The 55,117-nt window shown below is 35.0% G+C and overlaps 6 protein-coding genes and 2 non-coding genes across 8 annotated transcripts; 4 read left to right on the forward strand and 4 right to left on the reverse strand.

Moving 5' to 3' along the window:
* Positions 1-11,721: 11,721 nt before the first annotated feature.
* BNAC09G14830D lies at positions 11,722-12,886 on the forward strand. Its single transcript, XM_013816693.3, has 3 exons — positions 11,722-12,189; positions 12,276-12,412; positions 12,516-12,886. The coding sequence occupies exons 1-3, from the start codon at positions 11,898-11,900 to the stop codon at positions 12,618-12,620; spliced, it is 534 nt and encodes a 177-aa protein (XP_013672147.1). The 5' UTR covers positions 11,722-11,897; the 3' UTR covers positions 12,621-12,886.
* A 1,541-nt stretch (positions 12,887-14,427) lies between these two features.
* Positions 14,428-15,465, forward strand: LOC106376601 (29 kDa ribonucleoprotein, chloroplastic). The gene is made up of 2 exons (XM_013816692.3): positions 14,428-14,962; positions 15,041-15,465. The coding sequence occupies exons 1-2, from the start codon at positions 14,528-14,530 to the stop codon at positions 15,368-15,370; spliced, it is 765 nt and encodes a 254-aa protein (XP_013672146.2). The 5' UTR covers positions 14,428-14,527; the 3' UTR covers positions 15,371-15,465.
* A 209-nt stretch (positions 15,466-15,674) lies between these two features.
* LOC106376599 (disease resistance protein RML1A) lies at positions 15,675-24,444 on the forward strand. Its single transcript, XM_013816690.3, has 6 exons — positions 15,675-16,749; positions 17,085-17,379; positions 17,470-20,165; positions 20,922-22,017; positions 22,235-22,531; positions 23,166-24,444. Exons 3-6 carry the CDS (start codon positions 19,705-19,707, stop codon positions 24,327-24,329), a joined length of 3,018 nt encoding a protein of 1,005 aa, XP_013672144.1. The 5' UTR covers positions 15,675-16,749; positions 17,085-17,379; positions 17,470-19,704; the 3' UTR covers positions 24,330-24,444.
* On the reverse strand, positions 16,115-16,331 carry LOC125593769. Its single transcript, XR_007329660.1, has one exon. It is a non-coding gene; the product is annotated as a small nucleolar RNA U3 (small nucleolar RNA).
* Positions 17,202-17,418, reverse strand: LOC125593775. The gene has a single exon (XR_007329667.1). It is a non-coding gene; the product is annotated as a small nucleolar RNA U3 (small nucleolar RNA).
* On the reverse strand, positions 24,171-27,397 carry LOC106376600 (chaperone protein dnaJ 39). Its single transcript, XM_013816691.3, has 10 exons — positions 26,280-27,397; positions 26,090-26,213; positions 25,930-26,012; positions 25,732-25,843; positions 25,545-25,649; positions 25,428-25,478; positions 25,181-25,270; positions 24,980-25,088; positions 24,693-24,895; positions 24,171-24,611 (listed from the first exon to the last, which is right to left on the reverse strand). The coding sequence occupies exons 1-10, from the start codon at positions 26,411-26,413 to the stop codon at positions 24,384-24,386; spliced, it is 1,239 nt and encodes a 412-aa protein (XP_013672145.2). The 5' UTR covers positions 26,414-27,397; the 3' UTR covers positions 24,171-24,383.
* Positions 27,398-43,747: 16,350 nt separating this feature from the next.
* LOC106373591 (F-box protein At1g49990-like) lies at positions 43,748-45,073 on the forward strand. The gene has a single exon (XM_013813744.3). The coding sequence runs from the start codon at positions 43,748-43,750 to the stop codon at positions 45,071-45,073; it is 1,326 nt and encodes a 441-aa protein (XP_013669198.2).
* Positions 45,074-46,959: 1,886 nt separating this feature from the next.
* LOC106376598 (metalloendoproteinase 5-MMP) lies at positions 46,960-48,521 on the reverse strand. The gene has a single exon (XM_013816689.3). It carries the CDS (start codon positions 48,226-48,228, stop codon positions 47,167-47,169), a length of 1,062 nt encoding a protein of 353 aa, XP_013672143.1. The 5' UTR covers positions 48,229-48,521; the 3' UTR covers positions 46,960-47,166.
* Positions 48,522-55,117: the final 6,596 nt, after the last annotated feature.

The following is a 55,117-nucleotide window of genomic DNA, read 5'->3' on the forward strand; positions in this document are numbered from 1 at the left end:
GCCAATATTACCGTATCGGAACCAAAGAGCGTTAATGAAACCAGAGTTAAGCCGTTTGTCACCTGAATCTGTCCTGCTATGAAAGTAAGAGAAAACACCGGGCTTTGTAATTGTTGTGAACGGTACTGTCAGTAGGAGGAGATGGATCTTTAGGACTTCCGACAAGAGTAGATTCACAGTGGAAATTGAGGAATAGAGTTCAGAGCCACCAAGGCCCATAGATCTGACGGATGAATCTCGGGAAGCAGAAATAGGGAAGCCTTGTTCACCACATCTCAAAATTTTCCCTGTAGGGAGAGAGATCAATGCCCAAGAGGACGAAGAAAGCCACAGATCTGATAGTTGTACGTTTGTGGGAGAAGATATAGCAGTATCAGCACAGTAAACAAAAGTCAGGTCTGGTAATATTGCAGCTGTGACAAACAGAGATGGACTGCAAGTGAGAAACAAGAGCCAACTAGCTTGGATATGGCACTTACGACGGTTTGCACATCCATGGACAAAAGTGGAGCTAAAGAAACCCAAGTTCAAGACACAAACTTGGAGAAAATCAACAAAAGAAGCATAGAGGAAACTAAAATAGAGAGACGGAGAGGAGACACTACGACGCCGGCGAGCTAGAGAGCTGCCGGCGTCGGAATCCATGGCGGAGATAGTGACCTCGATTTGCGTGAGAAGACGAAGCACTTTTTTTTTACTCCTTTTCATAGTTTGTAATATCATAATTATCCATTGTTAAACAAAATCTCTTAATATTCTTATACAAATTTAAACGCTTATGTAATAAAAAGGAAAAATGATTGCTGACTACACGAAGTATTGGCCATCACATGGCCAACCATGCAAACTAAACTAATGTATACCTAGCTACACAAAGTATATGTTATGCATGACAACATCACTCAACTTAATGATGTTATGTATTTAACATCATGAGTTTAATTTCATTTATCCAAAAAGCGATGTGAATGTCAGAGACCGTTTAAATCTCCCGTTTTATCAATTAAAATATGACGTACTTGACAGTAATTTAACTATAATTAGATTTTGACCCGCGTTTTAAAAACATAAAAATATTTTTAACAAAATCTAATTTACAAATCAATATGTTTTATAAAATTTTGGTAAGTAGTGTTTTAACATTTTTATTTTAGTGTATTTGAAAACTATATAATTATTTTATTTTATTTATATTAAATATGAAAGTTATATAAGATATTATTATTATTATTATTATTATTTTTAATTTGTTTTGTTATAAACTTTTAATCGAATTTATGTAATTCATTTGATTAATTGTGTGATATATACTTATTTGATCAATTTTTTATTATAAAACTTATTTGATGCCAATTTATTGATTCTAACATTTTATTTGTTTAATATAAATTAATTATATTAATTATATTATTTATATTTTTATAAACAAAAATTGCATTCATTTAAACTTAGTAAAACTTTCATATTTGATTCTTATTCTTAGATTATTTTCATTCTTAAATGTATATAATTAATAATTATATATACGTGATTATTTTTAATTTAATTTGAATTCAAATAAGTTTTAAACAAATAAAATGTGAAAGTTAATAAATTGACGTCAAATAAGTTTTATAATTAAAAATTTATCAAATAAGTATATATCACACAATTAATCTAACGAATTAGAAAAAGTTTATCAAAAATTCATAAGAAACATATTAAAATAATTTATAAAAAAATTACATAATATCTTATATTACTTTAATATTTAATATAAATAAAATTTAATATAAATAAAAATAATATAATTATATAGTTTTCAAATACACTAAAATATAAAACACTACTTATCAAAAAATGTTAAAACATATTGATTTGGTATATTAGATATTGTTAAAACGTTGGTTAAAATCTAATTTTAGTTAAATTACGATCGGATCGGTTATGATTTAATCGTGGAAACGAGATATTTAAACGGTCTCTGACGTATATATCAGTTTTGGATGAATGAAACTAAATTCGTGATGTTAACCACATAACATCATTAAGTTGAGGGATGTTATTATGCATAACATATGATTCGTTTAGCTAGGTGTATATTAGTTTAGTTTGCATGGCTAGCCATGTGATGGCTAATACATCATGTAGTCGGCAATCATTTTTTTTAATAAAAATAAAAATACAGCTAATCATTTCATGAAGTCTCACTTTCAAATAGCCTTATGATTTAACCCTAAGTCTAGCGTATATCTTCGGTATGTACCCATCACTAAAGTGGTCTAACACATCGGTTAGAATGACAAACATGCAGAACAATCTAATAGCGCTACTAATAATAACAAAAACATATATATACATAAGTATATGTAGGTATTTAATTATTATTAGTAGCGCTATTAGTTTTTAAAAGAAAAAGTGTTTCAAAAAAAAAAAACTGCGGTGCGGTTGCTTGTAACATTCGGACCCTAGATCTTTCGCCCAAAAAAAAGACAAGGATGGAACAAAACTTAAGAATTTTGAAAATATATGATATAAAATAAATGGAAAATCTCATTAAATATCATTAAAATGGTAATTATTAACACTTTAAACTTTAAATTTATTTAAGAAATATTTTTAAACATCAAAATAATTTTTATCTCACAAAAAACCTTCAATCTGAATATTTATTCTTACATAAAAATGACTGGTATTACAAGTAAAAATAATAACAAGGCAACTTAAAAAAACACTAATTATTTAATTAACAAAATAAATTGATAAGACCTGTCTTTTATTAAATGTTTTTAAAAAAAAATGTCACTATGTTTTCCTATAATAACGTTTTTTTTACGTGTTAAACAAGTAAATCAGATTTGAGGTTTTTGTGACACAAATATTAATTTGATGATTATAAATACTATTTAAATAACTTTAAAGTTTAAAATATCAGTGACTGCCACTTCAATAGATTTTATTTGTTTTTCTCCAAAATAAACTATATATGACTATGCAACAACTAAAAAAAAGTGATGAAAAAAACAATTTTAAAAGGGATGCTTAGTGGAAACATTCCACCTTCCAAAAACTCAAATAATTGCTTAATTTTTAGGTGGAGTGTAATTACAAGTTGTTTATAAATTAAATATAAAAGATATGCATACATTTTCATAAAATGTAGGGATAATTTGCAAAATACCCTATTTAGGATTTGAAATTTGATAATTGTATTTTCTATTTTAACTTTTGAAAAATACACTTTCTTAATTATGAATTGACCTTTTTACCCAAGATATAATTCAAAATTAATATATAAATTCGAAATTAATAAAATAATATCATTAAAATTAGATAAATATGTGTGTTGAGATAAATATGTGATTTTACCATTTAAATTTTACAATAACAAAGATAAACATGTGAATTTTGACTTGTTTTGACTTTATCATGATGTTTATACAGATTTTCCTTTATTTTATTTTCTTCAACTTACATAAACAAGTCACGTTGTTAAAAAAGAAAAGCAAGTCACGTTTGTCTCTACAAAATTTTCATCTTTTCTACTGGAGCCAAGTAAGTTCTAGCTAATATGATATATTCGGATATGTGTTTTTTTTTTGATTTTGAATATGAAAAAGAATTGCACTGATTATTATTCATCGGTTTGTTCTTCTTTTTTCACGTGTCATGAAAATCCAATAAATCTGTTTGAGCCAATGATTTGATTCGTGTATCTTACAAATTTTTTAATTTATGTTGTTTATATAGAGATGGAGTACAAGATTCAAAAATGAAGTAATGGAAAAAGAAAGACAGAGGAAGAACAAACACATAACAACAGTTTAAAGTAACAGAAAACATATGGTGTTGCTTGCATTGAAGTCTTATCGAAAGATTACTTTCATGTGTATATGAAAGAGTTGGAAGAAATTCTGAGCAGTGGATTCACAAATAATTCCCTATCTCTAACGATTTTCTTTTAAAATAAATTTTTTAAAAATTGTTTAATAGGAATTGATAACTATTAAGATTGGGCAATTTGGTAAATTTATATATAAATAAGTGTATTTTTCAAAAAGCTTAAACAAAGGTGTATTTTTCAAATTATATTTTTATTGAAGTGCATTTATCCAAAATTTCCCCCTAAAATGTATTCCCTTAGTTTCACAAATATAGATTTTTTAGTCTTTTCACACATTAAAAAAACACACTAAATCACTATAATAAATGTATCGTTTTCTATAATTTTCAGTTTTCAATAATTTTTAACCAATACAAATTCAATAAATTATTTTTTTTGAAGATCACAATTTTTAATAGAAAATACAAAAAATATATCTTTGTGAAACAAATTTTTTTTTCTAAAACATCTAGCTTAACGAAACTGAGGGAGTATTAATTAATATGTTATATAAATTTAAACTTCTAATACTAAAATTAGCTAACGTTTATTTTAAATAATTTATTCAAATTTTCTAAAAATTTGGATATTCAAATCACTATATTAAACATATAGTTCATGCTTACTTTGTATTTTAAATATGGGATTTGTATCCACCTACATTTTAAATATTTTGATATGTATTCGTTTAATGGGGTTCTGACAATGGAATCAAATTCTCAGGTCTACTATGATGATAGAATGGGGACATTCGTCAGAAAACCTATTCAGCGAGGAAGGGAGATAAGAAGTTGAAGTGTCCCTTGTCCACCCACTCCATATCTCTATTTTGTTCATTTAATTCTTTTAAAATATGTTGACAAACAAATCTCTAATAAATCGATCTTGTCTCGAAGTTCTAAACCCTTGTTCAAAAAGAAAAAAAGGTTATAAACCCTTTAACCAAAAAATTGACTCCAAGTTCTAAAGAGTATTAATAATTTTGTTTTTTACTCGTCATGAATGGTACCAAAATTGATTCTTTGGATGGATCTATGAGTTAGGTTATCTTCACACTTCAGCTATGTATAATTTCTTGTTTTCGTCTAGATCTGTATACCATACCTTTTTGTCTATCGTCCAAGTTCAACGCGCATTAAATGTTATATTCGGCTGAATTTGAGAATGCGTCGAATAAATTTAAGCTTCGGTGGGCTTGACGAAGAACTAGATTCAGTTTGACATATAGCATACTTTGTATCAACTGTTATGAACTTATAACTTCACTGGCAAGTGTGCTAGACTTTGAAAATAATAGTAGGTCAAAAGATCTTTACAAGCGAGTAAATGTTATAAAATTTGACATTTGAAATCCACTATGCATTATTTTGCAAAGTAATTTTGACACATGTTATCTTCAAATCATTTCAATATATGTGACAAGATATAGTAGAATTGATGATATAGTTTATGGTTAAATGTGACATGTACAATTATATTTAATGTTTATTTATATTTTTGGTAAATTTTTCAGAATATGGTAGTAAATTATATATTATCATTAAACTAAATCTATTCAAATATGAACATTAAATAATATAATAATAAAAATATAGTAATATTTTACAAATTTTGAAATATTATATTCTGTTTTTATAACTATACAATTTTATTGCTAAACAGATTTTCAAATTTTTATGATTTTTTAAGAAATTATAAAATTTTAATCATAATATCATTAGTTTCTTTTATATATCTAGAAAATTAAAAAATACTGTTTAATTTTACTTTTTGATAATTATACAAATTTTATACCATTTTTATTAATTTGTACAAGTTTATTAATATATTTTATCTAAAAGAAATAAATAAATAATTTATTTAAAATTATAATTTAAAGTAACCAAAATTAAAATTTATATTAAAAATTATATTATTGCACACAGTGCAAGAAAACACTTAGTATTTTATTATATGTACTAGTTTTACCCTCGTGCTACGGACGAATCAAAATGACAGTATTTAAATTATTTGATGATAAAAATACTGTTTCAGAATTATCAATTAAAATAAAATTATTATATCAATTAAATATTCTATAAATATGGATAACAATTGCATATAAATAGTTGCATTCAAATAAATAGGTTGTAAACGGTAAATTAGTATTTCTCATGTTGTTTTAAAATAGATATATGTTGAAGGTATTTTATGTTTAAATTTGAGATAATACAACACATGAAAAATATAGTTAAAACTACTATATTTTATTCATTATTTTTTCTTTGTATTTTTCTTGTAAATAAATCTTCCATTAAGTTATACATTTTTATTTTAAGTACAAAAATAAAGTTATGATAGATTATGATAAAATATAATTGAAAATATAATAATTTTTTTTTTTGATATTCTGAGATCTAATATGAAGAATGAGGCCGAATAGAAAAATCAATTATGAAAATGAATATCCATTTTTAAATGCTACAATAAACACATTTAAGATTTTTGTTCACATTTTTTTCTCAAACATGTTCATCATCCTCCAAGCTCCAAAAATCCATGCATATTTATAATGGCTACACTTTTATTTTCTTTCATTTTTCTATTTCTGTTTATTAAAGTAGCAAACATTTACCTGAAGCTTTGAAGAGAAAAATGAATTTGGGAATGCAAATTCTATTTGCAGTATTTGAAATGAGTTAGGATAATACTCTAAAAATACTGGTTTTGTCATTTTAAAGTATTTCTACAAATTCATGGGTGAACTCCTAATTTTAACGCGTTCACATTTTCACCATTTGTAGTAAATAGATAAGATAATTTTCTTAAACAGAAGTCACAAAACCGATATTTAAATCAATTTGAATAAAAATAAGTAGATAAGTACTTTACCTTTGTTGTTGATAATTTTGTATTTCCCATTCTTTTAGAAGCTCTGAAACAGAAGTATACTCAAATACCATTTTCAATCTGAATTATCTTTACTGTTTTGGCTCATACTATATATGGCAAATACCGTAGCGTTTGAGAAGAACAATAAAAGTTTGAGAAATAGACAAAAAAGAATAACAATCAAAGTTTGAGAAGTTTTTAACTACTGTGATCGTTTTAAAAAGTTTCAGAGCCACGATATGTGAAACCATGGATATATAGAGAAGAAAACTGTTGGATTACGTAATGAAACGTGGGATAAAAATTTTGAGAAAATTTAGGAGTTGATAGTTAAAATTGCAGAAAAAATAGGGGATGAATTTTTTTTTTTTTCCAATCGATTGGTTTTGATTTAATATTTTTTAAAAAGTTATTCCATGTGTCAATTTTTTATTCACCAAGTGACTTGTGTTTTAATATATAAACTAGATTTCGACCCGCGCAACCGCACGGATTTTTGTTTTCATTTATTTTTATATAAATATTTTGTTTTCAATTCTAAATTGGTATATATTATAATATATATGTGTCTATCAATTTTTAAAACATAATAAGTTCACTGTATATTTTTTTCATTGAATAAATTGTTTCAAAATTTCGCATGTATTTGTATCTTCTTCTAAATATATATTTTCAGATTATTATTTCATTATTAAAATCGTAACTATATATATAAAGATTAGTAAAATATTGTTTTATTGTCATCTTCAAAGATATTGTAACATTTCACAAATTTAGGAAGTTTTTAAAAAATTAAGCTTTTCGCTTCATAGATTTATATTATCGAGTAAATAATTAAACATTTAGTTTTTGTTTAATTTTTAAAATAAACTATATAGTTTAAAATTTGTTTTCGTTGGTTTAAGGTAGTAAAGATTAATTACTGTTAGATAATATGAATTTTTTTTTTAAAGTCTTTATAATTTTAAAAATTTGCAACGACAAATACTTAAATATTTAGCATATAGAGATATAGTATTACAACATTAAATTATATCTATTTAATTTATACTATTTATAAATCCAATGGATCATCTATTGTTTAAATCCAATTACTAATAGCCCAATAAAATTTTTTGATAGGCCCAAAATTTAAATGATAAGATTAGATATTAAATGTAACATGACTTTATAAGAATAGGTCCATTAAGTCCATTTTTTAAAAAAATTACACATGAATCAAGGTTGTGACTTCTGTTTTAATATATAAGATGATAGTAGAATAATTCAAGTCTTCAAACAGGTCAAACACTATAACATTTGCTAATTAACTGCACAATGTTAGTTGGTTTATTGCAGAACTCTTAAATAAATCACAGGATCATTTTCGTCAAATAAATCACATGATTTAAAAATGTTTAGACTAGGAGTCTGCGAATAAATGTGTTCGACGTTGCTTCGTGGTTGCACAAGTCATAAGGTGTTATGACGTGGCGTCATCTTATTGGTTGGTGATATTAATTACGATTTGGCAAGAGATAATGATTGTAAACCTTAAAGATAAGGATGAATCAGAAGATTTAGACTTATCAAGATTTAAACGAAGATTGGCTTGAGAGGTTAAAGAGATCAAACTTTGAGAGTTTGTCTTCAACGTTTTTGGAATGCAGAGAGAAAACAGTAATGTGTCAAAGTTGAACAAGGTTTTGGGTGTTGAACAAGTCAGAAAACTTGGGTAGATTAGAAATTGCTCAGTGTCGATTCACAAGTGTGAAGTCGAGTAAATCTGATTAAACAAAGAGTGTAATTTGTTTAAGAGATTTCTAATAAAAGACAACCGTTATTTGGAGAATCTTGTTCATTAGTATTTTGTGTTTCTGTGTTCTTTGTTCTTACAATTGGTATCAGAGCAGGTCACCTACCTAGATCTAGATATCTATAACAGGTTGAGGTCCAACGGAGAACATAGAAACAACAGAGTGTGTGGCGGCTCATAAATCACTCATGTTAGATGAAAAAAACTTTGGGCACTGGAAGGTACGCATGAGACAACAACTCAAAGGGATTGAGGAAGACGTCTGGACAGCGGTTGAAACAAGATGGAAAGATCCAACTATTTTTACTGAAGAGAATGAGGAGATACCTAAACCCAAAAATAAGTGGACAAAGGCAGAAAAGACGGCATCAAGACTCAACGCAAAGGCGCTATCAGAAATCTTCAATGCAATCAGTTCTGATCAGTTTAAACTCGTGCAGGGATGCTGTTCAACCAAGGATGCATAAGATACATTTGTGGAGTACTATGAGGGAACATCCACTGTTAAAAGAGCAAGACTAGACTACTTGGCATCTCAATTTGAGAACATGAGAATGACTGAAGAAGAATCTGTCACGAGTTTTAGCTCAAAGTTGAGCTCCATTGCAAATGAAGCAATTGTCCTTGGTAAAAACTTTAAGGATAAAAAAACTGGTCAAGAAGCTGATATGATGTCTTCCAGAAAAGTATGCATCTTATAAGGCATTGTTCAAGGTTGGGATGAATACAGATGAGATGAAGTTTTCACAGTTGGTTGGGATTCTTAAAGCTGAAAAGATGGAAGCAACTACATGTCCATCCAAGATAGGAAAAGAAAGTTTTTGTTGCTGAGAAGGAAATTGATAGATTTAAGTCATTTCATGAAAGTCTGAATCAAAAATTGGACGAGTGTGTTGAATTACTGACACAAAACTTCAAGGAGGCTTTAAAGCATTTTGAGAAAGACCACATAAGGAACTCTAACTCACATGAGTGTTGTACTAGTAAAGGTAGTCAAACATGTGATTCTCATTGCCATGATGTGTGCAAGAGACAGTCTGGGGTTGAACATCCATATCATCAGAAGAGAAGTGATAAAAAGCTTAATCTTCTAGCTCTTGTTGGAAAAGAAAGTGATGAAGAACTAGAGATGTATTCTGATTCAGATAGTGATGGATAGATAGATGTGAAGGCTGAATATCATAAGCTCTATGATAGTTGGGTTGAATTGAGCAAAGAGAATCTGAACCTGCTCAAGAACAAGACGTTGTTAAAAGCTCAGATTAATATAATGGAGATGGAAAAGCCTACAACATTGATGTTGGAGACGTCAACATGTTCAACAAAGGATAACGGGTTACACAAGCAGACGAAAGATGAACAGGAAAATACATCTGTATTGGAATCAAAGATAAATAGATTATCAGATCTTTTGTGAGAAGAAAAAGAGAAAAGCATAAGTCTTGAGCATAATCTGAATGAAAATCACAAGTAGATCAGGATGTTGAGCAAAGGAACAAAGGATTTAGATACTCTTCTTGCCATGGGACAGCCTGCAAAACAGAATTGGGGTCTAGGATACAAGAAAAATCGTGTGTTAAGCTCCACAAACAGTGTATCAAATCAAACATGTCTGATTAATTTCGTTCGTGCTGAACTAGTTCCTGATAATAAACCAAAGGAGGTTGAATCACATCAAACATGTTCAAGCCGGAAAGTACTTGTTGAACAGAAAAATCAGAAGGTCAAACATGGATGTTACTCATGTGGGAAACATGGACACATGCGCAAATACTGTGATGCTTTGGAAAGCAAGATTAAGTCAAGGAAGGCTGGAGAACATAGTCTCAACCATTGATGTTATTCTTGTGGGAGACTTGGACATACTCATTGATTTTGTTATGACCGAATCAACAATATCAAGAAGGCTTGGAGTGAAAACAAATGTTATGTTGAGCCAAAAAGTTATTGTAAGGTATGGATTGCAAAATCAGATTTGTATTCCAAATGTAAGGAGACTAACAGTGTTCATGAGCTTATGTGCAACGTAGCATGTTCAGGAAAATTGGGATGCACAAATGTCAACAGGAGATGTGTTAATATTGAAGTTGTTCGAGGCATACTCAGACATGTTAATGAAACCAATGTTTTATGCTTGGCATGAGCATGATGGGGTTCTAAGAGATGTGACAAAGGGATTATATGTTATGGAGATTTTCAAAGAGTTTTGTCACTCAAGCAGGGGGAGAATGAAGAGTTGTTTCAGTTTGATGATACTTAGTTAAGGGGGAGTTTCTTGCAATTGTTAGCTAGTAAGCTTGAGTTGTAAAACTCAGTGAAACAAGGGGAGATTGTTGAGACTAGGAGTCTGTGAATAAATGTATTCAACGTTGCTTCGTGGTTGCACAAGTCATAAGGTGTTATGACGTGACGTCATCTTATTGGTCGGAGATATTAATTACGATTTGGCAAGAGATAATGATTGTAAACCTTAAAGGTAAGGATAAATCAGAAGATTTAGACTTATCAATATTAAAACGAAGATTGGCTTGAGAGGTTAAAGGGATCAAGTTTTGAGAGTTTGTCTTCGACGTTTTTGGAGTGCAGAGAGAAAACAGTGATGTGTCAAAGTTGAACAAGGTTTTGGGTGTTGAAAAAGTCGGAAAACTTGAGTGTTAGATTAAGGTTGGGTAGATTAGAAATTGCTCAGTGTCGATTCACAAGTGTGAAGTCGAGTAAATATGATTAAACAAAGAGTGTAATTTGTCTAAGAGATTTCTAATAAAAAAACCGTTATTTAGAGAATCTTGTTCATTAGTATTTTGTGTCTATGTGTTCATTGTTCTTACAAAAAAAACCTCTGAAAAGAAAAAGAAAATTAAATGCAAACTAATTAATAAAACAAAATTATTCTAAAACAGTAGAAACACAAACAAAAATGTCAAAATCATCGGTCCCTGATCTCCGGTGCCGGCACCCACCCGTTGTAATCAACTATTTAATTTCCGACAATCCTATACATGACTCTATTCCATTACATTTAACACCAAACTAAAGAAATAAACGTCGGAGATGGCCCCGGCAACAACAGTCAAATCTGCAACAATGTTGTTACAAACCATTATTAATATTATTCTCTATTAATGACTGTCCAATAAAATAATCACAACATAAAATTAATAAATAATAACAGCATCACTGATGATTTTAGTGATCTTGATTTTGGGTTTCACATGTTTTTATAAGCGAAGCTGAACTGTTTGTGGTGGACCTAACCCTTCACGCTGTCCCGAAAAAGACTCTTTTCCTTCACGGACTCTCTCTCTCTCATTCTCTATACTCTGTTTTCTTTTGTTCTCTCAATCATAACAATTTTTTTTTGAGGACGAGATGGGAAATTGTCAGGCGGTTGATGCGGCGGCGTTGGTTGTACAGCATCCCAACGGGAAACTCGATAGATATTACGGTCCTGTACCCGTCGCTGAGATCATGCGTATGTATCCTGGTCACTATGTTTCTCTTATTATTCCATTACCGGAGACGAATGTTCCGGCGACGACGACCAAGACGGTGGAAGATGATAAGAGTGAGAGAAGGGTCGTGAAGTTCACGCGTGTGAAACTTCTTCGACCAACGGAGAGTCTTGTACTTGGTCATGCTTACCGTCTCATCACTTCACAAGGTTTGAGTTTATGTTTTATTTTAAGTTTTAAATCTCTTTTTAGCTTTTTTTTGCTTTCAAATGTTTTTTTTTTTAACTATTTCCAGAGGTTATGAAAGTTTTAAGAGCAAAGAAGTACGCGAAGACAAAGAAGCATCAGAGGGAAACGACTGAAGAGAAGAATCCGACATCTCTAGAGAAGAAGGTTGCTGAAGAATCCGAGAATAATCAGAATCAGAATCTGGTATGGAATCTTTACTCGAGTGTAATAATGTGTTTAGCTTAAGGATTAAGCTTTATTGGAAAGTAATTATATATCAATTAATGAGTGTGTTTTTTTTTAATAGGAAACGAATGATGAGAAGCAACGTGCAGTGTTAACGAGCTCAGGATCGTCGAAATCGAAAACATGGAGACCATCATTGCAGAGCATATCTGAAGCTACAAGCTGATGTTTGTTTTAGTTTTTGCTTTAGGGACAAGAAACAGAGTCTCTGTGTGGATCATCCGAAGATACAAAATCTCAAAAGAAAGAGATATAAACTCTCCTGAATAATCTCCTCTTTTAGGTTCCTTTCTGGTTATTACATATATTAATATCAAACCACTCCTTACAGATTAAGAACCGAGTCCGTTTTTGTCTTGTCAATGTATATAAGTTCTCCAGATTAAGAAATCGATCGAAAATAAGGAAGTGTAAAACAAATGTTTTGTTGTACGTTTTTCCTTAATGTTTAGACAAGTTCTTGAAATAAAACAGTAGCAAGAGGATAAAATTCAAAGACATTTGTTAGATGAGTCCAAGAACTTTTGATTTGGATGTTTGTGAGCTATAAATGGTTGTAAGAAATGCATCGAGTCGGAATGATCATTGGTAGGTAAACACATCCTTCCAAGCATTTATGGAAAACCTATTTTAAAAATTAAAAAAAAAAACAAACTTACTTTGGATTATTTTGTAATTATATATATATATGTAAATAAACTATTGTTTTGTTTTCTTATACCTAGAAAGTATAATTTCTAAAAGACTGTAAATATTTCTTTTGGATCTAAATCAAACTGAAATAAATTGATTATATTAATTTTGATTCGTTTTAACAGAAAACAAAAAGAACGATGGCACATCAAACCTAGACTAAATTGGAAATAATATTTACTATCCAAATAAATTTTACATTTCGTTAGACAAATTGAAAGAAGTTATAACCCAAATCCAACTAATGATTTAGGGTTCATTCAGTAATAACTGTAGTTTTAAAAAATTTGGCGTAGAAAATACATATTTTTTGTTGTGATTTTATTGCTGTAGAATTTTATAGAATGCTTCAAAAAATTGCTATTGATATTTGGCTCTAGTGAACACTTGTACAGCTAGCGAGCCTGTAGGTTATTTCACTGTAGGTTATTTCAAGAGTTGTGATTTTTTAAAAAAAATTAAAGCTTGATTGTTATGAATTTAGTGAAGTAGAAATAAATAGGGGGTGTAGACACCTACAGTCACTACCAATCATACACAAGAGGGGTGATTGGTTGGATTGTAACTGTTAAAACTTTACTGCAGGATTTAGGCTGTAGAATTTTTTGATTTAGTTATAAGTGATATAGCTTTAAAATTGATTGATACAACAATATATTTTCTACGGCCAAAAAAATGGGACTTTAGAAAATAAGGTTTTACCGCTGTTTTTTTTATTTTTTGGCTCTAACTTTAAAAAACAAGATAAATCATAATTGGTAATTTAAAGATTGTAGATTAATATTAAAACTAAAGTCAGCTCCTACGGTCTAACCAATCACCTCTAAGACTATTTTATTATATATTTTTTGTTTGGCCAATTTTTTTTTGTTGCTTAAGCTTTGATTGTTTGGCCAATTTTACTAACAAATTAATGGAATAAACCCTAGTAAATCCAAATTGTTAAAAAGTTACGGCTAAAAGACCCAACATATTCGTTTATAGTTTTATACCATATGAAGCACAGAAAACCCAATTATAAAACATATATTTTTGTTTTCTATAATTTTTATCGAAAATTAGAGATAGTTTTTTCAAAATAAAGCTGGCGAAAAACAAATTTCATTGGAAACAAAATCTAATAAAAAGAAAACATAGGACCAAAAATTACACCAAACAAACAGAAAAAACCAAATATGACTACGAACCTAGAAAAATTCTAAACATAACCGGAAAATTCTTCTAAATCGAACAATACCGGAATAACCCCTATAACCAAGTAGTTGATAACCATTTGTTATGATAGGCCAATCACTTTTTTGGCCTTATCCAAAATCTCTCTGTGGGTAGAATCATCTCTGTCTTAAGCCAATCTCTCTGTCTCTGTGTTGAGAGAGAGAAATGGCAGCTTCAACACTAACACTTCCCTGCTTCAAACTCTACGATCAACCAAGCCTCCTCCTTCGCCGCAACAAATCATATAACCAAACACTCCTTAGATTCAACTTGTCGCCTCCAAAACCTCTCTTGATCTCCTCACGTGACAACAGTTCTCGGCGATTCAGAGCCCTGCCGGAGACCATCGCCGTCAAACAGGACGATACAGCTGCTGATGACGACAGTCCTCCTGCGACCATCAACACTAAGCTCTACTTTGGGAACCTTCCTTACAATGTCGACAGTGCAACACTCGCTCAGATCATCCAAGACTTCGCCAACCCTGAGCTCGTCGAGGTTCTTTACAACAGAGACACAGGACAGAGCCGCGGGTTCGCCTTCGTGACGATGAGCAACGTCGAAGACTGCAACGTCATCATCGAGAACCTCGATGGAACTGTAAGTGAAAGTTAAAAAAAAAGGTGTGAAGCGTTACAAACATAAAAGTAAACGTTTCCATTGTTTATTCTTATTCAGGAGTATCTTGGTAGGACGTTGAAGGTGAACTTTGCAGACAAACCGAAGCCTAACAAAGAACCTCTGTACCCAGAAACAGAGTATAAGCTGTTTGTTGGTAACTTGTCGTGGACAGTCACTCCGGAGTCGTTAGCTGGAGCGTTTCGAGAGTGTGGAGAAGTGGTTGGTGCTAGAGTTGTGTATGATGGAGACACTGGGAAGTCAAGAGGTTATGGCTTTGTGTGTTACTCTTCCAAAGCTGAAATGGAGACGGCGCTTGAATCGCTGGATGGGCTCGAGCTAGAGGGTCGGGCGATTCGAGTAAACTTGGCTCAGGGGAAGAAGTACTGATGTCATACAATAACATTTTTGAGATTTCATCATTGGAGATTATGTTTCAATTGAACTAAATAACTCTAAAGATGAATAGATTTTGTATGGTTTAAGGTTTGGTAGTAACTAATCTTAACCAAAGAATATCACCGAGAGACTTTCTGTGATAACAAAACCAGGTGACTCTATTGAGGCTTATGCCTTGAAAGTAAAAACGTGCAACTCTCATCAATGGCAACCATACTAGCTTTCCTAAAGCAAACAACTTCTTGTACTCTCTCAGAATAAAATAAGTTTTTTTATAAGCAAGACACATTTTGGCTTCTTTAGGTCCGAACCAAACAGCTCATAAGTCATTATCTTCTCAACATAAGAGGTACAGCTAAATGTTTTGCAATAACACATTGAGCCCCGAACCACGTAATTCAAGTAAGCAGGATACATAAGCTAACAATCTCATCACTCTAAAGCCAAGATACTTTGAATGAGTTTGAAGTTAGCAGGACACATAAACTAGTTCTTAAATCTCTCCACCACCCTAACAAAACCCAGTAGTCGATTCAAGTAACAACAATAAAGAAATCTGTAAGTGGCATAAATTCTCCGAAGCTATCAATCTACATCACGCTAATTCAAGATCAGAACGATTCATGGTTGGTGAAGAGAAGTTTTAAAATAGTCGGAAGAAAACACGACGGGGTTTGTTTTTGCAAAAGAACAAAAAAGGAACCAAAGTAGAAAGGCAAAGAACAAAAAAGGGAAAGCCTGTCAGACAACCGTGCGACCACACCGGAGAGGTAAAGACCTAACCGGATAGCGATCCTCTACAGCGCGGAGACTCCGAGGAGAATCCTAGCCGTTAATCACACTCAGATCGCACGGCCATGATTCATCAACCAGGTTTGAGGGCCTGTCTCCTTAGAAATCAAGGATACAGAGGTACGAGCCTATAGAACAGATCCTGTTCAAGTAAGGTCGTGACCACTGCTTCCATCTCTCTGGGATATAAACAACAGGACTGCTCTGTACATTACCGATATGGGACAAATAAACAACCTCACATGCTCTATCCTATACGTTGCCGTTTCTAAGCTCAAAGCACTAATGCCACATACGTCATCGTTTTAGTTATCTCGATCTAATAAAACAAATCAAAGCCAATCTCTCTCAATCTATCCGACCTGATGGTATAACACGTGGAAAAGCCAGAAACACCCACCATTGATAAACTAACTTAACTGATTATTTATTTTTATCAAACTCAGTAGATTAAAAATGTCACTCAATTGTAATGTTATTGTGTTTATGACCTGTTTCATTGGCAGATGGATCTCGCTCTTTTACCAAGATTATGAGCCTGTTGTTTGGAGAAGTCTGTATGTATGTTATCTCTTGGGGTAAGTAATGATTCTCATCCCACGAACCACACGCTTGACTTCATTTGGTTGCTCGCCTTCTTGATCTAGGGCCATCAAGGTTAAATCCTTCAGACGTTGATGCTGTAGCCGATGCAATGTATTCTGCCATCACTATGTTTGATTTTGTGAAGCATAAGTCATGGAATTAACACTGTCACTACATTATTACAGATGATGTGGCATCATATTTCTGTGTTTCGCATAAGTTGGAGAGTGTTTAAGTCTGAGTTATAGGGTCTCAATTCTTATAGTTTGATGAAACTTTTGTTGCCAAAGAAGAAAACTTAGAAGACATATTTTGTGACGATATGCAGGTCGAAAAAGTCTTCTGACCTTGAACGGAAGAAAATTGTGGAAATTATTATGAGATTATACACAGAGATACTATGCACCCTCCTTTTGTGTATCAGCTAAACAGAGCAAAAAAGAAAGGCCTGTCAGACAACCGTGCGACCACTCCGGAAAGGTCAAACCTATCCGGATAGCGATCCTCTACAGCGCAGAGACCCCTAGGAGAATCGTAGCCGTTAATCACACTCAGATCGCACGGACATGATTCATCAACCAGGTTTAAGGGCCTGTCTCTCCTTAGAAATCAAGGATACAGAGGTATAGCCTATAGAACAGATCCTGTTCAAGTAAGGTCGTGTCCTATACCTTCTTAGCTTCGTTATATAAACATCAGAATTTCTCTGTTAGTTAACGATGTGGGAGAAATAAAACAGCTTCATACACCTGATACGCCATCGTTTCTCCAGTAAATGAGGTAATTCCAGATACGCCATCGTTTATCTTCCTTCAATAAACTAATACGGTAATACCAAATACTAGGCAGTGAAAAAAGTGCTTTGGTGTGGCATCACCTCGACTTTGGTTCTTGTCAAGCCAAGGAGCTACTAGACCATCTAGAAACCGTTCTTGTGAATGAACCTGTTGTTGTTAACAGAGTTTCAAACAATCCTTCTGGTCACCGTCTAATCTAGAAAACTGAGTCTCAGGATCTTTCAACTTAAGAGCTCAATCATTTGCAAGAACACATAAGCACCAAACCAATCCTTTATTGCCTCGTCTCTCGGACAAGAATTCCATATCACAACAAAAATCAATATTGAAAGGTTATGTAAGTCCTCGAACCACATAACAAATTCACCTAAACTAACAATCCAATAAACAGTCTGAATGAGGGGTTTGAAGTTAAACAGAGGATACACATTTCAAAACTATAATGACAATCATCAAATGCTGGTTTTTAAGTTTCTCCGTCTCCTTGACGGAACCCATAAAAGGATCAATGTGGAAATCGGATGGTCACAATTGAGGTATGAAACAGTTGCAAAACATCAAAAGTTCCAAAACTGTAGAACAAGAACAAAAGTGCAGTCATCTGAATTAGGCAACCAGGCTACGGTGGTACGAGGCTTTACTACAGATCATCTGTTAATATAAGATCGTGACCAAACCTTTCTGTATATAAACAACAGAACTCATCCCTACATTTATCGATGTGGGACTGGGACGTTATAAGCAGCTTTACACGTTCAATACGTTACCGTTTCATAGCTCAATGCCCTTACTTATACTGTATAAGAATGTTCTACACGACATAGTAATTTTATGTGGAGGAGATGAGATCCCGAAGTCCGTCAGCTATTGTTTAAATAGAAACCATTAAAAACAATCGCTCAATTAATCACTCCATGTAGTTAGAGTAACCAGACTTTAGTGTACTTGACCAATTATAAGAATACAAAAGAAACAATTACATGTCCTATCACAACTTCTAAAAACCAGGAAACATATGGTACTACTAAATGTCACAGATCAGTGTGTGCTCTGCTCCTCGGCAGTGGAAATGCACCATCACCTGTTCTTTGAGTGCAGCGTCTCCTCTGCGCTTTGGCTGAGTTTTGCCTCTGGTATTCTACCTAACCCACTGGCTGACCTCCACGCTGCAGCAGCTTGGATAGCAGCATCCAGGCGTACCCTATGCAGCAAACAAGTGACACTTCTCAAGCTCTTCTTTCAATCCATCATTTACATCATTTGGAGAGAAAGAAATTTCCGCATATTTACTTCAGTGTCTTCCTCTACGAGTGACCTTCATCATGCACTCGACAGGTTACTTCGTGACCGGCTTCTCTCCGTTCCAGCGCCACCTCCAGCCGGCCCTTCGCTCCTTCAACTTTATTTTGCTTCTTATCGGTCTTTTTGAGGGGTTAATTTTCGACTTGTGTTATGTTGTTGTTTGTTCTCGTGTAATAAGTTGTTTGCAGCATTGTGAAAATTTCAAAAATGGTATAATATTAACATTTTATCAAAAAAAAAAGTAGTGGCTTGCTTTTTTTTTTTTTACATTAAGTTCAGTAGACGAATGATTGCTTTTTTAATGTGGAGATGTCTTTGGGAAGTAGATTAAAAACACATATGTGCGTCGGCAAGTAGAAAGAAATAGTCAAGACACGGAAAATAATAAATGTTTGGATCACAACTAGTCAAACGGAAGAATTTGGAAGTGTAGTCACCGCTGGAAAAATGATTGTAAAAATCACAATTCATGTGGGTTGTAGTGAAAAATAAAGTTAAAGAGGTTTTGAATTCCCTAACGTGATTTTTACCCATGGCCATTGATATGCGTGTATTAACTTACAAATGTAAAAGTGAAGATAATCTTTTTTTTAAGCAGGACCCCTTTTATTTGAAAAAGGTTCCACACCTAGAGTTGTTATCAAAGTTTTCTTATGTTGTTTGAACTGGACTCAGTCAATACTACCAAGACCATCCATCTCTAACAATGACCGACCTTTTTCAAACAAGAGAAAGTTCTTCTCTCATTACGCGTTTGCGCTGCTAATATACTGACTTGTTCATAACTCATATAGCTTGAACTATTTGATTATGTTGTCATCAAAGTCTTAGTTACCCTTTTGATTTCTTATGGCGTCTTCTTCTCGGAGCTGGAGATACAACGTCTTCCCGAGCTTCCACGGACCAGATGTTCGTGTAACATTTATGAGTCATTTAAAAAAGCAGTTTCAACACAACGGGATCATAGCGTTCAACGATGAAGGGATTGAGAGAAGCAAACTGATCGGTACTGAACTCATACGGTCGATAAGAGAGTCAAGAATCTCAATCGTGGTGCTCTCGGAGAACTATGGTTCTTCAAGTTGGTGTTTGAATGAGCTATTGGAGATTTTGAAGTGTCAAGAATCTGCGGGACAAATAGTGATGACGGTTTTCTACAAAGTGGATCCATGTGATGTGAGGAAACAGATGGGAGAGTTTGGTAAGACTTTCAAGGAAACTTGCGAAGGGAAAACAGAGACCCAGGTGCATAAATGGATTCACGCTTTGACCCATGTCGCCAATATAGCCGGAGAACATTCTGTGAACTGGTTTGTTCTTGTTTTCTACCCTTGATTTATTAAAGTTCTAAATTTCTAATTAGTATTTTACTTAGGGACCTTTTACTTATCAATATATTTCTGGAATGGTAAACTAATTTTTTTACACGTAGGATTTCGCTTCAAACTAAATTAAAAATTTGCAAATATAAAATTATCCAGCCATTTTATGTTGCTAGATTACAAATGGGTGAGTTATTCACTCAATTGATTCACTACAGTGATTTAAAAAGATGATTCACTCATATGAGAGCAATCTCAATGTAGAGTTCTCACCAGGAAGTTTTTAAAATACATATAATACATAAATGTATGTATATATTTTAGTATTTAATTATGAATATCTTAAAATTACGGGAAATCTGATCCAAAATATCTTCCTTTGGGTTGGATTTTCAGTATTTTGGAAATAATTATAATTAAATATTAAACTTATAAGTTTAGAAAAAAAACTTATATATATATATGTATTTCAAGAATTTCATGGTGAGAGTCCCTATTGGAGTTATTCTCATCATTTTGTCAAGAGTCTATGTTTCCTATATACATAAAAATAATAAAATATATGAGAGAATGTAAGAAAAATCTTTCACTCTTAAACATTTGTAAGAGATTAAATTCTAACGTGTCCAATTGTTATCCTTTGATGGCTTTAAAAATAAATGAATAAAATGAAACATTATATTTGAGAAACTTATATGTGTTTTCATACCTTATTTTCTTCAAATTTGTTTTTTTTTTCTTTAGGAACAATGAAGCAAAAATGATTGAGAAGATTGCCTTAAATGTTTCAGACAATCTAAATGCTACACCATCTAGGGATTTTGATGGGATGGTAGGACTTGAGGGTCATTTGGGGAAGATTCAATGTTTGTTAATTTTAGAAAATGATGAACCTATGACCTTAGGAATCTCTGGTCCTGCGGGTATTGGTAAAACTACCATTGCAAGAGCTTTATACAACCAACTCTCTCCTGATTTTCCGCTTAGATATTTCATGGAAAATGTTGGAGGAAGTTATAGGAATATTGGTTGTGGTGACCATGGTTCAAAGCTGCGTTTACAAGAAGAGCTTCTTTTGCACATTTTGAACCAAACCAATATAAATGTATGTCACTTAGATGTGATAAGTGAAAGGTTATGCAACCAAAAGGTTCTTATCGTTCTTGATGATGTAGATAGTCTTGATCAGCTAGATGCTCTGGCTAAAGATATATATCATTTTGGTTCCGGAAGTAGGATTATTGTGACTACGAAAGATCAAGAGCTTTTGGAAAGATATGGCATTACCAATACATACCATGTGGGTTTTCCATCTAATGGAGAAGCTCTTGAGATCTTCTGTAGATATGCTTTTAGAAGAAACTCTCCAAAATATGGTTTTGAAAAGCTGGCAATAAGAGTAGCGGAGCTTTGCGGTAATCTTCCGTTAGGTCTACGTGTTGTGGGCTCATCTTTAGGTGGGAAAAGTGGGGATGAATGGGAAGTTATTATCCATAGGCTAGAAACTAGTCTTGATGAAGATCTTGAGAGAGTATTAAGAGTCGGATATGAGACTTTACATGAGAAAGATCAAGCTCTGTTTCTTCACATTGCTATATTTTTCAACAACAAAGACCAAGATTACGTAAAATCCATGCTCCATGACTGTAATTTGAATGTTGAACATGGGTTGAGAAACCTAGTCAATAGATCTCTCATAGACATATCTACCAATGGAGAAATAGTGATGCACAGCTTACTACAACAAATGGCTAGACAAGTCATTCAAAGACAAGAACCTTGGAAACGCCACATTTTAATTGATCCTCGTGAGATTTGTGATGTTCTTGAATATGAGACAGTAAGTTCTTTTTCACTTTCTTTTCTCGTATATGTTAGTTTAACTTAATTACTTAAATTTGGTGAAGATAAATATCTTAATAATATTTTCTACGTTGGAATATGGTTTATAAAATATGTCTAGCAATGACTGTGGCTTTTAAAGTTTAGATAACTCATTTACTGATAACAGCTTACCTATTGTGCTAACAAATTCTACTATTTTGGGAATGGTTTAGGGGACTAGAACAGTGTGTGGCATATATTTCGATACATCAGAAACAGGCGAAGTGTTTGTAAGCAAGGGAGCTTTAAAAAGAATGCGTAACCTTCAGTTCCTGACTGTCCACAAAAGAAAACACTGTGAAAAAGACATAGTGTGCATACCTCAGGACTTGGAGTTTCCACCTCGTCTTAAGTTACTACATTGGGAGGTGTACCCAAGAAAGAGTCTCCCTATGAGATTTCATCTCGAAAATCTGGTCGAACTCAATATGCGCGATAGCCAGCTCGAGAAGCTCTGGGAAGGATCTCAGGTTTGATTTAGTTTGAACATATACACACACACACACATATATATATATATATATATATGAATGTGTACTTTCTATTCATGTTTTGATGGTCTTCTCTCTGCTATTTGGTATTTGGACTCGGTTTCAACTTCTTACAAATCTCAAGAAAATGGATTTTGACGGAAAACTCGCTTTGGCGGGAAAATAATATTTCACGTTTTTGCAGAAAAATTCTGTTTTGTAATTTTGGCGGGAATACTATTTTTCGGTTTGGCCAAAAAAACTCAATATTGTGGTTTGGCAAAAAAAACTCAATTTTGTAGTTTGGCAACAAAAAAAATGGCGGAAAACTAATTTTTGTGCTGTTTTGACGTGAAAATTCTCCATGTTTTACATAATCATATGAATTTTAATTTTTAATATTTATATATTGTACAAAATGATAATGAGCTAGAAACTTAACCCTACAAAGCTTATGTGTTGATTATGTTCAGCTCTATTTTAACCATGTCTCAAAAGTCAAGGTTATGGTTACAAATTTTGATGCAGGATTAGGATTAACCTTGTTAGGTTGAGGCCCATTTTAACATGTGTAATTTCTATTCATGTTCTGATGGTCTTCTGTTTACTGTTTGGTGTCTGATTTTGGTTTCAGCCCCTCACAAATCTCAAGAAGATGGATTTGGCAATGTCCTGTCATTTAAAAGAACTCCCAGATCTTTCAAATGCAACAAATCTCGAGAGACTAAATCTGAATGACTGCGAGAGTCTGGTAGAGATTCCATCCTCTTTTTCAAATCTTCACAAGCTAAAAGCGTTGAGCATGTTTGCCTGCACAAAGCTAGAAGTCATTCCAGCTTACATGAACTTGGCATCTCTTGAATCGGTTGATATGACTGCATGCCAAAGATTGAGAAACTTTCCAGACATCTCTAGGAACGTCTCAAAGTTCTCTATCTCAGTCGAGGAACTAGACCAAGTGCCTGAGTCTATCAGGCTTTGGTCTCGTCTTCGTGTTCTCACCATAACCAGCAAAGGAAAACTAAAGTCCTTAACACATCTTCCCCAAAGTGTAAAGCATCTACACCTAAGCTGCATTGGTGAGCAGAGGATTCCATATTTCAAGAAAAGTCTCCAGCGGGTAGAACTTTATCTAAACAGCTGCAGAAGTTCACTACTCAGGGAAGATTGTGAACCCAAGGAGGGACTTACTTGTCCTTATGACACTCCATACACGCAACTCGATTACACGAACTGCTTCAAACTGGACCGAGAAGCACGGACAGCAATTTTAACAGAACATTTTGCTCAAGGCTGGGCTTGTTTACCTGGAGGAGAAGTGCCTGTAGAGTTCGATCACCAAGCCAAAGGAAATAGTGTGACCATACATCCCGTGAGTAACATGTCTCTCACCATTTTCAAGGTTTGTGTGTTGATTTCTCCTAACCAGCAAACCAGAGAATCGGAACAACTAGCGTGTTGTCGTATAAGCAAAGGGATTGAGGAGATCAGTGTTTATGCTATTCCTAGGATTCAAAGAAAACATTTATTTCTATTTCCCTCATACTTATTGCAAGAATCTACTAGCAGAGAGGTTGTGTTTACATTCAGCAGCGAACTCGAGATTGTTGAATGCGGTGTCCAAATCTGGAAGGATGAATCAGAAAGAAACCAAAGTGCATATAGTAAACCAGGAAATGGTGAGGAAGAAGATGTCAGCAATAACCAGCAGGACACATATAACATCAGCAGAGCTTGGGACGAAGAAGAAGCTGAGGAGTATGTGAATCTGAATCCAGCAAAGCGTACAAAGAGATGAAACATATTGTAGAAAGAGATGAATTACGCTTATTTGCCTTAAGTTTAAGTCTCTTTAGTTTTTTTTCTTGTCTTGTCTTAGCTGAATATTATACCATTTCTTCTTCTTCACTCCATTTTCTTCCCTGACTGTGACCTCTCCTTCTTCTCTAGCTTCCATTAAAAGACTGCTCTTCTTCTTGCTCTTTCCCTTGCCCCAGCTCTTGCTTGAACTATGCTTTGTTGGTGGGAAAGTTGTGTAAGCTGCGCATATCTCGTTCCTCCTCTTGAGAAGCTCATCAATCTGCAAACGATAACAAATCTCAGTTACTTGTTCTTTTATGGTAAACAAAGAAAATAGAAGAGAGGGAGGTATATATCTCACTTCTTGTACTTCGCCTGCGCATTTACTAGCCATCTCTGTAAACTGTGAAAAGACATCGTGATATTCAGATTCAAACTTCAATAGCTCTGTTCTTTTAGAGACTATCTGCGCTTCTGTTGAACGGAGAGTCGCTTTCTCGTTGGCGAATGGAGCAGATGAGAATATTTCTAGCGTGTAGCTCACGCTTTTGAAAAAATTGTCACCTATAGTAGTAAAATGAAACCAAGTGAGGTTATTCTCTAAAGAGTGGACTAGTGATTTCTATCAAAAACTGTTAACAAACGTACCGTAAACAGCAAACACATGAGTTCCAGCTTTCAGTTCAGTGATCTCAAGCGGCTGGAAAGTGTCGAGCCTTTTGAAAAAACCAGTGTCTGGATCCCTTGAGAGAGCTCTCTGTGAACAGAAGAGTTAAAACTGAGTACATGGCGGTCAAAATAAGTATAAAAATGTGTTTTACTTAAAAGAGGGTAGAGAAGATAGTTAACTGAATTAACCCTGGGATCGAAACGGTAAACAGGGAAGCCGAAAAAATACAATCCTGCAGTTGAGAGCTTTCCTGTTTTCCTGCTGTCTTCCTATTGCAGAAAGAACAAAAGCACATATGTTAATGAGCATGACAAAATTAGAAAGTTTTCTGATGAACCAATCTGTGATGCAACTCAGAGATGTGACAGTAAAATTGAAATAGAAACGATTTGTTAATCAACAAATGAATAGTACAAAACTCCATACCTGTAGTGCCAGTCTCAATCCTCCACTCTCTTCTTGATCAAAGTAAAGCAACTGGAAAGCAAAAGAATATGAAAAACAACCACCAGATTATTGATCAAGAAAGGCAAAGAGAGTTACCTTGAATTTGTTTTTAGCAGATGAGTGGACTTTACATATCAATCCAGCCTGAGATTCTTCTTCTGTTAACGTAACAGAATAAAAGTGAGCCGATTGCTTTTCAACCTGTTTAGAGAAAAGCAAATATGTCAGAGGCGAAACATTATTCAAATAAAATCAAAAACTAAAAAACTATGATTATTAATACCTTCCTAGAGACAACTTGTCCAACCGCAAGAGGCAAAGTAGTAACAGTACCATTCAGCGCCTCATCCAACAAATTTGCTGAGACTGTTGTCTTGATTTGCACACCAAGCTTACTGTGTTAGGACAAAAAAATGGTCAACTTGTTAATGAAAGAAAGAAAAAACAGAGAGTGGGTGCAAGTTTTGCATTAGGAACTCACTTGAAAAGCGCGGCGAACATGGTATTAACAGCTCCTAAGCTAGAAAGATCAAGCTCAAGGTCTTCATTTTCTTGACCAGCAGCCTACATAAACATCACACGTGAACTTGATTTTCAATCAACCAGTCAAAATTAAAACTCAGGACTTGTATGAATATAACCTCAGAAGCAGTTGTATCATACTGACGACGATTCTCTGGATCAGACAAGACATCATAGGCAAATGTAACTTCCTTAAACATATCCGCTGCAACCGGATCATTTGGGTTCTTATCCGGATGGTACCTGAATAAATTCAAACTCAGTACATTAAGAGTCAGTAAATTTTTCAAGAAAATCAAGAAGTTGAACCTGAGAGCCATTCTTCGATAGGCACTTTTGATCTCCTGATCGGTGGAGTTGCTGGGGATGCCGAGGACTTCATACGGATTCCGCCTGAGCTCATCTTCTCCGGCGACTTCCTTCTCCGATGTATGAGTAGGCATATTTCAAACAAATCCGATCTGTCGTTTAGAATTTTTCTGTGGGCTACAAGAGAAGAGAATGGTTCGTTTAAATTCCCAAAACGTGGGGATCTTCGCTCGGAGAAGTGGGGGAAATGATGGATCATGCCTCGTGAATTGTGGTACTCCCCGGAACCCTAGGAGGATGAGGAGAGACAGAGAGAGAGGAAGCTCCATGGGGAAAACCCCACAAGCACTTCAACTGTAGAATGATTTGGAAACACAAAGACAAGGGAGAAGAGACAAACAGACACATATTCTTTTGTTTGTCTAGTTTAAAATTTTCATATCAACATTCTTTAATTGGAAACGGCCCAAATTAAACAGATCAGGAAGCCCATTAAACATACTGTAAATATAAGGTTTCGACTAGTAACCAACCATAACAATAAAAAGAATGAAATAAATAAAAAAAAAAATATATATATATATATGTTGAACGGTTTGAACTATGAGGTTGCCCCAAAAAACTATCAATGTTACACATGGAAATGGAGAGACTGTTATGGACAATGTCGTGTCTAAAAGAGCTATAGATCGTTGTGATTCATATTGAGAGAGATTGTTCGAATTTTGTGGATATAATCGATTAACTGACTGGTAGCTAGTAGCCTGAGATGATAGTTTCCTTAGGACCGTGTTGTGGCCATTTGGTGGTCTTGAAGACATCCAACATATCAACCCATTCCAATTACTAAGTTGAGTTTGAAGGGTCCCCTTTCAGAAAAAGTGCTTGGCACGAGACCAGCTTCGAAAATTTGCAATGGGAATAAGTGATCATGAGTCTCTTGATTCCGAGAACTAAGAGGACAAGTAACGACTGTGATCAATCCCCAAGCTGCCATTTAAATCTGGACAGGGAGACGGTTGAGATTTGCTGTCCAAAACAAAGCCGGTCCTAGAAATATTTGGGCTAGAACCTTAGAAGCCAAAAAGTTTTTTTTGGCCTGTTAAATATTAAAAAAAAAAAATTGTAAAAAAAGAAGAGACAAAGGATACACTTACCAAGTTGGCTGAAGAAAGTTTTGTCAAAAAAAGACGGATTTTAAGTTAATATCTCATGGCTGAAAGGATGTGCTTTATCCGCTTCCGTTAAGCTCTGGTCCAAAATGTGAAAGTGTGCTTTGGGATTGAGGGTTTAGACCAAACAACATTTGCCCTCGGTCAAATGCTTGGTAAGGTTGATCAACAGTCGCCTGATCTGGAACTCCCAATAGACTAGGCCTATTGATACCAACCACATCCCAAAAAGACCAATCGTCATTTGTCACACCTGAAGCTACCAGACTTGCCATCGTCAATATATACTACATTACTGCACTCCATTAATTTTTTAGCCAAAGGTCTGAGAGAAAGTAAAAACTTCAGCACCCATGAATGAATCCCCACATCTGGATTCTAAATATACCATTAGGGTCACTCTAACCATAACACCAAATTATGTGTTGAAATAAAATCAAATTTGGTGTTTTGTTGTTCTACTTTATTTTTCATCTCCAATCACATCACTAAATCCCACAATAAAACAAAGATTTAATATTATTAAGTTTTTTAAAATTTAATAACTTTAATAAATAAAAATAATTTGTAAAGGATTCAATATCATTTAAATATAAATAAAATTATAAATAAAAAATCATTTTAAAATTTTATTATGTTTTTAATCTATTTTATCACATTTATATTATATATTGGGATTTTGTGTTTGTTTGTTAAAATTTGGTAAATTTATTTTTCAGTTTTTATCTATATATATATATAATTTATGTATTAATTAATTTATTTAATGTAAAATATCAATTGCAATTAATAATTTATACTAATAAAATGAAAAACATGATATAGTAATTTTTAGTTACAAACTTTTACTTATTAACAGTACTAAACTTATTATATAACTACATAAAAATGAATATATTATTTAAAATTTAGTCTGATGACTAGTGTTATACCAAATAATGTGTAAACAGTATTTACAAAACACTAAATCTAATGTCTTTTTGAAATCTCTTTAGGGATATTATTACACCATATTGTTAAGCAAAAAAAAGATATCATTACACCATATTTTTAGTAACTATACTGACTATATGATGTGAAAACATGTGTTTTTTCTTTGATTCTTACATTTATTAGTGTTTTAGGAGCCGTTAGAAATGGCTTAGTTTGTTTGTTTTTATTTTTTGGTACGAATGTTAAATATAATAATAATAATAATTACGACGCGGTATAAATTGATAAAAAAAAATTGTACAGTCGAGCTGATAATGGCTTACTTTGTTCTCTTTCGTGTATGTTCTTTTTTCTAGGAGACCCGCAAAGATCTGTTATTCGAGAGCAAAAGCCACGTAAGTCACAAATTTAGAGCTTTGTTCCTGGAGGAAACTTAATTTACTAGTATAATGAGATAACTGAGGTTTGTAATAATAATAATAATAATAATTATTACGATGCTGTATAAATTGATAAAGAAGAATTGTAGAGTCGATATGATAATTTTTTCTTTAAATCCTTAAATGTTTAAATGATCTAATCTTCTATATTTTAGAATATAGAAGGACACATAGATTGAGTTTTATGCGGCAGTAGATGGATGTATACTCGCTATATTATCTATCCTAAATCTAGTAGATTATTATGTTTTCAATGGATTTCCAATTTTAAACTGTCGTAGATGGTAGATTAGGTTTACTGACACTTTTTGATTAATTTTGAAATTGCTTTTTCTATAATAATTTCATCTCAAGATTATTTTTCTATGTGCACATGCATGTTAATATCATGTTTTTTTTTTTATTTTTCTTATTTTTTGGCTTCTCAATATATTGATATGTATTTTTATAAAATGTAAGGTAGGCAATGTCTAAAAGTGACAAAAATTAATTTTGTTCCAAATAGACAATAGCTAAGATTAGTTTTTTTTATAGCAAATTTCTCAAAAATTAAAGCAAGCATTATTTAGAAATAGAGGGAGTATTTAACTTGACAAAAGGAGAACACGTTATGTCATTTACGGAGAGAAAAAACGTATGAATATGCTTTCAATTGCAATAATGCACATTTGATTTACATGATTCTTGTACGTTAGGCTTTCAAGGTAATAATGTGGCTTTGGCCAAATCAAATCCATTAATACACTTTATTAGGTTTATCTTTTTATGTTTAAGAAAACATAAAATATTTTAAGAATAAGATTTAAATAAATTAATTGACATTAAGTCTAATTAACAAATACTTCCTCTGCTTCAAATTATTTGTTGTTCTAGAGAAAAAAAGTTCGTCACAAAATAAGTGTCGTTTTAAAGTTTCAAAAGAAAATTTATTAACTTTTATCCCTTTTTAATTTTTCTATTGGTTGAAATATGATTATATGTATATGTGATGATGTTTTTCTATTGAAAATATACAAAACTAAATGTTATTTTAATTTGTGTGCACAAACTTAAAAAGACGACTAAAATGAAACGGATGGAGTATAAATTTAAATTCAAAACCCAAATATCCAAACTGAAATATTTGCTAAATTCTTTTATATTTAGCCAAATATAAAACTATAAATAATTTATGTTACATATTTTGGACCTCAATTTCTCATCCAAAATTAACTCTAATTTTGACAAAGTGATATGTCATTTTGGCTCTAAACATGCCAGTTAATCATTAGTGAACTTAAAAAATATAGCATTTTCTTGTTCTTTTAGAAACGCCTCCTCCCATTAACACCCACAAGATGATCTGCCATTACTTTGTTTGAAGGAGTATAACATGCCCTACTCCACTTATATCTCAAAGCTATAGACTAAATTATTAAAAGCAAATGTTTATCCTCTATTCTTACATGTAACACTATTTAGTCATCAAGGAACTGGGTATGGACCGAAATCTGGCAGTGATTTGGGAATATTCAGTTTGACTTAGTTTTCTCTTTGAACATATTTCTTGAGATCTCTGGTCCTCTAGGTAAAGTTACCGTCAAATCTTATCTTAATTCATAAGCTAACTCATTCCTCTTGACGATATAACAATTAGATCTCGTGACACACTTTTACTATATAGATCTTCAGTAGTCATAATAATGAATATAATCCTCTAGAGATTGATCCAACTAATATAAGTTGTCTATTTTGTCAGCTTCTTTCAAGATACAATTCAATGTATGTGCATAACAGTTGTTTTAAAATCATTTTATCATAACTCACTAAGTTCATATGGCATCTTGTCATCGATTTTATATGGTAAGCATAGTTATCCCCATATTTCACGAGCAACTTAGAATCATGCATATTTTCATTTGTTATCCATTAATAGTTTAAGGGAGAAAAAAATGATCTACACCTCTTTTACATTCAAATAAATAAAGGCCACATTTGAAGAGTAGTACAATTTTCTTTCTTTAAGAAAATGCATTTTTTGATGAAATTTGAAATTTATTGATAGTGTAAAACGAATGAGCATTTACAAGACTCTAATGTGCCATTTTATAAGATTTACAAGGCAATATCTTGAAAAAAATATTCTACCTAGGTGTTGTCCGAGACGACAAACCATCTTTGCATCAAGCCTGCATAATTATGGTCGGCCCTGTAACGGAGACACGTTATTCTGTTGCGCACCGCCTTGTCAATAATACGAGCTACTTGATCAACATTACGGAACCCCTGACTGATGCCTCCTCCCATTTCTTTCTTTCCAACTATGATAGATGGATGTCTGAAACACCATTATGAGTAGGATCTTGTCCATGATCTGCAAGTTATTCACAGCCACTGTTTCCACTCAATCTATTTACTAACTTGTCCCAAATACTATGAAACTCGCATATTTTATCACAATAACTATTTTCATAGTTCTCTCGAGTTAGATTTATAAATCCAAGTTGTATGTTTTGAATTTTTCCAAAACATACTTTTATTTTTTTTAGCAAATATACATATCTACCACAAGATATTTTTTGTGATATTATTTGTGGTATCAAAATCACTATTCTATTTGCAATTTTTTATAAACTTTTATATTTTTAAACAGATTTTGTTATAATTAAAATAAAATTTAAATTTATATTTAAAATTTATTTTTCATTAATATATTTAATGAATTATTGAAATTTCAAAGTTTTGTAATAGTATATCTTGTAATAACACATGAACTAAAGATTATGTTTTTACTATTATATTTTTGTATATAACCATTGTAGATAATATATTGTTGTGAGTTTAAAATAAATAAAAATAATAAGATAATATATAATCGTAGATACAAAATTTTAACATATGTTAACAATTTTATTTTTTGTATAAAATATTACATAGTTTACGAATTCTAAGTATTAGCAGTAAATGATCATTTATTTATTTGTGTAAATGAAAGAATTTTATAAAGTTAAGTAGATTAATCTACCAATTTAATACAATTATATCATATTTAATTCATATAGTAGTTCAATTTCAATATAATATAGACTACTAGGGTCGGCTCGGGCTACGCCCGGGTTTGTTGTTTAAATTTAGTTTCAAAAAAAAATTGTTACGGTAAATTTTTTGTAAATTAATAATATTGAAACTGTGATAATATATTGATTTTTAAAATAATAAATTTGTAAAAGTGATTTTAATTATTTTTTATTTAAAAGGAAGAAAAAAAATTATGTATGGTACTATATATTAGTTTAATTTATATATTTAATTAAATGATTTGATATCTAAAATGTGTGTTGAATTTGATGATCGAATGTAATTGTCTTTTATCTGTAATTCAATGAAAATGTCAACTTACTGAAATAAAAAAAACAAATTAAAGATGAATTTTTTTTTCAAAATGAATTTTTTATGTTTATTTAAAAGTTATATATATAGTAGTTATTTTTTTATTTTATTAAGATCATATATTTATATAAAACTTCTAAATTTTATTATTATTATTATTTTATTGAATTAATTTATATTTCACATATGTCCAATTCGAGACCAACAGAATTTATTAATTTTCGTATTTATTCATTTACCAAATATTAATTTATAGATTTTCTACTATATATATATACATATAAATTATTTACTATTCATTATTTGTGTCTATATAATGAATCTCCACGTTATCAGTTAAATATTCTTATTATCAAGCATTATCTCCTAAAGCAAAAACTTCATTGATTGTAGGGAAAATTTTATGTTTACCACTTTTCATCTTTACCACCATTTAAATGACATTTTCAAAAATACATTCTTCATTAAGTGGCAAAAGATTTTTATACCATTGTAATCTATATATATAATAAATCATTATTTAAATAAATAAAAAAAATTATGTTTTAGAATTATACTTTTGAAATTCGAACTTTTTTATTTTTTTTTTGAAATTTTCCTTTTTAAAATTTTCTTTTTGAAATTCGAAAATTATATTTGAAACTATTTTTAAAAAAAAAATTATATATTTTTTAAGCATTTATTTATATATTTATTATAATCCTAAATTCCACATTCCAAAAACCCTACCGCACCCCTCAGCTCTAAACCTTAAGTCTATATTAGTTAAACCTAAGGGTATAAGTGTCTTTTACCCTCCATTAAAAATGAGGGTAAAAGTGATTAGTGTAAACATGAAAAATGATACTATGAATGTGGTATCTGTGGCAATTTTCCTTGATTGCACCATCTAATTTGTTAAGAAAATACATTTCAAATTGAAACGAACATATAATCGAGTACAAAACCAAAACATATTGTTTCGTTTTAACTGGTTCGGTTTGGGTATTGATCTCAAGGCTATGTGTGAAAGAAATTTTGTTAAATGAATTAAACCAAAAATGTATTTATTTATTTTAAATGAAAACAAATCGAACAAACTGATTCAACCACAAACTCCCCAATACTTTAAAGAAAATAAAATCTGAATTCCTTTTTAGCGTATGAGCATCCGCATTACTATCGTTCAAGAAGTTGCTGACCATAACATTCATACTCATGAAGCTCTCTCACACCTACAACCAGTTCGTTGTTTGTGATGTTCTTACCTTTTGGTCTCAGAAAGTATGATATTTGCCTGGCTGAATGCTCCATAGGCTTGTTCCTTGGTGCGTACTCTAAAGTTTAATCAGTCTGACATCCACTAAGCTAGGTACACTTCTTTTTCTTTCTCACTACTTGTTTCCTAAAACATTTGCCTTCACTTCTTACGGATTCATTATCTATCCTTCACTTTTGGTGATATATCTTCTCAAAATGCATGTAAAAAGTCCTTCAGATATTTCCCAGCATATTGATCATGCTCTGCAGAGTTCTGTTTGCGAGATGGACAAAACCACCTTGGGTTCCAGATGGAAGCTTTCTAGTCTTTTATGAAATTCGATGGCAAGCCCATCAAACACACAAAGGCTAGCATCTGCATCACTGCGAAGAGGAGTTGACGTTAGGCGGGATAATGAGACAGTTATGCAGAGTTACTTTTGCAAACTCCTCTTTAAGTTTTCAGTTATACATATGATGGTACAATGTATTTGGGATTTGTGGAAAACGATCTAAGCGGAGTCTCTGGTTTCAGCATATCTCTCGTGAGGGTATATAACAGTTCTATTATCTTTGAGACTGATCATCCACTTGCGGCACGTTGAAGTAGGGACATATAGATAGAAAGTAGAAACACACCTGTTTGGAAACAGAGGTGAACTCGTAAACAAAGCTTATTCGAATTTAATTGTATTTGAGAAAATAAGTTTAATGTGAAGCAATTAACAAAGCACTAAAGCCTTTAAAAATGGTAAAATCCTTCCATAGACACCCCCCACCAGTCAATGTGTTATAAGAAATAGAAGAACTATACCAAGATTATGCACGCTATGCGTATCTAACAAAACCCATCCAATAAAAAACCATCCAAAATCCTCACATAGACACTCACCAATATCTGAACCGTCGGCCGCCGCTTGAGAAGACGACGACGGTGAATCACTGAAATAGAGAAGCTCCACAGCTTGTGCAGGCGGAAGCTTAATCAACAACTTGAAACCACCGGCGTTCTCGGGAATTAGCTTTGTTAGTTGCTGAAACTTGTCGTCGCCGCCGCCGCCAAGATGAAGAGACTCAAGCCATCTTGCTTCCCGGAATGGCCCAACCCCGCCGGATCTAAATTTGAATGCTCCGGTAAGATCCATCAACATAACAATTCCGAACAACAACACTGGAAATTTAAAATCTCAGAGAATCTCTCGAATGAGAGAGCAAGAAATTTACAAAAACTTTTGGAAGCCTGAGACTGATTCTCAAGGGATAGGTCTGATTCTTTTATAGGTGGAGCTTGGAATAGGGATAAGACTATTCAATGGAACTGGTAATGCATGTTAGGAGATTAATCGAGAACGAATCGACACCAGAGGAACCAACATAGACGCAACCATCGGTCACGAAGACGATGCCTAACGGGCCAACCTTATAACATATGAAGCCCAAATATAAATCTCTTGCTTCCGAGCCCACCTGAAACAACAAAGAAAGTGTTTAAAACAAAAGGGAGATGACAGGTGTCGCGTCCATGATGCATGATGACACGTGTCGCGCGTCCATGACGCATGACTTAGTGACGTGGAAAGAGAGAACACAACTTTATAATAATATATAAATAATTATAAACTTATAAAAATAGCATAGATTTTTTTGTTTGATAATACAATTTTAATTAACATTTACTGATAATATTATTATATTACTAATTGCGAAATTAATCAATGTATTTTTTTTATAAAACCTTTGTGTGATTCCAAATGCTTTCTAGGCCCAATAATTAATGTATTATTTAACTAAAAATATGACTTTTATCTCAAATTTGATACCATTTTAGTTTGGTTTTAACTGATAACCATTTTATAAATTTTTAAAATTATTTATAGAAGTTTATTACTCCAATCCTTATCCCTAACTACTAATACCTAATCAATTATCACTACACCCTAATCCTAAATATTAGGTTGTTTGATTGAGTGAATTTTTGAAAATTGGTAATCAACATAGTCTATTTCAAACAATTTCTCAAAAAAAATATTTGAAAATTTTAGTAAGATTTTCTTGCATTTTTCCTAACAAATTCTTGTTATAACTAAAAATAAAATTTTAAATTTGAAGTTAAGTTCAATTTATTATTAATATCTTTATGAATTATAAAGATTTTTTAAAAATGTTATATATTTATTTTATTAATGTAATTAATCAAATAATTCGTATTAGTTAATTAATTAATGAAATAGTCGTACTATAACCTTTTTGTAGTAGATTTTTTAGTGAGTATATTTTAATTGAAAAGAAGCCACTCAAAAAATGTTCAAGAAATCCATATGTGTTAATTAATCGTTTTATATAGGACTGGTGATAACGAGGATTATTCGGAGTATAGGTGAAGCCTCAATGTTAACGAGTTATTGATTTATTTCAAATATATTTTTATTTATATAATATATTTTAGTTTTGTATTTAATTATAAAATTATTACGATGAATTATCAAAATTAGATATTTCTTATTATATAAAACAAAAGAAATCAGACAAATTTGTGGATTTAAACTAACATTATTGGTTAATTTAACGGATTTACAATTATATAAATCAATTTTAACCAATTTCAACCTATTTGAAACCGTTTAAACCTATTAAATCATGTATAATCGGATTTTAATTAAATTGTTTCGGATTTGATTGAGTCTTGGAGTTCTCCTATTTTTGCAGCTATCAAATGTTTTACCTTTTGAGTTAGAAGAATTTAACCCACATTTTTTAGAATTATAAAGCTTATACTCATAGTAGAAGTTGTGTATATTCTTCTAAAAATTATAGTTTTTGAGACGGCGATGAAACGGGAGATCTAGGACTCGATGATTCCGCGAAGATGGGAGCCGGGGATTGGAGCAGGAGATTGGTTCGGTTTGTTCTGGCATGATCAAGACCTTGATACGGCGTATCAGGACTGTTACTCGGGTCGATTGAGAATGGATTTAGGTATCAAAAAGGGGATCTGCGGAATTTTAAGGAAAGTTAAGATCTGGGTTGAATGGCGGTGGATTGCGATTATCATCACGATGAAATCACCAATCAACACAGGTTGTACAATGGATTGCGATCCTTTACTATCTTGCTTTTATTGAATTGGGAGTGATCTCAATTATCAATGGTTGATATGGGTTTTACGGTTTTTTTGGGAAGCAAGATCGGGTGATATCAATTTACAGAGATACGGGATAGCGGAGGATTATTATTGGAATGAGAATATGGAAAATTGGGAACGATATAACAAGATGACAAGAACCCTTCTTTGGGATATCATTCTTCTTTCATCTTGTTATATCAAAGATCCAAAGTCGATTATTTGTGGTGTTATCATGACGCATAGCAACTTGTTGAGCCACAGTGAGGAGCAGAGGAACGGTGAGGGCAAGCGCAAGAGATTGAAGATCTCTGTGGCGCATTTTGACAACTCTGCTCTAATCAGGACCTACTCCAAAACCCTGATTGGAAGGTGCATGAACCCAGTGGAGCAGGAAATGAAGGCATTGTTCACAAATCTTCCAAAGATTTGGAAATTGGAGGAAAGGGTCACGGGTAGTGACTTGGACTTTGGCAAGTTCCAGTTCGACTTCAAGACGGAGGAGGAACTTGAAGCAATGCTGAGGCAGCAGCCTTTTCATTTCGACTACTGGATGCTGGCCTTGGCGAGGTGGCAACCAAAGAAACTCAAGGATTTTCCTTCCAAGATCACGTTTTGGATCAGAGTTATTGGACTCTTGCTTGAATTTAGGACCGTTCCTACATTTGAGAGCATTGGTGGTGCTTTGGGGAGAGTGGTTGATGTAGATGTGGTACATAACAGAGTTCAAGTTGTGGTCGACGCTTTCAAGGAGCTATGCTTCGAAACGACGATAGACTTCAAAGGAGGAGAATTCTACGAGGAGGAGGAAGTGGCGGTGTCTCTGTGCTACGAAAAGCTCTTCGGTTTTTGTAAGATTTGCGGGAGTCTTTGTCACAAGGAGGAGCTATGCCATCTTGATGAGAAGAATACAAAGGTGAGTCCAGAAAGAAGGAGGGAGAACAGAGAAGGGAATGGGGGATGGACTGATGGTGCGAAACATGAGGAGCGAGCTCGTAGTTACAAGGGCGTGGTCATTAACAGTAATACGGGCCAACAAAACAGAGAAAGAGACAGTAGAGAGTATTATGGGAAGGGTAAGGGTAAAATGGTGGAGGCACCAGACTCTAAGTGGGTTAACGTTCCAGAGCGAGGCACCAGGAGACCTCCTAATCAATATGGAAACTACAGAGGTAATGGGGAGGGCTCACGGGTTAAAACTACATGTCGAGAAGACGTTACAGTTGTGGAATCTTGAGCTCAAGTGGTGTCTACCAGGTCATATGCAGCGCAACCAAGAGAGGATCAGGGTCAGCAAGTTGCACCTCAGGTAACCCATGAAGAGGGAGAGATCACGAGGAACGGAGATGCTGCTGCAACACTACCGTCTGCAGAGTTTCAAATGGAACTAGCTAAGACGCAGGCGGAAGGGTCGGAGGTGATCGTGGAGGCTACTGAGGAGGAGAGGGGTCTACTTACAGTGCAATGAATGATGGAGAAACAAGATGATACATATGAAGATATTGATATAGAACTAGATGCTATTAATGCGGGTATGATGGAGAGTGGCGTCAACTTGGAGACAGAGGAAGAGTTTCAAACTCTTTTAGAAGAGGAGCTTGAGCAAGCTTCTGAGGCTCAGGCAGAGTACGCTCACACGCAGGAAGAGGAACAACTGGTGACTGGAGATGCGAACATCAACAAGGTATTGGGGACAGGTTATTTGGCGACGAGGCAAAATCACCGTAAGAGGTTATTCAAGCCCACCAGCAGCACTGCGGGAAGTACTAAGATGAGAATGGCGTCTGTGCTTGTCTCACCACGAAGGAAAGTTGCAGCTAAGGTTGGGGCTCGTCATGGAGACAATACCAAACCACCGTAGAACAAGGGACCTTCAATTCCGAAGCCGGTTAACTTAAAATTCTAAGGTTATGGATCAAACCTCATTTACAATGAGATTACAAATGAAGGATTTGGTTTATGGGGGTGGCGCTTTCATTATTTCAATAAATTTACTTTTCTTTGAAGTTTTAGTTGGGTTAATGGGTCTGGGGGCAGTAATCATTGTTATGTTTCTCTCGCTTTTTGTTAAGAATTGGGATAAGATTGGTCTTTTGAGTTCATGGTTTTCTCTTCATAGATACGTTTTCATGCTATATTGCGATGAGGTCTTGTCGAGGAAGATTTGAAAATGTGGAAATATTTGGTGCCCTATCACTGATTATTTTCTTATTGTATCGAGGTTTCTTGGAGACATGGAACTTGTTAGATATGTATGGGGAGTGTTCTACGTGAACAGAGGATGGTGGATCAACTGTTTGGTCTCGATTTGGTTGTTATGTATGGTTATACTGTTAAATTGGCAGGGACTAGGGAACATGGTGCACTTCTGGTGGGAGCTAAAAAGCATAAGGAGCATGCGGATGAAAGGTGTAATTAGGAGTGCATAAAAGGTTTCACGGCATCGTCGGTGCAGAGCCATTTGGGGATTGTTAGGTCGTATGGCAACTGAGTTCAAATGTCGATCACATTTAGTGATCAAACAGACCGTATTGGATTATGCGTGTGTTATAAAAGTTATTCTTTATTTGGTATATGTAATTTGGACTATGAGGAATACTTGGAAAGCTGGAAGTGGAGGTGTAGATTCAAATTTCATACCTCTTAAGGATATTTGGTATGCGATGGTGCAAGGTTTTTTGATCTCCTTGCATGAAATAAATAAGTGTAAGATTTTGAAGCGACTTTGCTCAATTTATGGATTAGTAGGAACAAAAATGGATGTTTCATTTCTAAGTTTGAGTATTAATATGTCTAGTGTATTAGCAGGACTTTTGTACGGATGTAGTGTGAAATTCAAGAATGGGAATAAGGGGTCCAAATGGTATGTTCGGGAATTGATAGTAATGGGAGTATGGTATTGCGACATTGGGATCATAAAATGGCTAGGTATCTTTAAACCCCAATTTTCTGGCTCGAAAGAGCAATACAAGATTTTTTATATATGAAAATATTAAGGTGGAATTGTAGAAGACTTGGGAGTCATTGAACCATAAGTTATCTTCGGGAGATATGGCATAAACATAAACCAGATTTTCTATTCTTATCAAAAACGAAACAGGATTTCGAATTTGTACAAATGTTTCAATCACACTTTGGATATGATAGTTTGGCTACTGTGGATCCAAATGGGAGGAGCGGTGGTTTACCTCTTTTTTATAATAATGAGTATCAGGTTAAAATTTTATATTCTAGCAACATAATGATAGATATTGAGGCGGTGGTCAAAGGAAAACAAGCTTTTCTTACTTTTGTTTATGGGGATCCGGTGCAAAAGCTAAGAGAACAGATATGGGAGAGATTAACTCGATTTGGATTAGCACGTTCGGAACCTTGGTTCTTATTGGAGATCTAAACGAGATCACTGGGAATCATGAAAAGGATGGGGGCTCTCTACGTTGTACAACTTCATTTATCCATTTCAATAATATGATAAAGAATAGTGGCTTATTAGAATTTTCGGCTCGAGGAAATACATTGTCTTGGCAAGGAAGAAGGGGCAAAGGAAAATGAGCAGTGACGGTCAGATGTCGCTTGGATCGGGCTTTGGCAAATGAAGAATGACACACGCTTTTTCCATGTTCTTATACAGAGTATCTAAAGATGGTGGGGTCTGACCATCGTCCAGTTGTGGCTTTCTTAGAGGATAATTTTACAAGGAAAAAAGGGGGCAATTTAGGTTTGACAAAAGATGGATTGGTCAAGAGGGGCTCATGGAGTCGATTGTAGCCGGTTGGACGGAGAGTCATGAAGGACAATTAGGAGATCTTGTTACAAAAATTAATAATTGTCGTCATGAAATATCTTCATGGCGTAAAGATAATCAACCATATGGAAATGATAAAATCCAAGAGCTTCAACAGGCGCTTGAGGAAGTTCAAATGGATAATAATAGATCACAAGAAGAGATTATTGAGGTTTCTAGGAAATTGCAGGAGACCTATAAGGATGAGGAGGAATATTGGCATCAGAAAAGCAGGAATATGTGGTACTCATCTGGAGATCTGAATACTAAATTTTACCATGCTTTGACGAAGCAGCGTAGGGTTCGTAACAAAATAGTAGGACTCCATGATGAAACGGGTAATTGGATAACGGATGAGAAAAGAGTTGAGAAGGTGGCAGTTGATTATTTTGAGAGTCTGTTCACGACCACAGATCCAACGGAATTTGATAGTTTTTTGGAAGAGATAGTACCATATATTTCTCCCCAAATGAATCAAATATTACTGAGAATGGCAACGGAGGAAGAGGTCCGACAAGCTTTATTCATGATGCATCCGGAGAAAGCGCCAGGACCGGATGAGATGACAGCTCTTTTTTTCCAGCATTCCTTGCATATAATCAAGAGAGATGTGGTTGAGATGATGAATAATTTCCTTCTTACAGGAAATATGGATCCACGTTTAAACATTACTAATATATGTATGATTATGAAAGTCGAGAGACCCACAAGGATGACGGGATTATGGCCGATAAGTCTTTGTAATGTTGGTTACAAGATTATCTCAAAGGTTTTGTATCAAAGATTGAAAATTTGTTTACCAAGGCTAATTTCGGAGATACAATCGGCATTTGTGGCGGGCAGGTTAATATCGGATAATATTCTTATAGCGCAGGAAATGTTTCATGGACTGAGGACTAACAAGTCATGTCAGAATAAATTTATGGCAATCAAAACGGATATGAGTAAGGCATATGATAGGATCGAGTGGAACTTTATTGTGGCTCTCCTTCACAAAATGAGATTTGATCCTCGCTGGATTAACTTGATGATGGAATGTATCTCTTTGGTTCAATATAGGGTACTTATCAATGGTCAGCCACATGGTCTTATTATCCCTCAACAGGGCTTACGGCAAGGAGATCCTCTGTCTCCGTATTTATTTATTATGTGCACTGAGGCATTAATCGCGAATATTAAGAAGGCGGAGAGAGTGAAACAACTTACTGGTTTAAAGGTGGCAAGAGCGTGTCCAGTAATCTCTCATTTGCTATTTGTAGATGATAGTCTTTTCTTTTGTAAGGCAAATAAGAAGGAGTGTCAAACCATTCTCAGGATTTTAAAGGAATATGAGGATGTCTCAGGGCAACAAATTAATTTCCAGAAATCTTCAATTCAATTTGGGCATAAGATTGAAGAAGCTAGTCGTCAAGAATTGAGGGATGTTCTGGGAATTCAAAATATAAGAGGCATGGGATCCTACTTAGGTTTACCAGAAAGCCTTGGAGGATCTAAGGTACAAGTATTTGGCTTTGTACATGAACGCTTGAATAATAGGGCTAATGGATGGACATTTCGATTTTTTACTAAAGGAGGAAAAGAGGTAATTATTAAATCGGTAGTTACAACCCTGCCAAACCATGTTATGTCTGTTTATCGGTTACCGAAGGCTACCGTTAAAAAATTAACAAGTGCAGTAGCTCGTTTTTGGTGGAGCCCAGGAAGAAGTTCAAAAGGTATGCATTAGAAATCATGAGATAAATTATGCGAAACCAAAGATAATGGTGGTTTAGGTTTCAAGGATCTTATTGATTTTAACACGGCAATGCTTGGAAAGCAACTATGGAGGCTGATTGAGAAGCAAAATACTCTTTTTTCAAGAGTCTTCAAAGGACAGTATTACAGGAATGCTTCACCCCTGGAACCGATTTGCTCTTATTCCCCGTCATATGGCTGGAGGAGTATTATTTCTGCTAGATCTCTGGTTTGTAAAGGACTAATTAAAAGGGTGGGAACAGGTTCGTCTATCTCTGTATGGAATGATCCTTGGATCCCAGCCACTCGCCCGAGACCAGCAAACAAAAATTTTCACAACATTTATCCAGACCTCACAGTGGATTCTCTCATTAATTCAGAATCTCGCTCTTGGAATTTACAAGTAATCATGGCTCTAGTGGATTCTAAGGATGCAAAAATTATTGAAAGTATTCTATTAAGTAGGAATCAGATTGAGGATATGAATGAATGTCATTTTACTAACAATGGAAAATATTCGGTCCAATCAGGTTATCAGGTGGAACGAGTCTATCCTGATAGGGAAAAACCACCAGATTTTTATGGCCCCACAGTGGATATACTTAAAGCTTTCTGTTGGAAAGTGCGGTGCCCCCCAAAAATAAAGCATTTCTTATGGCAACTTCTCTCAGGATGTATATCGGTAATGAAAAATCTAAAGGCAAGAGGGATACAAGGAGATATATGTTGTGCTCGATGCGGAGATCCGGAAGAATCCATAAACCATGTATTTTTTGAATGTCCCCCAACATGTCAAGTGTGGGCATTATCCAAGATTCCGTCACCTCCTAATATCTTTCCTATCAGCTCATTATTTGCTAATATGGATCATCTTTTTTGGAGAGTTCAGCCAAAGATGGATGACCATCAGTTTGCATGGATTTTATGGTATATTTGAAAAGCCCGAAATAACAAAGTTTTTAGTAATCTGGATATTGATCCTAGGGACACTCTTAAATTAGCTGAATTGGAATCATCACTTTGGGCAGAAGCACAGGTGGGAAATGACCCAACGAGGGGGCTTTCGGTACAGACCAGTCCTCCCCTAGCGACACCAGGTCGATGGTGCTTCCTAGATGGCTCATGGAAAGATCAGGACTTATTTTCAGGGCAAGGTTGGTATAGTACTTTACCGGGGTTTGATGGTCTGTTAGGGGCAAGGAATGTAAGGGCATGTCTTTCACCCTTCCATTCGGAGGTAGAGACATTGATTTGGGCAATGGAATGTATGAAGAATTTAAGACAGTTTCAGGTAACGCTTGCAACGGATTGTTCTAAGTTGGTGAAGATGGTTTCAGAACCAGAAGAATAGCCAGTATTTGAAAGCTATCTGGAAGACTTCAAGCTTCTCAAAGGAAATTTCCTCAACTCAGACATCGTCCATGTACTTCGGACGGCGAACCTTCGGGCGGATAGTCTAGCACGCAGTGCTAAGAAACAACCGTCCTTTGTTCACATGGATCCGATCTGGTTTATTGATTTACTTTCCATTTGTTTTTATACCAAATGATTCACTTCCATTTCTACATTTTCATCACATAGTAACTATTGATTTTCTTGACCTTTGAATTGCAATTAAGTATCCATCAATAACGTTTTATTTGCTCTTAGCCAAAATTCAAATCCCAAAACCGAAAATGAAAAGGCCTCTCACAGAGAGTGGGGAAGACAACCCTAACCCCTCCAAAAAACTCAGCAAAATCTCAATGGAGAAGAGAAGAAAAAGAATCCCAGCAGAGATACTGATGGAGATACTCGCCAGACTACCCATGAAAGCCATCGCCAGATTCAAATCAGTTTCCAAAAAATGGAACTCCGAAACCGAATCTCCTTATTTCATCCGTCGCTACTTCTCTCTTCACCCAAACTCATCAACATGGTCTCTCATGTTCCTAACCAAGCTTTACCATCCTATCACAGAAGCCATCGGCTTCCACGGACGGGACACATGGGATCTCCCCAAGTCTCTAGCTTCCTACGTACTGCCTTTCCAACCGTACCCAAATCTCCCTACTGTTAACAACTATTATTACGTAGCTTCGTCCAATGGATTGATCTGGATCGAGGTCTACCTCACCCATCACAACCGCAGATCATTCGTGGGTAATCCAGTTTCGAAGCAATGGGTTGAAATCCCTCAGCCTCCGAATAAATGTGCCGCCACTGGTCTGGTGACACGTGTCGAAAACGGCCTGGTTACAAGCTTCAAAGTCGTTAGGACTTGTAGTAACCAGACAAGGAATGTGTGGAGAGTGTATGTGTATTCGTCTGAGACAGGGTTGTGGAGTTTCAAGCGGCTTTTGTCGTTTTGTCCTGTCGATGGTGCTAATCCTCCGGTGAATATCGACGGGAAGCTCTACCTGTGGGAAAAAGATTCTCGTGAAGAGGATCTGATGGAAAACTTTATTCCTAAGGAGTTTGGATTCCTTGTTGGTTATGACTTCTATGGTGATGATAATCAATGTCAGGTTGTACCTCTACCTATCCCGGACAATAAGTACGTTAGGAGATGCTTAACTACGTCAAGAGGCGATGTTATGTACGTGGAGATATTGTATCGTAGATTGAAGGTTTGGAGGCTGAGTAGCAACAATCTGGAGGGTAGTGAACTGTTGTGGGAACTGTCGCGGGAAGAAATCAACTTGGCGTCTATTGGATTTGATGTCTTCTGTTTTCCGTTGGCTATGAATCCGTTTGATGATGATATCATCTACCTATGGAGTCGGGAACATGATTGTGTGGTAACGGGTAACTTGCAGACTCTAGAGTTTGTTCTTCATCAAGAATCAGAGAACTGGAGTAGTGCCAGTAATGGAGGTTGCTGTCGCTTTAACAAGTTGGATTCCAAGAGGTATATGGACGGTTTTCGCAATGAAACTTCTACTTCTGTCGTCATCTTATCCCAGTTTGTGCTTCCGCCGTGGATGGACTTGGTACCCCGTCCCCCCCACATACTCGTTTAACTCTCTATTAGCATCAGATATGCTCTCCCAAGTTCAAGTTGCATGATAACATGTGTGGTGCATTCTATTTATATTTTCTTTTTGATTATTATTTTTGTTTCACATATATCTTTGCAGTTCTGTAAGAATTTCAAGGGAAATATATGATTCAGACCTTTACATAAAAATATCAGAACACAAGGCATATTGTTTTTTTTACGTTAAAATTCTTGTTTAACCTATAACAATCTTGGCAATGCTGTAAGAATTGCGGAGGAAATATATGATAAATTGATGATGACCTTTACATAAAAATGTCAGAACACAAGGCAAGTCCTACAGGCAACAAAAACTAAAGCATAACCAACTCTTATACCTTACGAGAAGAGCAATGGTTTGCAGTCTCAACTCTTTGACAAACACAAGTGACAAGCCCAAAGTACTTCTCATTTGCAAAGTATGTCAAACTGGAAGGAGCAACCCAAAATATATCCTATTACATAATGCACTCTATATAATACAAGATTAACTAATTAATATTTAATCATTTCATTATACTATTGTTACTTTACTTACATACTTAGCCGCAGCAAAATTAACGTACCAATCCATATGCATGCATACAGATACACTTTACATATTCAAAACAAAGGAAAATTATAGCTACATGGAAGAAACCAAAGAGAAAAATATGAACATTTTCTTGACTGAGAATAAAAGTAACATGGTCCGATCAAGTTAATTTAGGTGCATTCAGGTTTTGTTCCAGTTAGAACCAGTTTACTTTTGTTTAAACTTCATATTTCCCAAATCCCAATCAAATAAAAATTGGTACTAGTACTTTTGTGAACTTGATAAAATTTAGGGAGTGGCATTTGGGTAGAAGCGTCACACATATGTCAATAAAGATTATAATGAATAAAGCTTGAATATATTCGATTCTAATTATTTTGGACTAAATTTATGATGAATAAAGCTTGAATATATCTATCTTATTAAAATATAAATACTTTAAGGTTTTGTTTGACGACATAGATAGCAGTTAAAAAAATAGCGTTGTTTGGAAACATGGATAACGAAAAAAAAGTAATGGTTTATGCTATTAAAAAAAATTGGAAGTCCATTACATTATTTTGAAAAGTAATGGATTTATGTTACTTGATATACATATTCAAATCAAAATAATAATTTAAAATTGATTTATATCAAAAATTCATTCAAAATATACATATATTCAAAATTTGATTTTTACTAACATATTTTCTAATAAACATTATAAAAATGTTTTCAATATATATAAAAAAAATACAATAAAAAACCTAATTTCAAACACCAACTTAAATTATGGTTTTTATATTTCACATTGAAATTTAAAAATATAATAAATGTGATTATTTTATATGATTGTACGTATAAAATATTATTAATTATAAGAAAACTTATTTGATGGTACGTATAAAATACGATTAATTATATGATAACACATATTTTTGTAACTTATGATGACACATATAGGATATATAATAGTGAAGGGGTGGGCGTTCGGATTCGTTTTCGGGTTTGTTTGGAATTTCGTGTTCGGTTCAGATTTTTGAAGATTCGGTTCGGATTTGAATATCCAATTTAAATTGGTTTGGTTTAAATATTTGAATAGAGAATTAATAATTATTCAGGTTTTGTTTAAACTTCATATATCCCAATCAGATAAAAATCGGTACTAGTATTTTTTTGTGAACTTTATAAAATTTAGGGAGTGGCATTTGGGTAGAAGCGTCACACATATGTCAATAAAGATTATATGAACAAAGCTTGAATATATTCGATTCTAGTTTTCTTTTGACTAAATTTATAATGGATTAAGTTCGAATATATTCGATTTTAAAGAGGATACAAATTATTGCCAAACATAAAAGGAACAATATGATATATCAACAAAGTTTTTAAAACATAATAAATACAAATGTTGTAATTTATCCTTTTAGATATTTTTAAAAATAAAAGAAAATTTCACCAAAAAATCTTAAATAAGATATTCATGATTATGAATTAATATTTGTGTGTATCTGCACTTAGATCATTGAGAAACTCACGAAAGACCGACCACTGTCAAAACGCTAGCAACAAATCAAAAGTGTACACGTGGCGATCGACGATAGGCTAAACACCAACCCTCTCCAGAACTCAGCACCACCGCTGGTTTCGCTTAGACGGCTAGAACCACCGTATCCGTACAGATGCTGTATCCCCTCGATATCATCCTTCGCTAACTCCACTTTCCGATGTCCACCGGAAATCGCCGGATACATAATCGCATCTTCCACCGACGAGTGACCTAACCCAAGAAGATGTCCGATCTCGTGAACAGCGACGGATTCCAGATCCACCACCGACGTCACCGGCAATATCTGACGGCTCATATCTTCTCCCGAGATCAGCCAATCCTCCTCATTGTCGAGATGAAACATCCCCGTAGGCGGAGACGACGCGTGCGCTAGCGTCCCCATAGGTCCATCGAACGGCTCTCCGTCCCCGTGATCGCCGGCGAAAAACCCGATCACTATATCGGCCCTGAGGATCGACTCAGAGCGCGTGAAATTCAACGGCGTAACGTCCGCCCAGCGCGTGAACGCTCGTGCGAACACTTGCTTCACCTCTTCGGTGAGATTGTTCAGAGGAAAAAACGCGTAGCTCAGATCTCGATTCCGTTTCGGCCACTGCGGCTTCCCGGGGAAAAACGAGTAACGCGCCACCGTACGGAACTTCTTACCGGCGTTCATCTCCGACGTGCCGTCGATCATGTCCGGATTCCCGCATCTCGGTTTAACGATCTGGCCTAGAGTCGACGCGTCGAGTTTACCGGTGACTTTGAGGTTGAAGTTCTTCTGGTAAGTGCTGATCGCTGATTTGAGGACGTCGTCGAAGTCGTCGGTGAAGTTATCGACGGCGGCGGGGATGTAACCGAAACGACTGAAGTATTGTTTGAGTTTGGAGAGGCCGTCGGCTTTGTCTCCGACGTGGTAACCGGTTAGTTTCTCGAAAGTTTTCCACGCGCTTCGAGTGGCGTTTAGGAGGTGTAACGGTGGTATGGAAGAACTGTTGGTGTAGAATGTCGCTGAGATTGGAGTCACTATGACGAGGAGGAGGCTCAGAAGCGGTAGCAGTTGCAGATGTCTCATTTTCTTGGAGAAGATATGGGACAAATGAAGATGCAGAGATGAAACGACGTCGGGGTGTTATAATGCTACACTTGCTCCATTTTCCACACGGTGTTGTAATTGGTACACGTGACAAGTTGTTGAAAATCAAAGTATGTTACTACATATATATGACTTTAGACTCGTCGGCGAATGGTTATAGATTATTGGTATATCATAATCAGTATTTAAATGCGGGATAATTAAAAAAAAGATGAAAAGGTTACGAGTAATTGCAATCAGTGACCATAAACAATCTTCATTACGTAAAACGACTAGATATATTATATATATTTATATATATATAATTCATTTGTTTTTATTAAAAGTGATATCTTTTCATTTGTTGAAAAAGAAATAACAATGGTTACCATTTTATATAAATATATTTATTTTCTGTTCATCAACTAAATACTTTTTCAAATAAAATAAAGTTATACCTAATACACTCATCTACCTAATGTCGCATTAATTTAAAACAAATTATGGTTAGATTATTATATTTTCGTTTTAAACTGAAAAAGAAGCAAAAGTGACTCCATTAGCAATACTTAATGGAATCTTTCATAATTAAAATAAAAAGAATATTAAAAATTAAAAAGAGGATGAAAAGAGATTTTTTTTTTTATCAACTGCATATTTCATTAAAATTTAAATGGGTCAGACCTTGAATTTTAGTCTGTTTAGGGGTCTTGTTACAGAAACTGAAAGTCTGAGAGTGGTCTTAGCCAGCTCATCAGCTTCCCCGTTCTCAGAACGAGGGATGAACTTAAACGAAATCGATGCAAACCAGGGACAGAGACGGGTGATATCTGAAAGGATTCTGTATATCTCCTTGATGGGTTGCTTGTTGGTGATAGCTCGAACGAGCGTTTGGTTATCGGAGCAGACATTCAAATCGGTCAGATCGAGTGTTGCTGCCATTTGGAGAGCCGATCTAACAGCCATAGCTTCTGCCATCAGTGGTGAACTTACAAAGTCTTCGATCAGTGAAGCTTGACAAATCATAGAGCTCGGTAATCCCATGAAGATCCAAGCCGTTCCTACTTTCTTCGATGATTGATTCCACGAGGCGTCGGTTTTACAGACGATTGGGTTCCTTTGCTTGTGTCTCTGGTCATGTGATCTACTCAGGCTATGGTTCTGTGAGTTATCGGGCTTTCTTTGAGCTTGGGTCAATTCACGAGTTGATGCTATACTTTTTGTTGCAATTTCTCTAGGTGAGGAGCTCCGTTCTTCAAAAATCAGTTGGTTTCTCGCCGTCCAGATGGTCCAGACCACCCAGGGAAGGACGTTTCCTGTTACTCCAGAGGGGGGAGGCATGCGATGTTACGGAAACTAACCATAGCCTCCGTCATGCTTCTCATGTCAGCTATGTGAACTGAAGTTGTAATTGGGATAAGGCTCCAAATCTCTTGGGCGAAAGGGCATGAGAAGATCATATGTGTGGTGGTCTCTTCATCGCTGCACCTAGGGCATTTTACATCCACTGCCTAGAGCTTAGGAGAAAATGATCCCGACCATACATTTTTATACCATTTGAATTCATCTTGTGGTAACAGGGGACTGGTGGGGCGAAGCTTCTTCATGGCCTTGTTGTAACCTGATTTCGTTTAGTAGACTCCAGAGTCTAGGGGCTTCCAGATGTAGCTGTCCTCTACTCTCAGTCTACTTGGTTGGATGCATTGGATTTGCTCTATTAGTTCAGGTAACAGCTCTCGCATTCATGAAGTATTCCACTAAAGATCTGAGGTGAGTAGGTTTGAGACATGTAGGTCGATGGGTTCTTCTTTGATAGGGTCAAAAGTCTTTATATCATATGAGAGGGAGATCCATGAGTCTCTCCAGATTTTGTCGTGCAGTCGTTACCTATTGCTTTTCCTAGGTTTTCTTTTAGGAGGTCTCTGCCAAACATAATTCCTCTCCACCCGTGAGAGAAAGAAGTTGGTGTAGTCACTTCTAGGAAGTGTTTATTGTAGCAGTACTTTCCTTTGAGTACTCTAGCAAGTAGACTGTCCGGTTTTGTTAGGATCCTCCATGCCACCTTAGCCAATAGAGCTTGATTAAAGAGTTGGATTTCTCTAAAACCCAAACCCCCTTGTTCTTTGGGTAAAGCCAAGTCTGTCCATGATAGCCAACACATTTTCCTTTTTTGATCAGTTCCATCCCACCAGAATCTTGTAAATAGTGACTGTATTCGTTTGCAAAGGCTGACAGGGATCTGGAAGGAAGACATGGGGTGGGTTGGGATGGCTTGAAGCACCACTTTCATCATTGTCATCTTTCCAGCCTTCGAGAGGAAGCGTGTATTCCAACTAGCTGCTCTCTGTCTGATCTTGTCGACAATCCCCGTAAATAGGTCCTTCTTACGCCTTCTGAAATGCTCAGGTAAGCCCAAATACTTCCCTACACCTCCCTCTTTTACAATTTCTAGGATTATTTTAGCTGAATCTCTGGTAGCTTGAGGTGTCTTTGTAGAGAAAGTTCTTGAGGATTTGTCTTTGTTTATTTTTTGGCCTGAAGCCTTCTCGTACTCTTCTAGAATCCGTCTTAGGGTTTGGGAACAGCTTGGTGATGAGTGGCAAAAGAACATAGTATCATCTGCAAATAGCAGATGATTGATCCGAGGGCTTCCTCTAACCACTCTTACTCCCTGTAGATTTCCCTCCCTTTCCTCAGACTTACAAAGACTTGAGAGAACCTCTCCACATAATATGAATATATATGGAGAGAGAGGATCTCCTTGTCTAATTCCCCGCTGAGGTTGCACCGCTCCGTAGACCGCATCATTTATTAGGAAAGAGTAGGTAACCGTAGTAATACATTGCATTATCCAATTGATCCATATTGCATGAAAGCCCATTTGTTGCATCACTAGCTCAATGAAGTCCCATTCAACACGGTCATAAGCTTTGCTCATGTCCGTTTTGACGGCCATTGAGCACTTCTTTTCGGCTTGTGAAATCTTCAAGTAGTGTAGCACTTCATGTGTAATAACACATTATCCGCAATTGTCCTTTCTGCCACAAATGCTGATTGATTTTCTGGTATAATCTCTCCTAGGATTGGCTTTATACGAATTGCCAGTAGCTTTGAAATGGTTTTGTAGAACACGTTGCATAGAGCTATTGGTCGATACTCTGCCACTGTCTTTGCCCTCGGAGTCTTTGGTATTAGCTTGATGTGTGTTGTGTTCATTGATGCAGGGAGTGTTCCAGAAGAGAAGAAATATTGGATTTCTTGGACGATTGACGGGCCTACTATTTCCTAGTTAGACGGAAAGAAGCTTGCAGAGAAACCATCAGGTCTTGGTGGCTTATCCGCATGAATGGCAAACATTGCTTCTTTAATTTCCAGAGCTGATGGTAAGCTGATGAGATCTTTGTTCATCTATGCAGTTATACAGGGTTTCAGCGCTTTGGTGACTATGTCAGAACCTTCATGAGGAGAGGAGCTAAATAGTTTCTCATAGAAACAGCATAGGACCTTCGATATATGATCTTCTTCGAACCAAGGTATTCCTTCATCATCCTCTATGACTGCCAGTCTGTTCTTTGCCCTTCTGCCTTGAGTAACCGCGTGAAAGAATCCTGTATTGGCGTCTCCTAACATTAACCACAATTGTCGAATTCTTTGTTTCCAGAATTCTTCTTCCTCTTTGTATGCTTTAGAAGCTTGGTGTTGAGGTCGTTGATTATGGTATCATCGTGTAGCCCTCCTTTCATTTCCTCCTCCAGTTGTTTCTTAAACATGGCAATGATCTTCTTATTGTTTTCCTGGTGAGTCTTACTCCATCTCACGATTGCTCTTCTGCATAGTGCCAGTCTGTCTTCTACCTTCGCGTGTGAGTTCTCACGACAGACATCACTTATGAGTTTTTTTACCTCCATATTTTCCTTGAGTCTTCTATCATATCTGAAAATTTTGTTGCCTCTCTTTCTTGTAGGGTCCATGAATGATAGAAGTGGTCGATGGTCACACCCTTCAAAATTTAAGTATTGGCTATGACAGGATGGGTAGAGTTCAGTCCATCAGTGTTACTCAACGATCTGTCCAATCTGCAGTGGACCAGGTGTGAGTGTCTTCTGCCTCTCCATGATAGAAAGTTCCCGGAGTGTTTAAGATCGAAGAGGTCGTTCTGCATAAGGAAGGTTCTAAATGAGCAAAATGTACCTTCCGCCCTCTCAGGTCCTCCGGACTTCTCTCTGTTATCTGTTATTTTGTTGAAATCTCCAGTCAGAAACCATGGTCTTCCTGACAAACGTGCTAGGTTAGAGATTTCTGTCCATATCGCTGCCCTTTTTGCTTGATCTGGTTCTCCGTATACAAATGTTGAGTGAAAGGACACTCCTTTACATGTTATCATGGTATCAATGTAGTTATTGGTCGAGGATAGGATTGTGACTTGCACATCATTTTTCCATCCCAAGAAAAGCCCTCCTCCTCCTGGACTGTGTGGTTTAACAATGTGTTGATTGTCCATTTTTAGAAATTGGAGTTCCTTCAGCACCATTTCATCGGGGGTTTTAGTTTCCATGAGAAACACTACATCTGGAGAGTTCACTTTATGAATCCCCTTCATTCGCTGGACTGTTATGGGGTTCCCCAACCCACAACAGTTCCAGCTCGCCACTACTAAGGAGCCGGGTGTGGAGGATCTTGAAAATCCTGCTTCTGGTTTGAGACTGCTGGAATCAAGACCGTTTTTGGCTGTCCATTTACGGTAGAGTTTCGACCCCCTCTATGGCTCTGGTGTCTATCAGCTCGAGTCGTTGTGTATTGTCGTCCAGGTGAGTTCTGAATCATAGACATGATTCTCTTTTTAGAACTTGCGCCTGTTGTTGCTTTTGGACTGACAATTTTTTATTGTAGTCTTGCAGGTCTGCCTCTTTTCTTCCCAGATGTTGTTTTGTTTTCGCTTCGCCCATGAGGTGGCATCTCCTCATTGTGGTCTACTCCTTCCGTAGGTCCCATAAGCAGGAGTGTTCCCGGTGGGGCCCGAGATGGTGCTCCTGTCTCAATGGTGGCCTTGGTATTTTGAAGTATAGGGGGCTCTGTCTGGGTGATAGGGTTGTGGTTAGAAGCAGCCGCTGCAATGATACCTGCTGCTGCATTTTCTACATCTCCCCTGGCTTCACTTATTAACACCCTTTGTCTCCTCGCAGCACTTTCTGTGGGGTCTCCACAATTAATATACTGCATTGTTGCTTCATGGATTTCGCTTAGGACTTCGTCAGCGGTGGGAGTGGTTTGATACGTGATTGGCTCCTTCTCCGCTGGAGTGGGTGCTGGTTTTGGCGTTGTCTCCTCCTGAGTGTTAGCGTCGATGTCCATGTTGGTTCGGCTAGCAGTTAGGGCTTTCTCTCTCCATATGCTCAGTTTGTTGTTTGGTGGAATTTGTCTAGAGGGTCCTTGGTGCAAGGGTTCTCTGCGTTGAACGTACTAAGGTGAGGTCGCAGCCGTCTCCCTATGTACCTCAACCCTCTGTCTCCTTGTTGTAGTGGAGCTCGCTTCGATTGAGTCCGTTTGGTTTTCTGGAGGGGTTGCGCGTTTGCCTTGTATCAACTCTTGGACCATAGGGTTTTCCGTGTCTATCAAGTCTTTGGTGGAAGGATTGCTCCTCCCTTTCTCTTCTCCCTGGTGGTATGTATCTTAGCGGTGAGTTTCCTCTTCCCTCTGTTCTTGGTTCACTTAAATACTGTGGAGCTTCCATTGTATGGCGTGTTTTTCCAGGTTTGATCTTTGAGATTTTTTCTATGGCTAGTGTGGGGCATCTTTTCTGGAGGTGAGAGAAGCTACCACAGCAGGAGCAGTGATTCTCTAGTCGCTCATACTCAAAGGTAAGGACACATTTTTCCCCTGAATCAAATTCCATCATTGTTTCCTTCGTGATGTTTTTGGCTTCACCTGCTAAGACTCTCACTCGCGCTGTAGTTTTAGTGAGCTCATGTTTCTCCAAACCCTAGCTTTTGGCCAATGCTTCGGATTACCTTGACGTGCCAGTAGTGCAGGGGTAGTCCCTTGATTTGGATCCAGAAAGGTATCATGAACGGGAAGGTGGGTGAAATCAATTGCTCCCAATGTTGGAGTAGGATCATCCAGTATGCAAAGTGGTAAGGCCTGTTCTCGAAGACCTTAAGCAGGTCATCTTCTCTCTCAAATCGAAACTGGAAAGTTATTTCCCAGATCTGACCCTGTTGTTCTCCCCTGCAGGTTCCACTTCCTAGGAAGGGACGGGATGAGGGTTCCACTTCCGCAATGAAAAGAGATTCTCAATCAAAATTTCGTAGATGCTCCTAATAATTTGCCACTTCTTTTTTCATCTTATATATTAAAACAGAAGTCACAACCTTGATTCATGTGTGTTTTTTTTTAAAATAGACCTAATAGACCTATTACTAGAAATCATGTTACCTTTAATCTCTAATCTTATCATTTAAATTTTGGGCATACCAGAAATTTTTATTGAGCTATCAATAATTGGATTTAAAGAATAGATGATTCATTGGATTTATAGATAGTATAAATTAAATAGATATAATCTAATGTTGTAATACTAAGCCTCCATATGTTAAATATTTAAATATTTGTCGATATTAACTTTTAAAATTATAAAGATTTTTTTTAAAAATAACAAAAATCATATTATCTAACAAAGATTAATCTTTACTACCTTAAACCAATGAAAACAAATTTTAAACTATATATGTTATTTTAAAAATTAAACAAAAACTAAATGTTTAATTATTTACTCGATAATATAAATCTATGAAGCGAAAAGTTTAATTTTTTAAAAAAAATCTAAATTTGTGAAATGTTACAATATCTTTGAATATGACAATAAAACAATATTTTACTAATCTTTATATAT

The sequence above is a fragment of the Brassica napus genome, chromosome C9, assembly GCF_020379485.1.
Source record: "Brassica napus cultivar Da-Ae chromosome C9, Da-Ae, whole genome shotgun sequence".
In the NCBI taxonomy this organism is placed as follows: domain Eukaryota; kingdom Viridiplantae; phylum Streptophyta; class Magnoliopsida; order Brassicales; family Brassicaceae; genus Brassica; species Brassica napus.

Excerpts from the sequence above, each read along its gene's own strand:
- LOC106376599 (XM_013816690.3), top strand. The coding sequence starts at position 19,705 with ATGGCGTCTTCTTCTCGGAGCTGGAGATACAACGTCTTCCCGAGCTTC. Across the intron at positions 20,166-20,921 it reads GGAGAACATTCTGTGAACTG|GAACAATGAAGCAAAAATGA; the intron begins GTTTGTTCTTGT and ends TTTTTTCTTTAG. Across the intron at positions 22,018-22,234 it reads ATGTTCTTGAATATGAGACA|GGGACTAGAACAGTGTGTGG; the intron begins GTAAGTTCTTTT and ends GGAATGGTTTAG.
- LOC106376600 (XM_013816691.3), bottom strand. The coding sequence starts at position 26,413 with ATGCCTACTCATACATCGGAGAAGGAAGTCGCCGGAGAAGATGAGCTC. Across the intron at positions 25,650-25,731 it reads GACAAGTTGTCTCTAGGAAG|GTTGAAAAGCAATCGGCTCA; the intron begins GTATTAATAATC and ends TTCTCTAAACAG. Across the intron at positions 25,479-25,544 it reads CTGCTAAAAACAAATTCAAG|TTGCTTTACTTTGATCAAGA; the intron begins GTAACTCTCTTT and ends TTTGCTTTCCAG.
- LOC106376601 (XM_013816692.3), top strand. The coding sequence starts at position 14,528 with ATGGCAGCTTCAACACTAACACTTCCCTGCTTCAAACTCTACGATCAA. Across the intron at positions 14,963-15,040 it reads TCGAGAACCTCGATGGAACT|GAGTATCTTGGTAGGACGTT; the intron begins GTAAGTGAAAGT and ends ATTCTTATTCAG.
- LOC106376598 (XM_013816689.3), bottom strand. The coding sequence starts at position 48,228 with ATGAGACATCTGCAACTGCTACCGCTTCTGAGCCTCCTCCTCGTCATA.
- LOC106373591 (XM_013813744.3), top strand. The coding sequence starts at position 43,748 with ATGAAAAGGCCTCTCACAGAGAGTGGGGAAGACAACCCTAACCCCTCC.
- BNAC09G14830D (XM_013816693.3), top strand. The coding sequence starts at position 11,898 with ATGGGAAATTGTCAGGCGGTTGATGCGGCGGCGTTGGTTGTACAGCAT. Across the intron at positions 12,190-12,275 it reads CCGTCTCATCACTTCACAAG|AGGTTATGAAAGTTTTAAGA; the intron begins GTTTGAGTTTAT and ends AACTATTTCCAG. Across the intron at positions 12,413-12,515 it reads ATAATCAGAATCAGAATCTG|GAAACGAATGATGAGAAGCA; the intron begins GTATGGAATCTT and ends TTTTTTTAATAG.